The sequence below is a fragment of the Sander lucioperca genome, chromosome 12, assembly GCF_008315115.2.
Source record: "Sander lucioperca isolate FBNREF2018 chromosome 12, SLUC_FBN_1.2, whole genome shotgun sequence".
In the NCBI taxonomy this organism is placed as follows: Eukaryota; Metazoa; Chordata; class Actinopteri; order Perciformes; family Percidae; genus Sander; species Sander lucioperca.
Window position 1 is genome coordinate 17,921,581 of NC_050184.1, and position 72,089 is coordinate 17,993,669.

General features: G+C 43.4%; 2 protein-coding genes across 4 annotated transcripts in view; both read right to left on the bottom strand.

Annotated features, from left to right (window-relative positions):
- Positions 1-486: 486 nt before the first annotated feature.
- Positions 487-29,354, bottom strand: zgc:194282 (tyrosine-protein kinase Srms). The gene is made up of 8 exons (XM_031283833.2): positions 28,420-29,354; positions 18,599-18,720; positions 14,624-14,790; positions 9,978-10,125; positions 7,814-7,972; positions 5,207-5,388; positions 4,663-4,819; positions 487-2,810 (listed from the first exon to the last, which is right to left on the bottom strand). Exons 1-8 carry the CDS (start codon positions 28,797-28,799, stop codon positions 2,611-2,613), a joined length of 1,515 nt encoding a protein of 504 aa, XP_031139693.1. The 5' UTR covers positions 28,800-29,354; the 3' UTR covers positions 487-2,610.
- An 11,803-nt stretch (positions 29,355-41,157) lies between these two features.
- LOC116039087 (nucleolar protein 4-like) overlaps positions 41,158-72,089 on the bottom strand; it is a 132,795-nt gene continuing 101,863 nt past the window's right edge. The window contains exons 6-12 of one of the 3 annotated variants that reach the window (XM_031283830.2): positions 47,611-48,098; positions 47,097-47,279; positions 46,593-46,781; positions 45,060-45,143; positions 43,814-43,927; positions 43,342-43,573; positions 41,158-41,791 (exon numbers count right to left, since the gene is read on the bottom strand). In XM_031283830.2, coding sequence (XP_031139690.1) covers positions 41,553-41,791; positions 43,342-43,573; positions 43,814-43,927; positions 45,060-45,143; positions 46,593-46,781; positions 47,097-47,279; positions 47,611-48,098 — 1,529 coding nt within the window. In that variant the 3' untranslated portion in view covers positions 41,158-41,552. Of the gene's footprint in view, positions 41,801-43,341; positions 43,574-43,813; positions 43,928-45,059; positions 45,144-46,592; positions 46,782-47,096; positions 47,280-47,610; positions 48,099-72,089 lie in introns of all 3 variants that reach the window. The other 2 variants (XM_031283829.2, XM_031283831.2) reach the window with 2 other exon arrangements.

The following is a 72,089-nucleotide window of genomic DNA, read 5'->3' on the forward strand; positions in this document are numbered from 1 at the left end:
TTATTGAAGTGAATTAGGTTTAAATCGCCGTCATGCATGAATGAATGCTATTTTTGCAATTTTACACATAATAATCCACGATGATCATGTTGTACAAAACTGAAATTGCACGTCAAAATGACACACTGTTAAGATTTTTACAAAGCACGTTTTCAGGGGAGCCCATGTCTTTTTAAGGGGAGCTGAGCTCCTCCTAGCTCCCCCGTAGTTCGCACCCTGAGTATCTGGTAGCAAAGCAAACTGTAAATTAAGCCTTTTTTCCTCAAAAGAAAAATATCTTTGTCATTCAGTAGATAGACAACAGCATTGTTATAGCCACCTTTAAGGGTTTAATTTACACACCTACACTTCTAATGTGTGTTACTGTGAGGCAAGTTTACACTCTGCACGAAGTTCTAGTTTCATCCCACATTCTTTCCATTTGTATTTGAATGCACATGACAAAGACAGCAGATGATATGATAAAAAAAGCACAGACACATTTCAAAAACAATACTTAAAATATTTTATTCTTTGCACTACTGGTGTTTGGTACCTGATGGCACTCAGCCTAACACATACAACTCAATCTCGTGATTTGGTGATTATGGCTAAAGTTTCCTGAACTTGGCTTTGTCTGCTGTATATTCTCATGCATAAAAGACAAAAGTTGCATTGTTCTCAAATTGCATTGCATTGCAACATTATTTAACAACCCTGCTCCCCCCCGCCCAAAAAAGAGCCTTCTGGATATGTCTGATTCACTGTGCAGGCCTTTTTGCCATCGTTTTTTAATTTTTGTAATTCTTTACAGTCCATGGTTTGAAGTACAGTCTGTGGACAGTCTGTGGTGTAAACATAGGCACTCTAGTTGTAACTGGCCATCACTGTGGGCCTCTAAAAGAGGTTTGATCACTTTACGCTCTGTGGCCCACTGGCTTTGGGTCAGCCCCCAAAAAAATATCACAGGAGGATGAAAACAATTCCCATACTATTCTGTATTAGATATGTAAAAACCTTCTCGAATTCCTGTAACAGAAGGCATGCTGAATTAAATACATTATGCTTGTGGTTAATAAAAAGACTGACAGTGTTTAGCCACGCTAATGACCCAATGAAAATGAAAAAAAACTGTTGGAAGGATGAAAAATGGAGAGAATCAAATGGGTTACCCTGTGAACAGTGGCCATTTTAGGACATCTCAGACTTGAGAGCTTGTCAGACTCCATTGTACTTAGGCTCATCTGTTTTGAGCTCAATCCTGACATGCTAAAAGTGCTAACATGCTAACGATTGTCAATTTACTGCCAGCTTTAATAGGTTACTAAAGCGCTAACGCTTAGCGCATGAGTTCATCGAGAAGCTAACATGGCAACATTAGCATGTTTGCATTCTTGTTGGCATGAAAGCTAATAGGTCAACATTTTGGGAAGTGCTTGGGATGCCGGTGCTGCATTGGCTCATGTGTTCAAACCAATCACTGTACACTTATGTCACTTTAAGTTCCTTATGTGCTGGGATTGTATCTACTAAAGCTAAAAAAGAAACACCTATTAAGAACTAGTTCTTGCGGTGCGGACATGATGCAAAGGACAGTTCTTAGAACAATGAAAAAGTTCCTCCGGTCCGAAAACGCCTTCAGAGACAACCTTCAATCTTCTTATCTACGGTCATGTACTCTGAAAAAAAGGGGGGGAAAGAAGCGCATATTCCAAAATGTCAAACTATTCCTTTGAGTGATAGATTTGGATACTTGCATGCGTCATTGGTCACTGCAATCATTCAGTGCTACCTTTAAACTATCCTATCATTTAATCATCAGCTGATTCTGATGGTAGTTTGTTCATTAGTTCATAACAAGATAGAAGACTTGATGGTGGCGCTATATGAAAAGTAATGTGATCACCAGAGTTGTTAGAGTCGTCCTTTGTGGAGTGTGATGTGTGTACTAAATATCATGACAATCAGTTCAACCTGTGTTGAGATATTTCACTGTAACCCAAAGTGAACCAACAGAGCGAGCCACATCAGCATCTCGAGCACTGCGCCGCTAGCATGGCTAAAAACCCAGCAAGCACTTCATTATTGCACATAACCTCGATTTTAGCACAGTCAAAAGACAGGCAATTGACTTTAAGTCCTGACATAGGATATTATAACATTTCAAAGAGTGCATATATTCAGACATGGCACAGTAATAAAATATTATTTATAAAACACAAAAGGGTATAAAATTAAAAACAGTTGGTTCTGTGAATGTGCAGAGGGTTTTATTTTTCAGTGTTTTCTTAGAATATATTTTTTTTTAATTTTTCATTTGTCCACCTTGCTTTCTTTTAGCTTAAGAAATGAAGTATTCCTTATATTTCCTCCTTGATTTGGGGAGCATCTTCTCCGTCTTGTGTTTGTTCGCTTCTGCTGCTCTCCTCTCTTTGTCCTGTCACACCTCGGTGTTTTTAAAGTACATATACCCTGTTTTGGAAGTGGATTTCATGCGGGAGGAGAATAGTCCTTCCCTACTATTTCTCATCCACCTATCCCTTTCATATTTTGCAGTCCATGCTGCGGTCGATGACCAGTTGCAGGTGATTGGCTCTCACTGTCCTCTTCTTCCTCCATATCTCCTTCTTTCTATACCTCTATAGTCTTAAAATAGATCCTGGCATATATTGAATCCAATTGGCTGTGTAGGGCGTGGAAGGAGGGTCTCTTGGAGGGCTCAGCGGCCCAGCAGTCCATCATGATGCGGTAAATATTGGGAGGACAGCGCGTTGGACAGGGCAGCCGAAACCCCGATGACAGCAGATCCAACACTTCCTTGTTGCTTTTTCCTAAAAGAGAGAGAGAGATCATAAAAGCATAAAAAGGAGTGTACTCATTTCTTAACCTTTTCTTTTGCAGGAAGGGATATTCCACTCTGCAAACAGCCAGCAACCTCAACTGTGATAACATCAGGATTTACTGCAACAGCTCAACTTTGAAAGGTAAAGTCAACATGACTCATATTAAATCAAGACGTTCAGTTATCTTGAATGCTTGCTCATGGATTAAAAAAAAAAACACCTAAATGATAAGGCTCTTGTTTCTCAATTTTTTTTTCTCCTCTTGAAAATACCAAAACCAACAACGGTTAGTCGGTCTCTCAATACTTTCTGACTTCCTGCCTGGCTCTCAGCCCCGAGCCCTGGCGTAAAGCTTCTCATGACTTCGCGTAAACATACACGCCACTTTCCTAAAGCCAAGTGGCGTGTTATCTGTACGCATTTGGAGCTGTCTACGTGTATGTCTACGCAGTATACAGCGGACGGCAGTCTGCAACGTCACAGTGTAAACATACACGCCACATGGCACTTTCTAAAGCCACGTGGCGTGTTATCGCGAGGCTACGGTTGGGTTTAGGAAACATCACACGTGGGTTGGGTTTAGGAAAAGAAGAACGGGGAAAGGAAACATCACACGTCTAGGGTGAAAGTCCTGTGTTTGACCCGTCCACCCCCCGACCAACCTACCTATGCAGATTTTCTCCCTTTCATACTACTCACTACAGCGTCAATTCACACGCAATCACAAGGTAATGTAAGTCAACGGTGGCCAAACGGCGTTGATAAACACGCTAAAAAACGATTATGTGTCTTGATAACGCGCCAATAATGGCATGCAAATTGGCGTTTAATACATACGCCACTTCATGAAATCAGTCTGAATACTGTATATAGTTTCATCAGTCATTTTACTTAAACAGCTGCTCACTGTAGTTTATATCAAACAAACAGGAGGAAATTGTAAGTGCATTTGTTGGGAACTATTTTCAGTGGCGGATTAATCCACATTTGGTGCTCCAGGGACGGTGTGCTCTATGTGGGATTGAGTTAAAATAAATGCTACCACTTTGTAATAACCAATATTAATAAATGGTCATTTGATTAATTTAACAATGACATTATTATAGTTTAGTGTAATATAAATTAATTAGTTTATACATTGATAGATAACTGTTTTGTAAATCATCTATAAATGTTATTTGGATGGCTATTATAAACTTGCAACCACTGCTTATAATAATTAGTTGATGATTAATAAGTGCCAAGTACCAACCCTGTACAATTATAGGGGAAACACTGCTGCCCTCTGCCTGTATTTTATTTTTAATTTTAGAAACAGCCGGGACGTTTATGGGTGTCAACAAAGAGCCTTTGGACCCCCAGTCATATACCCGATCCCCACTTTGCCCCTCAGCGTCTCATACCGACGCACTACAAGTCTAACTGACACACACACACACACACACACACACACACACACACACGTGTCTGATTACTGCTCTGTTCAGCGCTCCCTTTCTTCATTATCTCTCTAGCTCGCCTGACCACCGTTGTGTTCTCTCTCTCTTGCCAACTTTGACAAACAGTAAGCCGGTACTCATATACTGTATAGTATGCTTTTAAAGCACACAATAAGCAGAGAAGGGTGTAACCACACATTGGAAACAATCATTTGCACACCCAGTACGTCCACTGTATTTTTACACCCATAAGTGCATTGTGTAACGGAGAGTTGTGCATACTTCCAATTCTTTTCCACTGCTTAATAAACAGGTAACACGCTCCCATCAATCTGCTGGAAAGCTCTGTAGTTTATATACAGTCGCTCCATCAAAAAAGTAGAAAGAAGTCAACACCATACCATCATAAGGCATCTTGCCCCGTGACATCATCTCGTACAGCAGGACCCCAAACGACCAGACATCTGATTTTACAGAGAAGCGCTGGTAAATCGCTGCTTCGGGAGCTGTCCACCTCACCGGGATCTTTGTGTTTCGGCTGGCTGTATACACACTGTCCTGTAGAGAGAGATGGGAACGTTGTTAACCTTTTACAGAACAGAACCTTTCAGCTGTCGCTTTCTTAGCGGATATAAAGTCTTTCCATGTCTTTATGAATAAAACATTCTGTTATTATTGCACACAACACTGTGAATTATGCAGATTTGAGTGCTGCTCCATTATACCGGACAGATGGAGGGAGGATGAAGTTATGCATTAAGTATACATGAGGTTACACAGGAATAACAGAGCACACTATACATATTCAAAAGAACATGGGCAAAGAATTAGCCTTATTCTAAAATAGGAACATTTTAGAAAAACACACACACACACACGCACACGCACACGCACGCACACACACACACACACACACACACACACACACACACACAACCTGCTTACCCTTATAATCCGAGCCAGTCCGAAGTCGGCCACCTTGCAGATGAGATCGTCTCCCACCAGGATGTTCCTGGCAGCCAGGTCCCTGTGGACGATGTTTCGGTCCTCCAGGTAGGCCATGCCCTCGCCGATCTGACTGCCCATGTAGATCAGATGAGCTGATGTCAGCACCTGGCCTTCAGCAGCTGAAAACACACACAGACACACACACACACACACACACACACAGACACACACACACACACACACACACACACACACACCCCTAAACTGGTTAACAGCATGGATTTGTTTAACGATAACCCAAACAATGATTTTCATACAGCCTAAAAAAAAATAATGCTTACAAGTTAAAATACATAGAATAAAGGACCTCTGTCTGTCGCTATAGCAATGATGATGCAGTGATTAGTGATGATTCTCTCCGACCAATCAGGAGGAGGTTTTCACGTCACCTTTTGGTATCACCTCAGCTCGCTTGGATACTAAATAAAGTACCTGTTGGCAGGTACCAGGGACTTTTATCAGAATGGAAAACCAAAAAAGGCGAGTAAGTTGAGGCGAGTCGAGAAGGTACCATGTGATGGAAAAACACTATTAGAGAGTGATGGGAACAACAATCTTTGACATTGGTCCAGTATTGAGCGAGATCGCTGTAGTCGGCAGCGGCAAAACAAGCTACAATGTAAGTTAACAGGGCAACATGTAGGGCAGCCTAAAGCTTAAATACATTTATTTTTAATGCATGGAATACTAAGCTATTCAAATAATAATTGTTGGCATGATTTTTATAAATCATGTTTTAATACAGTACATCCTTAGGATGAACTGGATCTGTGAATGGTTGTCTTACCTGAAGGCCTGTTAGCCTATCATCATTTTTTTTTCTCACAAATAGGTTGATTTATATTTTATTAATAATAATATGTTGGATTCATGAGTTGACTTTCTAAAAATGAACAATAATTTGGTATATGTAAATAGGACCATCATTAAATATGCGGACGACTCCGTCATAGTGAGTCTGCTCCATAAAAACGACGGAGGCCACGGTCTAATAATTGAAGACTTTGTCCAGTGGTGTGAGGAGTCACACCTCCAATTGAACATATCCAAAACAAAGGATATGTACATTGATTTTGGAAAAACTCCAGGATATGAGGCCATAACTATAAATGGTCAACTAGAATCCTATAGATATCTAGGGACAATTATTGACTCTAAATTCAATTTCCAGGAGAATTGTGAAGCTGTCTGTAAAAGAGGACAACAGCGTCTATACTGCTTGAGAAAATTGTACCATTTTCATATAGACAAGACCATGATGACATTATTTTATCGTGCCTTTATCGAATCCATCATATCTTTCTCCTTAGTGTCATGATTTGGTTGTGTCTCAGTCAAGCACAAGAATCGCCTAAATCAAATTGTAAAATGGTCAAGTAAGCTGACTGGGGAGTCCCAGCTGCACCCCACATGGCCATCTAGTTTCTTAAGGCTGCTGTTCTAAAAGCACCCCCTCCCCCAACCATCTTGTCGGTGATTGGCTGGAACGTGGTTTGTTGTATTTTGGTGCACAGCCTGTGCCCCTAGTGTTTGTTTGACGTTTACGAGCCCCGTGTTGTCTCCCGAGACCGGGCTTTTTCATGGTGTGTTCAGGGGCCAGGCAGCTAGCGGATCAAGGAGAGATGCCTACCATTAGGAGACAAAGTGGAATCGCGCAGGAACTCATAGTGCACCTTTAATGCCGCATGGAAAACATACTGTCCAATTTCCCAACCAGATTTTGGATGAGGTAATTTCTATTCTATCTTCTTGCTTTGTTGTACTGCATGAGGGCTTTTAGTGAAAAATAACAAAGTTGCGTTTGGTGACAAGAGATTAGGGACCGCATTGCAAGAGGGGATTGTTCACTCCCCAAAGGGTATGAACATGAATGTGTGTGTGTGTGTGTGTGTGTGTGTGTGTGTGGGGGGGGGGTGTCTCTCGCCGGGGGCTGCATTCCTTGTCTGTCATGTACTTTATGGCCCCTTCAGACTCAGATCGAGCCACACACCATATACATTGTCTACTTTTGTTGCCTATTGTACAGACTGAAGTGAAGGCATGCAGGCTTATACAGTATATCATCAGTCAGCAGCAGCCTGGACCAACACTAAATACTACATTACTCATAAGAGAATCATGTGTAATATTTTCATGCCGATAAATACAGTCATGACATGCAGACACACACACACACAGACACACACAAGGAATAAAAACCAACTGGAATGAGACATATCTGAGTCAAACCCTTCACATTTTGCTCACTAAGACTCCCTGTGATTGAAGCCTTTTGTAAAAAGTCAGAACAATATTTCTCTGCTGAGCGGCGCTGCAAGAACGCTGATTATAATTCCATTTGGATTGGATTTAAGGGCGAGAGATTTAACCGTCACTTGGCCTAAATACTGTTTCAGAGGGATTTCCAAAAAAACTCGGAGGTAAGGGCTGAAATTCTCAAACCCTAAGAAAAGCAGCATTAACTTCCTGTTCTAAACCTCTTTGCATATTAAAGAGTTGCATATTATGTGTGTGTGTGTGTGTGTGTGTGTGTGTTCCACTCACAGGCGAGGTAAGACTTGAGGCTTCCTTTGCTCATGAGTTCGGTCACGATGTAGACGGGCTCTCCTCTGGAGCACATGGCCAGCAGCTGGATCAGCTTCGGGTGATGGAGGCTCTTCAACGCCTGAACCTCCTTCACAAACTCATCCTGCTTCGTGTCCTCTGGAGGAGCAGAAAACACAAGTATTGGTGGACTTTAATCCTCGTTCCATTATCCCGCTTGTCCTTTTGTTCCCTGTTGTTGATGCGTTCATGTCATTCATTTTGCTTTACGTTCATAGCTTTCATCTTAAAAACCACACCCGTCTTTCTCTGGCTTCTCCACGCAGCTTCTCACATTTCACCAAACTGTCCCCCCATTTCCATAATTTATATTCTCACCTACCATCTCCTCACTCTTTTCATTAATCTCATCTTATTTTCTCCCTATAACACATTATTAATTCATGAGACAGACAGACAGACAGAGATAGAGATAATTCCAGCGGTAAATGTTTCTGTTACAGCAGTTTAGAGCATTTAAGATGAGATAAAAAGCAAGAAATATACAATACCTATAAACATTATAAACAAACACGTACATATATACATGGGAGAGTGCAAAATGAAATGCAAATTCCACTATCAGATGCATTGTGTTGCAATGGGCTTAACACAAATGTTAAGACAGAAGAGCGTGATATTAAGTTGTGGAATCGTACTTCATTTAAACAGAATCTACCTCGAAGTGTTTCAGCCTTAAAGAGTACCCTAACACCAGGCTGTCTCACTGCCCTCTCTGGCACATTAAAGGGCACCTGTACTTTGAAAGTGAATGAATTAAGGCGAGGTATTAAGGAGTGGAAATGAATGGACAGAAACCATTCCTCCATTTCTTTCAGAATCACTTCTCTGGTTTGGAGGTGGTTGTGGTCAGTAAGTGTGTAAACTGGAGGTTATGGAGCAATGTTTTTATGAGTGGGTGCCCGTTTTTGGGTTTTACTGTATCTTGTGCATGGTGATGACAGTTTTCCACTGATCTACAGGTGGCTTAAATGTCAAAAAAAAAAGAAGCAACAATTTGCAAAAGAGAAGCCTGCAGGCGAGCAAATGTGGATGTAACATGTAATGCTGGTTTCAAAATGTTTAAAAAAATCTGCTTTACAGTTGTTTTATGAGGAAGGAAATTCATTTAAACATTCCCCTTTTAACTTGGTAGTAGTGTGGAGACAGGACTGCCCAGATCTGGACCCAGAGTTTGATTGGAAAGAGGTATGGCTTCCTGTAATCCCGACCACCAACAGATCCACTTTAATTATGCTCCTAGAACGTCCCTAACTCCGCGCAAACTCCACTGCATGAAGGCGATAAAAGATATCACTGGTGTAGCACTTTCCTTCACATGATGTAGGATTCTGGACTCAAGTGGCATCGATCATGTCTAACTTACTGGTAGTGGCGATGCCCGTGACTGTGTCTGTCCTGTTGTTAAATGATTTCTCGATGCTCAATATCAATAAGCTCAAAAGACGCATAGCACTGGCAGGCCTGACAGCTGCTGAGAAGATGATCGCGGTACCATGGAAGCCTCCCCAATCACTTGCCATCAGACACTGGGTCCTCACCTTTTTGGATGTAATATATCTGGAACTGTCAACTTTTAATGGATTAATAGGGCCAATGAGAGCTAATTCTCTAAAAGATATGCTATAGTGATCTAATGTGATCTTCTAAAAAAACTATTCTCTTAATTTTGCGCATTAAGTAAACTCTCAGAATCTTGGTTTCCCTCGGTGTGTGTGTGTGTGTGTGTGTGTGTGTGTGTGTACCTGTGAATAAGCGCTTGTGGTTGTATACATGCTGGGCATGATCATTTTTGTTGTTTGAGTGCTTGTAACCAATAACAATCTACCTAGCTGTCCTCACATTGTTTTTATTTCTTGTCCTTTTTTTCATTTTTGATACACACTTATATCTGTGACACTCTGCTTTCCCATGTATGCATTATATACTTTTATGTAAATTATCGTCTACACAAATATCTTGCACTTTTTGCCTGTTTATTAGCATTTGGAAATAAAAATTTGATCGCAAAAAAGCATTGCCTTTAATCCCCAGAGATGTCTCTAACACGCTCTTCAATCACATAATTAGACTCTAGAGAGACAGCATCTCCCTGCGCTCCTACCTCGTTTCAGCGTCTTTATGGCCACTTTCCTGTTCTCCTTGGTCCACATGGCCTCCCACACCTCTCCAAAGTGTCCCTCTCCCAGTTTGTTGTGGAGTCTGAACTCCTCTCGGGGTCTCTCCCAGGGCTCCATGTCGAACAGCTCCCGCTGCACAGAGACGACAGGGTGAGTCCTGACAACTTCACACTTCATTCATTCATTCCAACCTTTATTCATCCTCGAGAGATCATTGAGGGGCGCCCCTCATTCTCTACGTCATCGGGTCAGATTACAAAGACAAATACAGAACAACACAGAAAGTACAATCATAAGAAATACAGAAAGGCAATAAAACATTCAGAATAGGAAAATAATAGGGATGCAAAAGTAAATACAATTATGTAAAGCAGTTACAAGTAGAGCTTTGCAGGTTTAAAACCAGAATTCTAAATTGTCCAAGAAGCATAATTGAGTTGATTTTAAGAAAGTGCTGTAATTTGTTGGAGGCGTCAGGTGCACTAAAGTTAAAAGCAGTTTTTCCAAGTTCAGTCCGAGCTCGTGGATGGCACATGAAGGAAAAGCCAGTCATCAGAGAGAGTCTGATAATGTCCCTCTGAGTAAGGGCTCCTGCACACTGGCTGCGTGGCGTGAGCGTGTCAGCTGCGTGGCGTGTCCATTTTTATTTGGGCTCCCATGTTAACAGGTTAGAGCGTGCACACTGCCTGCGTGACACGCATGCCTCAGGCGCAGCTCGAGCTGCGCCGAAAACACGTGCATGCTAGAAATAGGACCGACGCCTATTTTTCACACGACACGCCAGTGTGTTGGAAATGTTTCCAGGCAAAATAGAATAGGAAAAGCTGTTTATCTGTCATTTTGACACAAATACATATCAATAAATGACATTTTGATGTTTGAAAGTCTCGAGGTTTTGACATAAATGCAGATATAAATGTAATTAAAAAAAATATAAAAAATTATCGATTTTCAAATATTGCACCTGTCAATCCAGAAGGAAATATTCTGGAGCCTATGTTGCCGTCAATACTGCCGGCGTCGTCTTTGCTGTAATCAGATCAGAATATATTTATGTTTATGTTTCTGGGAAACATCCATGTGTCCAGACAAGGCTAGCAGCAGCAGAGCAGCGTCAGACACCTTTCTGGTGTGGAAAGACATCAAAAACGCCACGCAGCCGCCACACAGCTGACACGCAACAGAAACGCCACGCTCACGCCACGCTCACGCCACGCTCACGCCACGCTCACGCCACGCTCACGCCACACTCACGCCACGCAGCCAGAGTGAAGCCAGCCTATCAGAGAAGTTCTGTAAGATGGCAGTTTTCCAATAAGACCCTCATAGATAAAGAGAAACCAGTGAGTATCTTGTCTTTCTTGGAGAGAGGACCACCCAATACTTTCATATGAAAGTTAAAATGGTTTCAAACTAATGGGCAGACGATGCTGCAGAGACAAAAACCAAATGGGCAACTTGGTTGTATTTACACATCTTCCAACACTGAGGGATGCATTGTGCATTTTAAATAGTGTTTGATTCACCTAGGACTGTCCCTGACCAAAGAAAGACTACTACACTCGTACAATTTGATCAACTAAGTGATAAGTTGATTTAATCGACAGGTCTGTAAAAGAGAGTTCCTACACAAAGAACCATGCAAAGGCACCACTTTAAAGGTTGTGACTGTAATATTTTGTCTTCACCTTTATTTCTCACCTTGTCAAATTAAAATATTATTTGTATTATCCCAAATTCTGATTGTTCTCTTTGTTCAGGTTTGATGCACAGAATACAGATTTTGATGACGGATCAGCAGCACGGTGTAAAGTAAGTGTAGACGAATGAATGAATGAATGAATGACAGGCTTAATAAATGGAACATGAATGCAAAGATGATATGACAAATGTATTGTCAGCAAGCAGCTGATCAAGTGCTTTGATAAACATAAAATGAAATGAACAGATCAATGAAATGATTGGTTTAAAAGATGTACACAATCTTTTTCATCTAGACACATTCAAATACATAAGTAGTAGTAGTGATAGTGATATTAGTTCCACTTTGCTGCTGGAGCTTGGACACAGAACACAACATCAGTTGCCTCGTGTGTAAAAACACAAACAAAAAGCTCTATGTTGTCCGGAACTAACTGAAATAATAGAGGACGTTGAAATTGAAAAAATATCTCAGTCTCATCTCAGTCTACTTCATACAGAAAACACCATGCCAATTTTCTTGCTTCCATTTTCAGTTTTTGGCATGTTTCCCCATCATCATCACTAATGGTTTTGTTATTCCCATTTAATTCAAATGCGGCCTGCATTGATTCATAATTATGCATGACATGATCTCACTAATAGATTTAAGTTTGACAAATGTAACCACTCTAGTCTGTTGGCTGGCAGATTATTAGGCGTTTAAACAGCAGGATTAATCTGCTTTTAGAAACTAAAAGATAACAGAAGAATCAGACAATGTCCTCACAAACCATGCTTTATCAGTTTTTATTGACCATGTCTCTTGGCTACATCATTACAGTAAAACAAGATGTTGTGCCACGTCAATAAAAAGTGATCAAAGGCATCGCTAGTGACTCTTTTTACTGGCATAGCAATAAATTGAAATGTATTTTCTAAAAGCAGATTTATTCCTGAAGGATTAACTGTCAGAGTGAGTTTAAGCCCAGTGAAGCTGCGAGGGGCGGCTGGAGGAGCTGTGTATAAATGATAAGAGAAAACACTTCAATTAGGTCTTCGCTAAAAAAAAAGTGAGCCTTTATATTAATACAATATTCGGTATTCAAACTGAAAACGCAAACATTTCATCTACTGTAGCTAACACACTGACTATGGACATACATAACACACATACATATATACATATATATATACATATATACACATATACATATATATATATATACACATATACATATATATATATATATATATATATATATATATATATATATATATATATATATATATATATATATGTTATAGGTTATAGGTTAAAGGTCTGTTTGAGGGTTAAGACTTGGTTTTAGGATTAGGGTTAGAATTAGGTTATGGTTAGGGTGAGGGTAAGGGTTAAGGTTAGGCATTTAGTGGTGATGGTTAAGGTTAGGGTAAGGGGCTAGGGAATGTATTATGTTAATGACGGGTCCCCACAAAGATAGTGCCACAAACCTGTGTGTGTGTGTGTGTGTGTGTGTGTGTGTGTGTGTGTGTGTGTGTGTGTGTGTGTGTGTCCACAGACTCACTGCCTCCTCTGGAAGGGGAGAGAGAAGAGAAGGAATGACTGAATGACCTCTGATCCAGAAGAAATACAGATTTTAAACACTGTTCAAAATCAGAAGCGCTGCAACTTAATGCTCGTCTTAATATCTTTAATATCTGTAAATGGTACATAATATTCCTTTATCCTAAAACATCATTCTGTATGTACAGTACAACGTGGCTCTCAACAATGTGAAGAGTGGCTGTTTTAAATAGGTGGTTTCTCAGTTTCCAGATACTGAGAGACCTGAGTTTGGTTGAGGCCCGCTGGGCTCAAACTGATGAGCCATGAATAAAGAATACAGCGCGCTGGGGGCTGATGTAAGCTGCAGTGCAGAGATAGTGTGTGTAATTACAGTACTGCCACGTGATTATATTCTGAAACAAATATTTTATCCTCTGGTTAATTACACTCGAAATATATGTTTGACTCTTGGTATTAATCTATGCATATAAAGCAAAAGACGGCGCTCATTAAATCCCTGCTGCAGAGCAACAATAGAAAGATGAATTCAGGGTCTTTGCTGCACTTTGTTTCAGATTGCCACTGCAGAGACAAAAGCTGTTCACATTACCAGAGATACTGGAACATTGTGAGTCCTTATTGGCAGCTGCCTGCTGGGTTTATTGAGAAATACGACAAAAAAGCTCATGTCTGAAGTGCAGATTCAGTTTAGTTGAGCACCATTTCACATGTACTGGTGAGGTGCAGAGAAAATATTAATATTAATACCAGGTTCCCCATTTTGAAAACGTAATTTTATTTTAAAATTTTTAAAACTTTTTTCAACATACTATACTATGACTTTTTTTTGACCTGCTATGATGATGATTATACTCTAATATGACTTTTTCCGACATATTATTATAATGACTTATCTATGACTTTGTGTCATAAAAAAGTGTCATCTTGACTCGACATGAATTAGTGTCATAAAAAGTCATAAAGTCATAGTCTAGTATGTTGAAAAAAGTCATAAAATAGCCAAAAGTATAGAAAGAATGTGATAAAAAGTCATAAAGTCACAAAAAGTCAGTCTAGTATGTTGAAAAAAGTCATAAAAAGTCATAGTATAGTACATCATAAAATCATAAAAAGTCATTGTATAGTATGTCAAAAAAAGTAATAAAAAAGTAATATTATAATAAGACATACTAAATGCCTTATTTCAACATATAGTATAGTATATGCGCTGTGTGTTTTGACCAATGACCGACGGTGATCCCTGCAAACCCTACCCCAAAGGTTCCTGTACTTTCAGAAAGTACTACCCTCTGGTCAGGGACCTTTTGGGGTGGTAAAAAGGCCCCCAGAAAATGTCCCCAGAACTAAACATTGTGTTTTGTGTGTCTCTTTGTGTCCTACCTGCTGGGTGCAGGGCTCCTCCAGCAGCACTCCCAGGCTGCGAGGGTATTTCTGGTAGTAGGAGATCAGCTCTCCCAGCGTAGAGAAGGAGATCTTATCTGAGACGAAGTACGCCCCGATGGTGGAGCGCTGGATCCTGAAGTGGTACACTGCCCCCTCATTTCGGGCTGTAAAGAAAGAGCGATATATCGGGGTCACATGTGTTAGCAAGCTAAGGTTCTCCACACTAGGGCTGTCAATCTTCCTCTATAATACCATTCGAATTTCATTTGTTATTTTTTAAATATTCGAATAATATTTGAATATTTAATACTCAAATGCAGCCTGTTATAAATATGTCCTACACTACTCAGGCTTATGCATTGTCAATGCCACTATCAGTATGTGGTTGTTGTTACATGTTCTGTCCACTAGAGGGACTACCAACATTAGCCTGGCCTCGAAGGGGACCTACTTCATGACGCATTCCATTTCTGGCACGCCACTTTGTTTACATTCATTTTCCACCACGAGCACACAGCGACAAACACAAATCAGCAGAGAACTCTGGAACGAAATATTATCTAACAAGTGTAGTGAAGCAGCTCTGTTGTAAAGGCTAACGGTGCTCGGTTAGCACAATGACATCATGGTAGAAAGCACAGCCGAAACGTTTTGTCATAAACTAAGTAACAATAGTGTTAGCCACAATGCTAACGGCATTGATAACTACGCCAAACGGTGCTGTCACTACGATTTTAGTGATTTATAAGGAACCAGCTTCTTGCAGATTGTCACGGGGATTTTACAACTTTTTCCCCCCTTGCTGTATTTTATACTCTTTATAAAGACACTATGTGTAGAATATGAACATTTCTAGCTTTGGTGTTCTAAGTAGTCGCAGCAAAACAGGTACCGCACCCATCCACACCCCGAACCTACGGTGGCAGACGGGGGCAAACGCCCTGAAACTTCAGAAAACACTTGTAAATAGACAAAACACAAGCAACTTAAGAAAACATCTTCATCAATTTGACAACACGTGCAGCATTTAGCAAATGCTCTGCAAATCAAGAAACGATGCAAAATGAAAAGCACACAATCCCAGAAAACAAATGCAACAGAAAAACGCTGCATCCAGTTTATACAACGGAAAGCTAGGTTATGTCAGAGAGAGCAGATATTTTATTTTCCTAATTTTTTTTTAATTAGATTTTGAATAAGTGTTCTACTTTTCAGTAACATATATGGGCTAAGTAGTGTTAGCTAGCGAGGTCTTGTAGAAGTCTCTAACACGGTAGCTACGTAACCCTGTTGCTCTTTTATAATACTGTAGGAATATGCACCTATTTACAGTATGTCACCTCTTTACTACACTTTTTTCCCATTTCTAAAACAAACCTCTCATCTCTCTCTCTGCACCAATTCACAGGGATTAGTCTACGATATCGTCTACAAACAAAAGCCATCAAAATCATTTCACATATGCTGTAATCATGTACAGACTCTACACATACTGGCTTTAAATATCTGAAGAACTGTGGCTAAATGCAGAAGTTACAAATACCATGAGTTTGGTCCTCACAGGAAAACATAAACTATATTATCATAGGCTAAGATGGTGGTGAGGAATGTGTGTAATTGTGCCATAAGTAATTGAAGGTGTGGTCTGTTCTGCCTTCACTCTCAGGCACGTTCTATATGCACACAGAATACTGATGCTGTATATTTCAGGAGGACTAGCACAGGGAAAATTGAGTGTCTAACTGCAGCTTTTTCCACCTGGGACCTAAAGGACCTTGAAGAAGGGGGGAGGGTAGAAAGGGAGGACGCGATAGAGGAAGGAAGTGGACGGAGGTATGGAGAGGGAAAGATGCAGACGCAGAAGATGGTGTAGCCAGAGGTCGAAAAACAGGGGACAAATTCAGAGCAGAGAGAGAAAGGAGCTGGAGGTGATGCTAAGCAGAGAGAGAGAGAAATAACAATGGCTTTAAAGTCCCAAATCTCAGGAGGTCCGTTACAGGATTGGCCGTGGGCTCGTTCATAATGGTAGTTTGATGACGGCAACGGGCTTCCAAATGTAGGTCACTACAACTTAAGACAAGACACTAAACTCTCCTGTCTACCTCTCCTTTTTTTTTTAAAAAGCTTAAATTTAATTTCAGAAAACAAAACAAAATCGTTGTAACAAATGTCATCTGACAGCTTACTCAGCTGCTGTGTTCAGGGCTGTTCTTTTCCAAATATGTAATGCAAGAAGTGCCTTTACTAAAGGAGGAGTACAACATTTTGGTAATTTCTTTTTGAGAGCTGGATGACAAAATCAATTTCATGTTTATGTATTAAAGGGATAGTTTGGACCAGATGTTATGAAAGGGTAGCTACTCTTTTTTTTACCTGGACTCTATGTTCCTATGTTTTTGTGTCTTAAGTGAGTGATGGGAACAACAATCTTTGACATTGGTCCAGTATTAAGAGAGATCTCTGCAGTCAGCAGAAACAAGCTACAATGTAAGTTAATAGGACAATTGTCCAGCTTGTCTTTACCTTCACAAAAGTGCTTGTTTTACCGCTGACAGGCTCAGATTAATATTCTAAGTGTCTGACAACATTATGGAAAGGATTTCTAAGGAGGTCGACCTTTCTGTTAAACATAAAAACATCCACAAAATTGCCTTCACTAAACCCACCAGACTCCATGTAAATAAACAGTAATTTTAGCATCGTAAAACACACTTCATTCAAAGTGGACAGAAACAAAATAAAACTATAAAAAGCCGTTTTGGGTCGTCTTTCCACTATTCTAACCATCACAACTCTGGTTTTGGTTGAAATAAACACATAGTTTACAGATTTACATATGAAGATATGTTGGCTCTATACACGCTAAAAGTATTGATTTTTTAAATGCAGTCTGGTGGGTTTAGGGCTAGCGACTTCAGAGCGGTTTCTGGTTAAACAGAAAGGTCTTAAAGAGGTTCTAAAGGTCTATCTCTGAAGGGATTCTTTCCATAATGTTGTCAGACACTTAGATTATCAATCTGAGCCTTTCAGCGACAAAAACAGAACTTTTAGTGGACCAAACTGAAGCTGAACATTTGCTTCTTATGGTTACAATGCAGCCTGGTCTGCGGCTGCAGCGTTCACGCTTAATACTGGACCAAGTTCAAAGATTGTTGTTCCCATCAGTCACTTAGACACAAAAACATAGGAAAAGAGGGTCCAGGTTGGAAAAAACCGAAATGACCCTTTAATTTACCGTTACATTATCCAATCACAAAACTGGTAAAAAAATAACACGCTCCAAATAAAAAAAAAAAAAAAAAAAAACAGAGATAAATTATTTCTATTCAACAAAAGTCGTACAAGTTTAAAACTGCAATCAGCCATTTCTGCTACTGGTGAGCTTTGACAAAGCTGCCTGAGGGCCCGTTGTGTGACCTGCTGCCCTCTATAGTGGGAGCAGAGAGAGAGAAAATCGAATGTAGGGAGATTAAGGTTGACAGTGGCTGGAGACCTTGAAAGACAGAAGGGACGTGGAGGCCGGAGGGGGTGATGGATGGATGAAAAGAAACAGAGAGGAGGTGAAGAAGAAATGAAGCGAGTGGCTTCCCTCTGAAACATGGTACGATGACCGAGAGCTCAAAGCACTGCAACTTAAAGGGTGATTTCGGCATTTTTCACCTTGGACTATTTCCCCATGCAATGGTATCTAAGTGACTTATGTGAAGAAAAATCTTTGAAAATGGCCCAGTACTGAGTCAGAACGCTGTACCCAGCAGCTGGAAACCGGGCTGCAATGTAGTCATATAGGGCAAATGCTCACCATCAGTTTCCGTCCACTAAAAGTGCTGTTTTTGTTCCCAAAAATACCAAAATGACCCTTTATATAATTTGGAGTGTGAGGCCTGGTTTGAAGAGGGAAGTGTTATAAGTTATAAATTATAAGACAGGGTAAGCTGAAGGAGGTTGTGGATGGTTGGTGGTACCACTTACCAGAGATTGTGTACTCGTCACTGTGACTCTCACTGATGCGAACTAGGAAGGAGCCATCTTTGTTTTGGGAAGCCAGCAGCAGCTTCTCAGCTTTCACACGGTTTATATTCCCATAGTACCACCTGCACAGAGGACAGAGGAGACACACGGGACAAGAGGGATGAGGAAAGATTGTGGGATGAATGGATGATCAGACATTTAACACAAAGAAAAAGCCAGATGAATGAAAGCAGTGTGAACAAAAGAGAAGGAGACTGTGTTACGTGTGAGAGCAGACATGCAGAAGCCCGCTCACACAAAAGCAAAACAATGTGTGTAGGTAAACACACACACATAGGTCACATTTTGCACATTGCAAGCTGACAATCGCAAAGAGAAGAAGGTAAAAATTACAGAAACACACAGTTTAACTAACTGGTCCGGTCAGTTAGAACAGCAGCAGCATGTTCAGCCACAACCTGGAGTCCACTGTGTGCATGATGTCGGACATACAGTACACCAGAATACACATAAAAACACACACATGCGAGGTATCTTTAAGTATTTCCAATTCATGCTACTTTATACTTCTACTCCACTACATTTATCTGACAGCTTTAGTTACTTTACAGATTAAGATTGCATGTACAAAACATACAAAGAACATTGAGGACATGATGCTTTGTTAAATATTAAACTATCATCAGCATACAATTTGAGCCAAATGGGGTTTTGTGCAAAAACGGCTGAATCATTTTATGATTTCAGCTTCTGAAATGTGAAGATTTGCTGCTTTTCTTTGTCTTAAATGACGGTAAACTACCGTAAAGACTTTTGAAGGTGTCAATCATGATGACGGCTCTTCTCATTATTTCCATACGTTTTGCAAATAAAACAATAAATGAATTTATCAAGAAAATAATCAATGTATAACATAGTTAAAAGTTTGCTTCACCCTAACCCAACTAAAAGGATAAATAAAAAAATAAAGGCATTAACAACCTAAGGCTCTACTATATAATAGTACATATACAGTATACAGTAATAGAAGAAGTAGACCTATTTGTACTTTAAAGATGCAGTAGGTAAGACTTCTAAAACTACCTTTCTGTCATATCTGCTGAAACTGACCCTATGTTCCAGTAGAACTACAGGAAGCAGGTCATTAAAATAAATCCAGCTCCTCTGGCTCCACCTACAGCCTGGAGAGAGATTTACAAAAACCCACCGCTCCCTGTTCAGATGCACCAATCAGGGCCAGGGGGGGGTGTCTAACTGTTCAGATGCACCAATCAGGGCCAGGGGGGGTGTCTAACTGTTCAGATGCACCAATCAGGGCCAGGGGGGGGTGTCTAACTGTTCAGATGTACCAATCAGGGCCAGGGGGCGTGTCTAACTGTGTGTCAATCACTGCTCAGGCACACGCATTCATTCTCCCTTGTGGGGGGAGGGGCTTAGGAGACCGTTTTGGGCTTTAGCAGAAAGGGGGGGAGGGACTGAGAAGTTGTTGATGTTCAAATTCTTTGGCTAAGTCCTGGATCTTCACAATCCTACCTACAGCACCTTTAAGTAAAAGTAGAAATACTATAGCCTAAACATATTCCATTTCAACAATGGTATGGTATCAAGTAGGGGACATTTTACTGTATTGATACTTCAAGTACATTTTCCTGACGATACTTTTACTTAAGTGACTTTTTTAAATGCAGTACTTTAACTCGAACTGGAGAATTTCTCACAGTGTGGTATTAGTACTCAGTGTTGTGCCTGAACGCGTTCATTGAACGATAGTTCATGAACTCGTTCATATTTTGGGCGAGCGTGAACTGAACGTACTGTATTACTGCCTGATGAACGTTACTGTGAACTCGTTCATTCTGGTGTCTGAACGGCACGCTCTCTCAGTTTAACTTGGTTCAATAGGGGCCAGATTTCTATAGAGCCTTCCAGGTGAAAGCCCGGCTAAAACACACCGTAAACAGGCCTTAATATGTAGTGGAAAAAACACCCAATCTGGCAACACCAGCCACCAGTGTCGCACCGCCGCACGGGTCATCAAAACAAAAAGCAGCATGGAGGCGACAGCAGCACGTAGGCAACAAAGCAACAAGGAGGCGTCGTATGATCATTTAAACAAGTTTTATGACAAGGTCGGTGACTTTGCCCGCCGGCTTTCAAAAAGAAAATCCGCACTTCAGTCACAGCCACAGCAAACCTGAAACGGCACATTGAGCTGATTGGATATGAAGATGAAATCTGACGCATCATTTCAGTGTTAAAACTGATAAAATAATTGCTGTCTGTGGTTCTATATGGGCTGTGGCAATCATTTTGAAAAATAATAGCTCTCAGCAACATATGGAAAACAAGAACTATGAACTAGTTCATTTTTGGAACTGTGAACTTAGTTCAAAATTTTGAAGTATAAACTATGAACTGAACTAGTTCATTTTAAAATGTGTGAACTGAACTTTGAACTAGTTCATGTAGAAAGTGAACTTTCCCAACACTGTTAGTACTTTTACTCATGTAAAGGATCTGAGTACTTCCTCCACCACTGCTACACATCAATACATCTAATATTTAAATGTACAGGGAACCCTTTGGAGGGATTTATTGTTATTATTATTTATTATTGTTTGTTTCAGTGCTGCCTGTTCAGATACAGAAACTGGCCTGTGTTTACTCGAAGTTATCAGAGAGGGCGTGTCTGCTTGGCACGCATGACCTCAGGTTTCACTGACAGTAACAGCAAGACACAGCACAGACCTCACAATAACAGACTCCAGAAATATTGTACTCTAGTGATTTCACTGAAAAATCCTGTGAAGATAAAGCCAACAGTGACAACAATGTCAACTTGTCATGACAAAAACCGAATGACACTTAATGACAGAAGTCATAAACGTTTATGACTTGTTTATAACACGTTCATGACAGTGTCATGTCATAGTTATGTCCATACCTTCAAGTAAAGTGTTACCGAATAAACAATAAAGCAAAATACTGCTACAGTCAAGAACATAAATACCACTGTAAAAAGTACGTTAAAAGACACTCATTATGTCATCTTGAGAGCTTTTCACCATTATCTGACATACAGTATCAAAGACACGCTTTTATAGAGGTTGACGCCCAGAAACGTCCTCAACAAGATAAGAAAGTACAGGCAGAGGGCAGGTTCTCTGCAGACAGACACCGCCACACACTTGCAGTAGGCTCATAATTGATAGAGATTGTTTTTGGAGTCTATACATTGTCTTTCTCATTGTGCCTTGAGGATAGATGTTTTTTTCCCACTTCTTCACTCTTAAGAAAAATGACCCTGGGTGTAATTCACATGGTCTGCTCCTTCCTGTACATATCAGACAAAACCCAAGGTGTTTATTTTACCTTCACTTTCCCTTAAAAAGACCATAGGTATTGGAAAATAAGAAGTTATCTGACAAATGGAACTAGTGGTGTAATGGACCATAGTTGATCTGAACGCTCACGGTTCAGAATGCATATAATCCGCAGATCAACTGCAAAGTTGAACCTTAATAATAGTGTGAAATAAATGTTTACTGTCACTGTTCACTTATCTCTACGGAGGGATGCCATGAAAAGACACAGGCAACGCAATTTTCTGTTCACGTTAACGGCGCATGTTAAAATCCGGTGCTAATACAGCACCGGTGCCCGGTATCTACCGGACGGAACAGCAACGCAGATTTCGGTGCCACTTAAATGCCTGCGCTGCTCTCTGATGCTCCGAAACAGACGTTAGAGGCAACAGAAGCATCACTTCACGTCACGCTAGTTAACACTAACGTTACACTTGGCAGAAGGTAACGTTAGCCTACCATTAGCTACAGTAGCAACTGGATTCAAAACGGTTAAAATTCTGACTGCTAAACGGTGTAAAAGTGTGACTGTATTTCACTGTAGAATAGTGGTGGGTGGATCGATCCAAATATGGATAATATGGATACCAACGTTGGTATTGATATTGATCAATACCAGTGTAATGAGATGGATACTTTAGTTTCAGCTTCTCTCCATTTCATTAAAGAGGCGACCTGGCTGTCTGCGTCTGTGTCACAGCGCCGAGCAGACGCACTTTGCTCCTCCTCCCCCCTCCTGTGATTTGATGTTGTACCGTCACGTGACTCAGCGGCGCCAGGCAAACAAGCAAGCAATCAGCCAGGCCCGGCGGTGGCCAGCAGCACACACACACACACACACACACACACACAAGCAGGACTGAGACGGAGCAGAAGAATGGCAGAGAGGAAGAGGAATAGACGGGGTAAACCCAGCCTGATCTGCCGGCAATTTGATTTCGCCCTGCAGCTCAGGCTGGAAACCTTTACCTTTTTCTATCCTGCTTCAGTTACAAATCTGCGGGGACCAATCACAGGACTATCCAATTGCATACAGAGTCATTTGAACTATGCCCGTTGATCACACCTCTTGTGCAGTAGAAAACACAGAGCAGACTCCCCAGACTAATGTTCAAAGTCGGTACCATACGCTGGGTGTGTGAAAGTTGCTACCGTACGCTGGGTGTGTGAAAGTTGCTACCGTACGCTGGGTGTGTGAAAGTTGCTACCGTACGCTGGCTGTGTGAAAGTCGGTACCGTACGCCGGCTGTGTGAAAGTCGGTACCGTACGCCGGCTGTGTGAAAGTCGGTACCGTACGCCGGCTGTGTGAAAGTCGGTACCGTACGCCGGCTGTGTGAAAGTCGGTACCGTACGCCGGCTGTGTGAAAGTCGGTACCGTACGCCGGCTGTGTGAAAGTCGGTACCGTACGCAGGCTGTGTGAAAGACGGTACCGTACGCTGGGTGTGTGAAAGTCGGTACCGTACGCTGGGTGTGTGAAAGTTGCTACCGTACGCTGGGTGTGTGAAAGACGGTACCGTACGCTGGGTGTGTGAAAGTTGCTACCGTACGCTGGGTGTGTGAAAGTCGGTACCGTACGCTGGCTGTGTGAAAGTCGGTACCGTACGCTGGGTGTGTGAAAGTTGCTACCGTACGCTGGGTGTGTGAAAGACGGTACCGTACGCTGGCTGTGTGAAAGTCGGTACCGTACGCCGGCTGTGTGAAAGTCGGTACCGTACGCTGGCTGTGTGAAAGTCGGTACCGTACGCAGGCTGTGTGAAAGTCGGTACCGTACGCTGGGTGTGTGAAAGTTGCTACCGTACGCTGGGTGTGTGAAAGTTGCTACCGTACGCTGGCTGTGTGAAAGTCGGTACCGTACGCTGGCTGTGTGAAAGTCGGTACCGTACGCTGGGTGTGTGAAAGTTGCTACCGTACGCTGGGTGTGTGAAAGTTGCTACCGTATGCTGGCTGTGTGAAAGTCGGTACCGTACGCCGGCTGTGTGAAAGTCGGTACCGTACGCTGGCTGTGTGAAAGACGGTACCGTACGCTGGCTGTGTGAAAGTCGGTACCGTACGCTGGCTGTGTGAAAGTCGGTACCGTACGCTGGCTGTGTGAAAGTCGGTACCGTACGCCGGCTGTGTGAAAGTCGGTACCGTACGCCGGCTGTGTGAAAGTCGGTACCGTACGCCGGCTGTGTGAAAGTCGGTACCGTACGCCGGCTGTGTGAAAGTCGGTACCGTACGCCGGCTGTGTGAAAGTCGGTACCGTACGCCGGCTGTGTGAAAGTCGGTACCGTACGCAGGCTGTGTGAAAGACGGTACCGTACGCTGGGTGTGTGAAAGTCGGTACCGTACGCTGGGTGTGTGAAAGTTGCTACCGTACGCTGGGTGTGTGAAAGACGGTACCGTACGCTGGGTGTGTGAAAGTTGCTACCGTACGCTGGGTGTGTGAAAGTCGGTACCGTACGCTGGCTGTGTGAAAGTCGGTACCGTACGCTGGGTGTGTGAAAGTTGCTACCGTACGCTGGGTGTGTGAAAGACGGTACCGTACGCTGGCTGTGTGAAAGTCGGTACCGTACGCCGGCTGTGTGAAAGTCGGTACCGTACGCTGGCTGTGTGAAAGTCGGTACCGTACGCAGGCTGTGTGAAAGTCGGTACCGTACGCTGGGTGTGTGAAAGTTGCTACCGTACGCTGGGTGTGTGAAAGTTGCTACCGTACGCTGGCTGTGTGAAAGTCGGTACCGTACGCTGGCTGTGTGAAAGTCGGTACCGTACGCTGGGTGTGTGAAAGTTGCTACCGTACGCTGGGTGTGTGAAAGTTGCTACCGTATGCTGGCTGTGTGAAAGTCGGTACCGTACGCCGGCTGTGTGAAAGTCGGTACCGTACGCTGGCTGTGTGAAAGACGGTACCGTACGCTGGCTGTGTGAAAGTCGGTACCGTACGCTGGCTGTGTGAAAGTCGGTACCGTACGCTGGCTGTGTGAAAGTCGGTACCGTACGCTGGCTGTGTGAAAGTCGGTACCGTACGCTGGCTGTGTGAAAGACGGTACCGTACGCTGGCTGTGTGAAAGTCGGTACCGTACGCTGGCTGTGTGAAAGTCGGTACCGTACGCCGGCTGTGTGGTGATGCCAGGCTCCAAATCAACGGGCTGTTGGGCCCAGAAGACGCTCTCCTTGCCCCCTCCACTCTACACCATAACAGAAAGTTGAAACTAAAAGAAAACACTGAAAGAAGAGTGACATGACGAAATATTATTATTATTTTCTTACTTTTTTTTTTTTTTTTTTTTTTTACACACACCGTAGTATTGACTTTAGTATCGAGTATTGTGTACTTTTATTGGTATCGGTACAGAATACTAGCTTTTTGGTATCGTGACATCCCTAATCCGTTGCACCCCTAAATGTAACAGTAAAGTATGTACACCTATTATTAGGTACACCTCAAACTAATGCAGTCTGATACAACATACTGCAGTAAATCCTCCTTTATGCAGCTTGTAATGTTCTAGTTTACAGAGGGGTTGATTCAACTGTATGGTTATTTTAGAGGCTGTAGTTTGTGCTGCTGTTGATCTGTATTCTGTTATACTATGAATATTTAATCAACCTTATTAAAAGGGATACTTCAGATGTTTGTTCAGTGTGGTTGTATGAGCTACTTCTCCAGAGTCAGTGTGTTAGCTACAGTAGATGGGGGTCAGCACTCCCCCAGTTTGGAGAAGCAGGCAGGAGTACTGACACAGAAGATAAGCAATGTCCTGCTGTTTTAGACACCTAAAAATCTCTGTATCAGTTTAAGTGGACATTAAATTTACTATATTTTCAGCTTTACCTTGCTGTCAGACTTAAAATGTTTTTTGTCAAAGGAGTGTGGTGTCTTTGAAGAGAGCAGAGATAACAGCTTCAGTTCTCCGTCGTAAAGAGCTGTCTGACAGCAAGGGAAAGCTGTGAAAATATTCTAAATATAGGACATGCTTAAACTGATATTGATTGGCAGTACTCCTGCCTCTTTCTCCAAACTGGGGGAGTGCTGACCCCCATCTACTGTAGCTAACACACTGACTCTGGAGAAGTAGCTCATACAACCACATGTGTGCCTGGAAACTGAAGCATATACATATATTGGATGATTATAAGAAACACTGGTGCTTGCAATCTCTTTGGTGTCTATAAAAACGTAGTCTCGCTTTGCCAGACCCTCCTCCAAAGCACGCAGGAGGAGGGTCTGGCTAGTCCACATAGCATTCGGGGATGGGAGGAAAACGTGCTCTGGTTTATTGGCATTTCTAAACCAATCACAATCATCTTGGGCGGTGCTAAGCACCGGAGAAAAGCCACGGTGCCTCTGCTAAATAGTCTCAGGAAGGAACTTGTTTTGGTGGAACATGTGTACGTTCAAAAGTAGTTTTAGTCGTGCAACAGAAAACTCAGATTGGACAGATAGTCTAGCTAGCTGTCTGGATTTACCCTGCAGAGATCTGAGGAGCAGTTAACCATAGTCCTCACAAATCCACCAGAGGTTAGAACGCCAACACAGAGACAGAGGAAGGGAACGGACATCCGGCCCAAATGAGTGAAATCCGGCGGCAACGGAGCAATCCCGCAAGTGGAACGTCGAGGATATAGACTAATAAAAACGTAACACAACTTTGTCTTTATTTTTTTTGGGGGCTTAACATAGTTTCTGTCATGGTGTGACAGTGGGACATGTGGGGTCAGTGTTGGATCAGAGGCATGAACACAGACAGACAAGTCAAGCTTAGAGGGAGAGGGAGAGCTCTGAAACATGAGGATTCCCTGCAGGCTGAATGAATAATAGAGGATCTGCAGCTGCAGCCTCGCGGCTACTTTTAGCTCCCGTCTGGTTCAACAGCAGCAGCAGAGGTGGTTTTAGGTTGGTCAACTTTGCTACGGATGCCAGGACGATGCCGGTAGGCTCCATGTTAAGTTTTTTAGATCGATGTTAAGATAATTGATTCATCATTTTAGTCATTTTATGTCCAAAAATTGCAAAAATCCCTAGTATTTTTGTTTTTTAACCGATTAATTGAATGAAAATAGCCTACTTGTTAGCAGCAGCCCTAACTATTTTAAGATCAGGTTGATTGGGTTGTCCAACCAACGCTCCAAAACTTGAAGATATTTCATTTTATTTCATTAAAGACTAAGAAAACCAAATAAAATATTCATACATGAGATGGTGGAACCAGTGGGGTTTTGCCATGTTTGCTTTCACACATTACTTAAATTATTCATCAATTATCAAAATAGTTGCAGCTTATCAATTTCAAATGACATAAAAACAGTAAACAACTAAATAAATCAATAAAAATCAACTATCAAAACCATTTTCGGTTGACTGACTAACCAACTAATCGACCAATCGTTTCAGCTCTAGATATGATTTGACATAACTGTAGAAATCTGTCAGGAAGGCAAAAGAGAGTAGACACGGTGATATATTTAGTATTTTCAGTGGTGACTGAACCAGTTCATAACAATATTTTGATATCAACACTGATGTCTTTCACAGCAGGTCAAACCTCGGTCAGTTGTCAGCTTTTATTTACAGGATGTCACAGTTTTGAGAACGGAAACAGGATTTAAGATCATGTTACTATACTGAGAACAGTTTAACCTTCTATCCCTCTACATGTCTCTCTGTCTTCAGACCTGTCCCCTCTACATGTCTCTTTGTGGTCTGTCTTCAGACCTGTCCCCTCTACATGTCTCTTTGTGGTCTGTCTTCAGACCTGTCCCCTCTACATGTCTCTCTGTCTTCAGACCTGTCCCTCTACATGTCTCTTTGTGGTCTGTCTTCAGACCTGTCCCCTCTACATGTCTCTTTGTGGTCTGTCTTCAGACCTGTCCCCTCTACATGTCTCTTTGTGGTCTGTCTTCAGACCTGTCCCTCTACATGTCTCTTTGTGGTCTGTCTTCAGACCTGTCCCCTCTACATGTCTCTCTGTCTAACTTTGGGGGGGTAACCCTTGTGTTGTCCTACCAGGTAAAAATTGGCCCAGTCTGTTTTGACTGTTCATAAAGTATAAATTATCATTGGCATTACAATTTTGTGTTACATCTTCTAAGCCAACTTCATTCCAACGTATATCACTACTAGTTGTACACTTATTGTTGGACTTCATGGTCTATACATGTCATTCATTTTAAATTATACCTCATTTTGAGTTAAACCCCCCAGAAATGATGAATTATGTTGACTAGTTAGGATCAGAGAAACTATGTTGATGGATAATCCCGATCTGTTTCGTGTGTGGAACCATCCATGATACTACTTGGTTAAAGTAGTTTATTCTGAAACTTGGAAAACGGGTCAGATTTGACCCGAGGACATGAGGTTTTTGGACTCACAGCAAATCAAACCCAGTTCTTGTCCGGCCAGCACCGGAGAATCAGGTGGCATTTGGCGAATAAAGAAAAAGAGAAGAGCTGAGGATGGACTTCCAGCACTCACTTGTGTTTGGCGAACTCGTCCTGCAGCAGAGCCACGTAGTTGGCCGGGATCAGTCCGGACTCCAGAGACCCCGTCAGCTTCTTGGCCAGCACGTACTCCCCCCGCTTCTCGATCACCGACAGCTTGTCCCCCTCCTTCACCGTCAGCTCGTCGTCGCTGCGGGCCTCGAAGTCGAAGAGCGCCGCGTAAAGCTGCACCGGCCGCTTCTTGGGCGACGGGACGCGAATGTCACCGGACACGGTGCGGATCTCCGCCGTCTGCGCGGCCGGGTTGGCGATGACATGGTTGTTGTTGGGGACGTCTGGGTCGCGGAAGTCCGGCCATAGGCAGTTCCAGAGCCGGCTCAAACACGGCATACAGGTGCGACAGCAGCCCTCCATCCCGGGACATGAAGGAGCGCGGCGGCGGGGTTATTCCAGGTTTTATCGTGACACCGATCAATAAAACGCGGTTCAGGCTTTCTCAGTGCGCTGAAAACGGCCTTTTACAGCCTACAGCGAGCAGCCGTGCAGTCCTCTGGGCTTCCTCTCTTCCTTTGGCTAGAAACATAATGCACCGCCAGCAATAGTTGGGTAGATTAGCCGGAGGAACCGGTTTTTTTTCTGTTGAGATCACGGATCTGAGCTCCACGCCTGCATCGCGCACGGCGGCTGCGGGAATGCGGAAAGGAAACGGGAATGGAGGGCATCCAAGTCGGATCGGTTCCCTGCGAGGACTCGGCGGCGGGAGCCAAGACCAACCAAGACCGTGAGCATGACTCCAGAGGAAACGTTAATCCATTGTAATCGGCTGCAGCAGTCGGTGCGCAGGTGTTCAATCCACGAGAGGAAAAGAGAAAGATGTGAATGGGAAGCGGGGGCACGGTGCGTAAAAAGTTTCAGTTTGGCGCTGCGCACACCTCCTGCTGCTCACACACCTGCGTACTGCGTACGTAAGGGGAGGGGAGGGGGGTGTGTGTGTGTGTGTGTGTGTGTGTGTGTGTGTGTGTGAGAGAGTGTGAGTGTGTGAGTGTGCGTGCGTGCGCGCATGCGTGCGTGCGTCCGCATGCCTTTTTGGCTCCGGGACAGTTTTCCCTGAAGGTTACTGTGGTTGAGTAAACGATGGAGTCTGTGTTTGCTAAACAGTTTCCACCAACCTCGTGAATGTCAGGTACTAAATAAAACGGGTTTTTATTATGTATCTCTATTAGCCTACGTCATGAAAACGCATCCGTTTTTGTGCATCTTCATATTGACCTATTAATACATAATACTTTGTACACGTAGAGTACAGTTGTATTCACTTTAAAAGTTTTGATCCTGAACTTGATCTCATCACGGGAGAAAAATAATGTTGGCTTCATGAAGGATGTTTATGAATGAAAGGTGTGTCTGTAGTAGAGAAAACATGACTGATCCATTAATGAATTGGCAACCAGCCAAAAAAAATCATGTTCTCTTTTATTTGATTATGAATTATTTGGGTTATAGAATGTTGTTTGGACAAAACAAGCAGTTTAAAGACAACATCTCGGCCCTGGGAGCAATACAACTAAATGAGTGTAATACCAGAGTCTGAAGGTGCTGAAGAGTCTTTCTTTACTCTGTCGCAATATTTGAATCTCATCTCTCCTCTGGCTTTGTATTTATAGACTGTGGAGTGTAATGACTGCAGTCTGTGTAGCCTCCCTCCCTTTATGCCTTTAATCCTGCATCACTTCTGCATCAATACTCTAGCATACCCAGCTGCCTCCTATTATTAGAACCTCTTTGTGCTCGGTTGGATACTCCTAAATGATGTTATGACAAGAGATGTAGAGGGTGTAGTAGATCTCTTTTAGTTGTGCTGCTCAAGAGGCGCTCATGAAAAGAGCAAAACCAACAGTAAATGTAACAAGCACTTCTTCCAGTGTTCCATGAGCTCCGTTGTTGTTAGAAACACATCAGTGAGCCACACTGTTGCATGGCTGACATGCTCCTGCATCACCATGAACACACACACACACACACACACACACACACACACACACACACACACACACTGTGTTATTTTGACTCAATCACACACCGTCCTGCTGCCAGTAGCCTAATACTCACTAGAGCACCAAATGTGGATTAATCTGCAGCTAAAAATAGCCCCCAACAAATGCACCGTTTCCTCCTGTTTGTTTGGCTAAAACTACAGTGAGCAGCTGTTTAGTTTTTATTTATTTTTAATTTTTTTGAAGTCAAACTATATATTTGTGAGTATGGAAGTCAAAAAGTATTGGGAGACGGACTAACACAGTGTTGATTTTGGTCTTTTCTCTTCTTTATTTTTAAGATTATTTGTTGTTTTTTTACCTTTATTAGACAGTGACAGTGGATAGACCGGAAAGGTGGGAGAGAGATTGGGGGGGGTGACACGCAGCAAAGGGCCGCAGGTCGGATTCAAACCTGGGCCGCTGCAGGACTCAGCCTACGTGGGGCGCACGCTCTTACTGGATGAGCTAGAGGTCTCCCCGATTTTGGTCTTTTCATAAGAAATCCAGCCTTATCCTTACAAGAATATGGAGGACAGAAGCTGCCTAAATCAAAAATAAAATAAAAAGGTTAATAAATAAATGACTAGACAAATTAATATCTATGCCATTAAATGTAAACCCAAGGGCAACTAGTGCAGCGAAGACGTTTGGTCTCTCATCCGAGAGACTTCTCCACTTTTCAAAAATCTTAGAAATGTGGGACCACTGGGCTGTGGGAACATAGGGCTGACCCCCTTCAGAGCACCTTTAACCAAGTCTAGTTGCCCTTGAGTTTATCCTTCCCTTAGTCTCATACTGCCAGACCTTCCTCCACAGCGCTGCAGAGGAGGGTCTGGCTAGTCCACACATCATTCCTGGATGGTTTAGTGGCATTTCTTTAAACCAATCACAATCGTCTTGGGTGGTGCTAAGCTCCAGACGGAGCCACGGAGCCTCTGCTAAATAGTCTCAGGAAGGAACTTGTTTTGGTGGAACATGTGGACGTTCAAAAGTAGTTTTAGTCGTGCAACAGAAAACTCAGATTGGACAGATAGTCTAGCTAGCTGTCTGGATTTACCCTGCAGAGATCTGAGGAGCAGTTAACCATAGTCCTCACAAATCCACCAGAGGCTAGAACACCAACACAAAGGAAGATTTAGATTTGGGCATCTCCTGTCCTTCATATAGTAAGCCTGCTATGAAAATAGTACCCTGCTAGACAGTTGGCCTTTACCATCTTACAGCAGCAGGAACGTTTAAATCCTAAAACTGATTCAAATCCAACTTGAAAGCTTTTCATCTTGAGCTCTAATCCTAATCTTTCAGTTGGAACGGCGTCTTTAACTGGGTGAAAGGCTCGGTTTGTCAGCGTTGACGTTGACTTTATAAGCTACAGTTACATCAGAGAAGTGAGGAACAGTCTCCATATTACAGACTGATGTTCTGGTTCAGATCACAAAGTTAAAAGCTCAAAGAACCTGGATTTACGATCCTGCAATAAAATAAAAATGAAAAGAAGAAGGAGGAAAGACAGTTTACTTAAGTAAAAGTACTAGTACAGCAATGTTAAAATACTCAAGTTACAAGTTCAGGTCCAATTCAAAATCCCTCTTAAGTAAAAGTACAAAAGTATTAAATGTAAAAGTAGTAAAGTCAACGTAGTCGTTCTGCAGTAAATGAAGTCTCTGTCTAACACTGATATCTGAGTCTAAAGTTTGCTATATATAAATATAAAGAGGAATAAATAAAAGAATAAATACATGTGGAAAACATAAAGAGAAATTACAAAATATAAAATACCTATAAACATAATTTATTTTTTACATTTATTTTATTACTGTATTCATTCATTTTACATTTGAGAAAAATATTTATTTTTGCATATAAATGACTATTTCTTCTGTATTTTTGTATTATTTATTTTTGTATCACTTAATTATTATTTTCCCTATTGCTTTTGCTATTCCTTGAAATAATGGTATTTCCAAATATTTTTTTTACTTATTCTTTTATCTATTCCTCTTTATATTCCCACATTTATTGTCTTATTCTTTTTGTTATGGCAATCCTCTGACTCCATAGCACACAAGCCCCACATGTTGAAAATCATGCGCCTCAAAAGCTGTTCAAAATCTGCACGGCTTTCTACGTCACTAGCCGAGATGAGGTGGCTAACCGTTAGCATGCTAACTCGTTCTGAATGGCAAAACACTGCTACAACACACACTAGTTCACCATAATCTCCAAAAGAACTACTTCCATGTCCCTGTTCTGCAGGTATTCCACGCAAAGTTGGAAGTGCGCCCTCGTTTAGAAGAAGTCTCCCAGCTAATCCTGCCTTGTACTACTGAAGTTGGAGAAACAGCTAGCTAGCTCATGTAGTCCTTACCTAGCTACCGAGCATGTGGTCTTACCTAGCTACTGATCATGTGATCTTACCCAGCTACTGATCATGTGATCTTACCCAGCTACTGATCATGTGATCTTACCTAGCTACTGATCATGTGATCTTACCTAGCTACTGATCATGTGATCTTACCCAGCTACTGAGCATGTGATCTTACCTAGCTACTGATCATGTGATCTTACCTAGCTACTGATCATGTGATCTTACCCAGCTACTGAGCATGTGATCTTACCTAGCTACTGATCATGTGATCTTACCTAGCTACTGATCATGTGATCTTACCTAGCTACTGATCATGTGATCTTACCTAGCTACTGATCATGTGATCTTACCTAGCTACTGATCATGTGATCTTACCCAGCTACTGAGCATGTGATCTTACCTAGCTACTGATCATGTGATCTTACCTAGCTACTGATCATGTGATCTTACCCAGCTACTGAGCATGTGATCTTACCTAGCTACTGATCATGTGATCTTACCCAGCTACTGATCATGTGATCTTACCTAGCTACTGAGCATGTGATCTTACCTAGCTACTGATCATGTGATCTTACCTAGCTACTGATCATGTGATCTTACCTAGCTACTGATCATGTGATCTTACCCAGCTACTGAGCATGTGATCTTACCTAGCTACTGATCATGTGATCTTACCTAGCTACTGATCATGTGATCTTACCCAGCTACTGAGCATGTGATCTTACCTAGCTACTGATCATGTGATCTTACCTAGCTACTGATCATGTGATCTTACCCAGCTACTGAGCATGTGATCTTACCTAGCTACTGATCATGTGATCTTACCTAGCTACTGAGCATGTGATCTTACCTAGCTACTGAGCATGTGCGACTGCCAACAAAGATGTTACAGCAGTGAGAGGTCTCACTCTGTAGCTAAAACAGAGACCTGAACACAGGGTGAAAAGAGGAGCTGCAGCAATGTACAGTACAACAAAAATATGGTGTTTTTAGATAATTAAACCATGTAAACCTATTCTGATACAACCTCAAAATACAATTATGAACCTGAAAATGAGCATAATATGAGCACTTTAAAACACTACACAGCGTGGCCGGTTTAGCTCAGTTGGTAGCGCAGGCGCACATATATAGAGGTGTATGCCTCGATGCAGAAGGTCCAGGGTCCGAGTCCGACAATTTTCCTGCATGTCACCCCCCCCTACACAGTGTACCTTTAAGCCTATATGTGAATCAAAAATGTAAACTACATCAACTACAGCTGTCATATAAATGTAGTGGAGTAAAGAGTCTGAAATAGACTGGAGTGGAATTAGAAAGTAAGAGTAAGGAACATGTTCAGGTAACTCCGACCTGTACTTTCCCCTCCTCAATGGAGTGATCTTTGAGTGTGCGATATAAAGAAGAAACGTTGCTCCGTTTGATAGATAGCACACCATTTTATTAGTATATTTAGCTTTGTGACGTACAGCTCGGGAGAAAACAAAAAAAAAAAACTAAACTAAAATGGTCACAATTTTTTTTTCAGAAACATTTCAGCCTTAGTAGTGACATCACACAAAAGAAAGCTCCGTTTTGAATCGATCATTGGTTTCTTTGTCATGGACCAGAATGATATGTTCTTATCGTTGGGCTAAAACAAACCAACAAACAGAAAAAAAGAACCCTACTTTTCTTTTCTTTTCTATTTTTAAGTTGCTTCACATATATTATCAACACTTTTCTAAAGAATCAAAATATTTAGCCACAGGTACTGAAAAAAAAGGGTATCCACTGTTATATATAATTATAAACACAATAAATATAAAAAGAATTTTTGATATAATTTATATGGTATCAAAGAGAGGGAAATGGGCCTTCAGTAGACGTGTTTTTACAAAAGTGATGTCCTTTTTTTTCTTCCTGAGGTTGAGTTTTGTCTTCTGCAGTTTAAAGTTTTGCTAAATATACTAATAGACTAAGAGACCCGCCACACAGCAGGGTCTGTCATGGCTTATCATTCACTGAGGACACACCAGTGGAGGGTCACCGTGGCCCCACTGTGATTTTGGTGTGCTGTGGAGTTAGCCGAGAGGTCGGCCCCCGCTGAGCCAAACAAACAACACAGCTCGACTCCCCCCCCCCTTCCTCAAAAAAACAAACAAACGGAGGGGGGAACACAGCGCTTTGTCAATTTCAGCCGCGGGACGTTTTCTTCACCAGAGCACCGAAATGAAATCCTGCACCGTTGGCACACAGTGAACTGATGTTCCTCAACGAAAAACATAGGCATTGACGCACCTTTAGCACAGATGCTAACTGACTGCTAACAAGGCATTTCTAAAAATCTAAGCAGGAGTCCGGTGAAGAAAAGTCGATCGACTGATATGAAAAATGTCAACGTGTCCCCTCGAGCGATATAGGCTTATGTGTGAAATGGTTATAATTGTGTTCAGACGCAGTCCCATTTCCCTTCAGTGTGTAAGGAAGGAGTCAGTTGAACTGAAAACGGGGATGATGGGGAGGGAGGATAGAGAGATGAGAGGAAACAAAAGAAAATAAAAATAACAGAAAGAATCGCAAAAATCTGTACATGTAAACATCACACTTCCACTGAGTCAAATCATGAGGAGAATACAGGTTTTCACATTGGTATTACTGTAGGTACAGAGCCCCCGCAGAGGGAAAATCAAGACAATCAAGAGTCCGGTACAAAGTCAGGTGAAGACAGACAAAGAAAAGAATCAAATATCGCACAAAAATAAATTAATGAAAGCATCTAAAGCACCACCGAAAAGGAACAGAAGTTAAAAACAACTCGGCTCAGAAAGCCATTTTTTTGATTTTGACAGTACACGCTGCCATTATAGAAAAATAACAAAAGGTCCATTATTTTTTTCTCCTTTCATTTCTTTCTGTGTGTGTGTGTGTGTGTGTGTGTGTGTGTGTGTGTTGAAACCAGACTGGCTCACGAAGTGTGTGATTGTTTCTGGAGACCCGGCCGGCATCACAGCTCCTCTGAGGGTTTCGAGCTTCCCTTCTGAGATCTGAGGATGTTCTTCAAATGAACACAAATTATTAAGAAAGGAAAGAAAAAAACTAAATTAAAAGTGAAGGATTAGGTCTTCTTTCACCAAAAATTATATTCTAGGAAATGTCAAGATTTACATCATGTATTAAGAAGGAATTTAAGAAATAATATTGTTAAAGTAGCATATTTTACAGTGTAGTCAAGCATTTCTTGGACTCCTGAGCTCAGTTAACAGCTCACAGTAGTTTGAGATTCATCTTATTCTCTATTAATAAACACGTTGGCTTCCTACAATTGGTTTCTTCATAGGAAGCCTTGAAATATCCAAGAGAAAAATCTCTACAGAAAGTTGTGGAGGTCATTTTGAGTAAAAAGAAATAAATAATCATTTCAAAACTCCACTTGTCTTTAACTTGTACGGAAGACGATTAGGGCTGCATGTGGAAAAATGATTTTTTTTTTTTAAGTTTTAAAGAAAAGTCAGAATTCTGTCTTTAGACTTTTTTTTAAAACTTAAAAAAAAATGTAGACTTTAAACAAAAAGTCAGAATTGTTGGTAACACTTGAAGGTATCTACATAAGAGTGACATGACACTGTCATGAACACATGACAGTGTCATGACACAGTCATGAACTCTAACCCTAACCCGAACTTGTCATGACAAAAACCGAATGACACTTACTAAAAGTAGCGTTATGTCATAAATGTGTATGACTTGTTTATAATGTTTATGACACGTCCATGACAGTGTCATGTCACTCTTATGTAGATACCTTCAAGTAAAGTGTAACCCAATTGGAATGGTTAAACTCAGAACTCAATCCATTTTCTCACACGTGGCCCTAATCTTCTTCCGTAATCTTGCACTTGTTTCCCCCTGAAGAGTCAAACTTTGACAGAGGTTATATCTCATACAGATAAGGTGGGAAGACCTTTGATTTAGTGCTGTAGTAATAACGGTGACATTTTGCTCTGTTCTCAGCTGCTCTTCGTCAGCCCGAGGCAACATTGTTTTTTTTGTTGCAGGATGGTAGGGGAAGACTCATCCCTGATTGGCTCGCCCTGACATTCTTACCCTAACCATAACCAATCCCACTCCTCTTGCCTAAAACTAACCAACCCAACCAGAGCAGGCAACGAGTACTAGCCATTCAGGGATGAGTTCTCTAATGAATATTCATGAGTCTTCCCCTACCATCCCTACCACGCCGGAGCGTCCATGTTTGCACCTCTGTGGCGTCTGACAGGTCAGGAAGTCACCGTGACCTTTTCTCAAAGCTCTTCATCAAGCCTCAAAACATGGAATCCTTCTTTGACGTTAGATCAGTGCCAGACTATTCTAACTAATCTTACAACCATGTTGGTGTGTAAACGTAACCTTTAAAGGGACATTACACTCAATGAGGAGTTTGGTTATCGTGACGGTAAGGGCTTTAAATTTGTCCATCGTATATATATCTTTGATTTGATAAATGTTGGCGGTGATGCCGGTCAGGCCCCCCCCCCCCTCCGTGTTGGGAATGTGCAGTATAGGCATACAGAGTGAAGCTGTTGAGAGTGTTGTACAAAATGTCTTTTTTTCAAAAAAAGACCACTTTACTTGCACTACAAAATATATCTATAAAATAATAATATTAAGAAGATTCAGAACATTGATAATAATAATAATTCTAAAAAATAGAAATCAGATAGAAATGGGTCGGTGGAGACGTCAACAACAACAACAACAACAACAACAACAACAACAGGAGGAGATTTGGAGAACGGACGGCTGAAACCACTCCGATTATTGGCCCGGTCTGTCAGAAGGAATGCTAATTAAACAGTGAGCAAATTACACCTTTCTAAAGATTGTCATTTGCCTATTTCTATGTTTTTTTTGTAAAGTTTTTGTATGTGTGGTGCTGTTCTGCAGCTTTGAAGTAAACTGACCTGGGCTCAGAAACACTCGTAGAAAAACCTTCTTTTTCTGAGGTTGGCGGAGAACTTTGACTCTTAGGAACCCGTGAGATAAAAAAAAGTCCCAAATGCCCCCCCCCCACAGATTATCACTTCAAATACTCTAAAATCAGCGACAGCCTGACCAAGAATTCAACGCAGGGCACTTTGTTTCCTTTCCTTTTTGGGACGATCTCAGCGGTTCAGTCGAGTTTGGTAAAAATGACAGAAAATAATCCCAGAGTCCTGGAGGAGTTTACAGTAGCAAGAATCAAACTGAGGAGGAGGGAGGAAGAGGGGGATGAACTGCAATAAGGCCCTCTTCACCGTTTACAGATCCTAAACTGCTCTCATTTTCAAATCTCAAGTAATAAAAACTACTTTTTGTCCAGTAAAACCAGCTCCAGCTCCGAGACTTGTTCCCGCTGGATTAAGATCTCCAACTCCAACTGTGGCTCTATTCCTTTCTTTTTGATTGGAGGTTACATCATCCTTCAAGTGCAGATAACACACCAACATGGAACCATTCCAAACCTATTCTATACTGTAACGTATGGCTGTTATGAGTCAGGATGTTGGGATTGAAATTCTTCCTGAAATCCACTGAATTGTAAGTCAAAGTGAAAACCCCTGGCTCCTGCTGTGACGTGAGGGACCAGCAGAGTATTTTTGTGTAGCTGTGATGAGCCTCCATCTTAAACATAAATGATAACAATATCTGATAAGAGGAGAAACACCCGAATTTGAAGTAGAGTGAGAACTCTCCCTGCAGCTCTGCGTCTCTCTGTCGCACGGGCAATGCATGTGCAGAACAGCCAATAGGAACGCTCTCTCTATCTGAAAATGACCTGTGATTGGCCAAAGTCTCCCCTCACGGGCTAGATTTTCTAAAGCCTCCGTTATTTACAGTAATTAAAAAAGACACTAAAATTAGTGGGGGGGGAAATGATTGTACCTCAGTGGGGCTCACAACGTTTTATGATGGGGGTTTCTTCTATTTCACAGGGCGGAGGAATCTAATCTCTAACAAACTAAATCAAATCGTAGTGAAAACCCATCACCAATCTGTCTAAATGGGACTGCACCTCTAAGAGCATTGGTACCCCAACATGTGACTCTAACGACGCCCCCCCCCATCTAGTTGGGTCATTCCTTTTTGCATATTTCTCTCGTGTCATTCAGTGATCAGTACACTTTAAACAGAGCGTCCCGTTTTGTGATAACAATGACAAACACAAATTCTTCATTCGTTCTACGTCTAATCTGCCATGAATGAAATCATTTGACATTTTCAACACTTCTAACTAATCTGAACTTGACGCGGTGGTAAATCAGTGAAAGTCTGCGACGGAGGTTGGGCTTTTCACACGTCATCAGACGGTACGTATGATACAGATTCCACTGTGGGCCGCCAACACAAACCATCCAAACACCAGTAAAATGCTATGATTATCATTTGCATTGCAAGAAACACACCACACCTCTTTCACTGCTCTCGTCTGACTTTAGCAGTGCAAGTCGGGGAAGTCGGGGGAGGGGGGGGGATCGTCCTGGGAAACATGCACACACACACACAGCCCCCCCCCCCCTTCAAACAACAGATGACTGTTGCTTCGCTCAGTGTGCGAAAAAAGGGAGCAAATCAAGGTGACAGGACAGCCGAACCTAAAGTTGCTTCATCATTTAACATCGATAACAGTATGAATCTCTCATATTTTCGACATGTCAAGCTAGAGGCTGTGGCTGAATTCTGGCCAGGACAACAGGTGCACCAGCCATTCAATGAATATCCTTCTCAAAGCTCGGACAACAAAAACTACCTTCATAAGGCGTATTATCAACATGCTCCCTTGAAGGGGTTTCAAGTGTGTACTTGTTGGCCCGATATGGAGTGCCACAGTGAAGGTGTAATACATGCCTCCCAGCGGAATCATTCACGGGACGAAAATCCAAAAGAAACGAGGTTGAAAGAAGTCACAGTTAGAAAGTCACAAAACACGACACAAGTCAAGCCCTATGAAGCGAAAAAACCAAAGGACCCACCCAGCTGGTCTGAGCGAGGCGGGACGGGCGAGTGGATGAAGGTGGGAGGGTTTTCACCGAGTCCTCCTGGAAGTCTTTGTTTTTGGGTTGTCGTGGGGCACAGCGCCTAGCTAACGCCTGGCTTGGTTGAGGTTTCAGGTCTATGGCAGAAGGTCCGGTTTTTTGTTTTAGCAGCAGCGTCATGAAGGTTCATCATTATAATCACACTACTACTACTACTACTACTACTAATAATAATAATCATAACAATAGCAATGGCCATCTCAGAGTTTAACAGACAAACACAGTAAGACAGAGCGGTCCCCCTCTTCCTCTGAAACCTGGACCGGACCGGGGGGGGGGGGAGGAAGAGGAGGTTGTTAGGTCCAAGTAGAAGAAGTGAAGAGTAGGTCCAATGGCGAGAGGAAGAAGAAGAAGAGAAGGAGGGGAGTTAAACAGAACGATGCTGAGGTTTCGTCGGCGATACATCTACATTTGTAAAAATTAGAAGCGGGAGGTCAAATTGCCGCCAGTGATCAACATTTAAGAAAACCCCCCTCCCATTTGAGGAGAAAGTCACCTTCTCAAGTATTTCTACATAGTGGTTATATTCAGCAGCACACGAATGAACCCGCACACATAGAAAGAAAAACAGATTTCAGTGTTTACGTCATCAGTTCTTGAAATGCTTCATCGTTTTCCACATTACAGGTCCCCCCCCCCAAAATACTATATATAAACCTTGAAGACATCAGGTGGTAAAGTAGAAGTAAACTGGCTTCTGGTGGGAATGTTACCATTCACTTGCAGAGTGTGTGTATGTGTATGTGTGTGTGTGAGGAACTGAAAATGGAGTTGGCAGGTCTGATCTGAGGTATTTCCTGGTGGTCCACATGGCGTCTTGGATGCATAAGTAGCAAGTTGCTCCCTGGGTAAAAGGGGTGAGGAGGAGGACGGGGGGGTTCAGGTGAGGGAAAGTGCTAAAGGACACAGAGAGCTTATATACAAGCGAGCACACACACACAAAAAAAACAAAAACCTCTCTCCTCTTTTTCTCTTCCAGTTTCAAGTCTTTCTTTTTTTCCGTATTTAGTGCTATCTGTTTGGATAAGTCAAACCGCTCCTTTCTTTCAGTCACTTGGGAAGAGTAAAAAAACTAAAATGCTCACTGGACTCCCCCCCAAAAAAGAACAAATCTAATCAAAAAACACTTGTCATTTAACAAACAGCTTCAGTAGTACTAATTCAGGGAGTTGTTATTTCTTTTTTTAAATTGTTATGATCATAAGACGGCGCTGGCCGGGGGCACCCGTCGATCCAAACTCCCCGTGTTGGACTTCTCCACCCACGAGGAGGCCAAGTCTTTCTTTTCTTTCCTGAAACCACAGCAGCAGAATCAACAGTCTCTTTTACTCTTCTTCCAGGCTCCTCTCCCTCTTTCTTCCTCTCCTCCACACTCCTTGGCTCTGAGTGTAGTGCTGATTGTGAGGTGCTTCCAGAGAGGAGAGGAAGAAATGTCCTTCAGAGTCCAAATGCTCCTGTTTTCTAATGGATGGATGGAGGTTGTGTTCTAGGGTTGTAGGTGTTCTAGGGATGGTGGGGTTAGGATGCATCATCCTCACTCTGTCCCTCTGTTATCAAAGAGAAGGCAGGGAGGTCTGGTGTTCAGGGCACGCAGACGGACACAAAACAAACATCATGGGAAGTGGATGTGTGTGTGTGTGTCTGTGTGTGTGTGTATGTGTGTGTGTGTGTGTGTGTGTGTGTGTGTTCTCCGATGTTTTCCCCCAGATCAGTTCTGCTGCAGGATGAGGTTCTCCAACTCGTCTGCCGAGCGGAGCAGGAAAGCGGCCGACTCCCGGTAGCCGGCGATCAGCTGACGCACGGCTGTGATCTCCGGTTGGCTGAGCTGGGTCGAGGCCCCGCCCCCTCCGCCACCCCCGCTGCCCCGCCCACCCAGGCTGTTGTTGGCAGAGGCAGAGGACGAGGAGTTACTGATGTTGGCAGAGGAGAGAGACTTCATGCTGAGGTCTGTGGGGCCTGAAGGTGGGGTGGAGGGGGGGGGGGGGGACACATAGTGAGGGAGAGGGGGAGCAAGAAGTGAGAGCGAAAGATTGATGAAGAAAAGGAGGGAGGGATAAGGTGGAGATTGATGAAGTGACGGAGAGAACAGAAGAGCCAGGTGTGGAGGAGAGGAAGGATCCATAAATAAAAAGGTGAAGTGAAGAGGAGGAGAGGAGGAACAGGGAGAGAAGAGGAAGGAGAGACAGATCAGTCAGTTCAAAATGACACAAGACGGCTGGAATCTCTGTTATCACATGATACATGGGTAGTTTCTGCTAACAGTGAGCTAGACACACACTGGATTTAGAGGTGGATGTTAAGGGCATGGGCGTACATTTCATCAGTTCAACAGTTGGGGTGGATAATAAACATGAAGTTTCTCAAAAGCAATTTTTGAAAGGGGGCACAAATAATACAGTATTTTACAACCAACACGGTGATAAGCCTCCGTGTGAAAATGTCAAAATGTTTCTAAACTTAAAACACGTAGCTGCCGAAGCTATGCTGTAGTATATGTGATATCCCCAGAAAATCAACTATATGTCAGGGCAAGTTCTTGATGTCAGTAAAGTTTGTTGGGAATGACAATGAAAGACAACATTAAAGGGATAGTCTGCAGTGTGGTTGATTCACCAAAAGTCACACAATAACACAAGCAAACTTTCTTATGGAGGCAGCGGTAGACCAACATCTCCTGTGTTCTGCGAGGTTAAATGACCCGTCGTAAAGAGCTGTCTGACAGCAAGGTAAAGGGGTGAAAATATTCTAAATGTAGCGTACACTTAAACTAATGTAGATTTTTTTTAGGTGTCTAAAATGTGGTTAGCTATCCACAGCAGGACATTGCTTAGCTTCCGTTCCGGTAGAGCTAGGCCACTCTGTGTCTTTAGCTGCAGACTGTTGGACGTCCCGGTGTTGGAATCCTTTCCAGTGAAATACGGCCACACGTTAGACTTTTTAGCTGTCAGCATTTTCACTATGCCAGCTACTAGCTAACGGTAGGCTAACGCTAGGTTACCTGCTGCCGAGTGTAGTGTTAACTAGCGTCAGCTGCAGCGCTGCTTCCGTTGCCTTTAACGTCCGTTTTCAGAGCACCAGAGGACAGCACAGGGGGTTAAGTGACACCAAAATGAGGCACCGAAATCTGTCGTTTAGGAACCCAACCCTAGTCTTTAAACAGCTGATGGACACTTAAGCTACTAAAGAGACCTCAGTTAAAGTTTTCAGAATTTGAAAAGCCTGTAATAATCAAAATGACTTTGAACTGCATATTTAAGCGTCATGTGTGTGTGTTAGCTGTTTCACACCATCACCTGCTGCTATGTCTCCTTACACCGCTTTCTTTCCTTCATTTCCACCTTATTCATCCTCAAATTACCCCCTCACATGGTTTCCTTTCATCTCCCCCTGCTCCCTCTTTGTATTCACTTTCCCCTCTAACTACCATATCTTGTCCATCACCTCTCTTGTCTCCATAATGACCCTCTTCCTCTGTCCCCCACTCCCCGTTCTCTCACCGTTGCTCTGAGCAGCAGCGCCGGTTGTCAGGGAAACGGGGTGTTGCATGGCCGTGCCCAGGCCCGGGTATCCACGGTAACCGTAGCTAAGGCCGGCTCCGTTGATGTAGAGCTGGGTGTCCTGGGAGGAGAAGGCTGACGCGGCCAGGGAGTAGGCGGAGTGAGCGAGGGACGCCGGCTCCCTCAGACCCCCTCCACCGCTGGACGGCTTGTCCAGAGAGATCTGCTCATCCTGGAAGAGGAAACAGGAAATGAGGGGGCTTTCATTTTCAACAAGCTGGGTGGACAAAAATGCAACTGGTATTAAGAAGCCAGGGTTGTGCCCTAGAAGAAGAACATTATTTAAAGGTCTTGCCTGTAGTGTCCAAAGTGCTTTGTGTAGTCAAGACTGGTAGCCGGTGTACACTATTCGTCACATCAAGTAACGCCGTTTTCCTTTAACATATAAATTAGACCACACCCACCCACTTACGTGATAGGTGTCGAGGCGCATCCTCTTTGCGGCGTTGCGTGATTCGCTCTCGCAGGCGGCAGCCAGGATGTTCTCAGCCATGGCTGAGGTGAGGTGAGGCGGAGTAGGACGGGTCTGCAGACAACACAACCATATCATGGCATTCAGTTATTGAGTAAATTAGAGCCACATCTTTGAGTGGATTTTGCATACAGGAGGACACAGACTGGGCTTCTTATGTTGTATATAACGCTTATATTAGACTGGAACAACCACACAAACACCCTCAGCTGTTGACTGACGTTACAACGGACACATATCCACAGCAGAGATGTTATTGCTTTTTAGTTTTAGTTTGACTTTTAGGTATTTTATTTTAATGAAATGAATATTGAGAACCTCTTATTCTGCGGCTCAACAAAATGCATATATGATGATAGTAAAAAGCAATCAGGATGATTGTTGGAGACCGTCTAAATCCTCTGTTTATTAGGACTTCTGACTATTAGAGCTTTAGATATTGAAAGGAACAACCGATAATGTTTAAGAAGATAAATTACAGATAGATACCTTTCAGTTAGTACTGGAACATTATGCTTTGGTATGCAATGTATAAAAACTCTTTAAAAAGGAGGGCATCTTTTACTGTGATCACGGAGACTGATGCAAAGTGTGTTTGAAGGTAAGTAGTGTCATAAGCCCAGCTGATGCCTCCACACACAGTGGAACATGGGGCTTCACCACTGGGGGGCAGCAGAGACATTTCACTGACGGTGTGAGGCAGCCTGCTGTCTGGCACACAATTATGGTGTTAAGTCAGTGGTTTTCAAAGTGGGGTCCGGGGACCCCCAGGGGGCCCCTAGCAAAAAGGGGATTCATTTATGTTCACTATAATTCCATGGGGGGACAGGATATAGAACATCTAAGAGCAGAAAGGTCCTTGACATTAAAACGTTCAGGAACCACTGTGTCACGTGACCGGTCAACAGAACTAATGTTCCCATCATGCACCTCTCCTGCATTAGTACAGTGCAGTAGTAAGTATAATGAGAAGGAGTACAGCGCACTAAAGTAGAGATACCAAGTCCTAATTTAAAAAAATGTTACTTTAGTAAAAGTACAATATTATATTATATTATTATGATATAGCAACATTCCCCAAAGCTCTTACACCAAGTGCACGGCTCTTTTGTAAATTGCAGTAATTGACTATTTTCAACATATACATATTATTGATTATGTTAACAATTCACATTTCCATATTTACCAAACTAGACAGGCTAAGAATCTTCATCTTTCTTTGCATAAAACATCTTGTGGTCTGTTTTCTATCACATTTCAGGGAGTTATCCTGTGGAAAGAAACCATACATGAAATTAGACTTCTCGGGGTCTACGAGCAGAAACAGCCTTAGAAACGCCCTGCTGTCTAAAACTTTGGATTTGGGAAAAGGGGATCATTCTTGTACGGCAATTACGTCTGTTTCTCTGCATGTATTCCCTTCTCCCTTTTTTATTTCTTAAATATAACGTGTGAAACTTTTTAACAACACACATCTGTTTGTCAGGTGATGTGTGACACGTCTGTACACTGAAATAAACTGGCGAGAGCGTGGCGTTCCTATAGTTTCAGCCCATCTACAGACACGCTGTATCTATCGGCTCATTATCCCTTACCTAATATAGATTACATTATGGTGACTTCCTAAAGTTGAAAACAACGACTGGAGTGCTCAGAGAGCCAACACCAAAGTTGAGATTTGAGAGAGTTTAAGATTATTTACTGCAGGAAGAGTAGCTGTGCTTAAGGGCACAGCTAATGCATATAATAAACTAAACTAAACTAAACTAAACAGGAGTTGACTGAATGACAAAAGAAGCAAGGCCAGCGGTGCATTGTGGGAGTTATTGGCTCTGAACATGTTGCTGATCAAACACTCTCTCTATACATAAACTGCACGACAGAAAAGAGTGCAACAGAAACAAATGGATGTTCAAGATGGTTGGCTGAACCTACACTACCTTAACAAGCTATTCTTTTGATGTATATGCAGTCCCATTGGTTTACTGGTCACATCATGTGTTCCAACCATGTAAATAATATTTGAAAGATCCAGAATAAAATGTGAGAGTCTGAGGATGAAAAGGCCTTTAAAGAAGTCATAAAAACCAAAAGGCACTGCTGCAACTTAGAAATGTTGATATGATAAAATGTGTTGACTGTTTCAGTAACTACAGCCAACTGTACCACGGGGCGCCAGAAGACTGAGACTATTACCACTAGGACTACTATTATTCTACTGGTATTAAAGTCCTTTAAACACACAATACGTCATTTTATGCCTTAAGGGGTCTTTCAAAACAATAACGAAAGATGCAGTTTGGTGACGTCATGAAATAGCGTGGAATCATGGGAGTGATAGTCCCCTGTCTTGCACCTGGTGCAGTGCAAAGCCCGACACAGTTGTTAGTCCACAGCGCCCGCGTCGTTTAAACAGCAAATGCACCTGCGCCCATCTGTGGCCCATGGGCGTGCTGTTCTTACAGGGAGGTGTGTTCAGGTGCATTCTGGGCGTGCTGGTCTTACAGGGAGGTGTGTTCAGGTGCATTGTGGGCGTGCTGGTCTTACAGGGAGGTGTGTTCAGGTGCATTCTGGGCGTATTGCTATCTTGAGGCAGCGGGAAGTGATGGCACCATTGACCAACAAAAACCTGGTCTAAAGTCAATAACGCAGCATTTCATTCAAAACAAACTGATCATGAAAATAATGGCGCTAGACAATCAGCCAGCAGGTACAGTACCTCCATGCCGCTCTTCTTCATGCGTCTGCAGGATTTGAGGTAGGTGCGGATGCGCTTGCGGGCGCGTTCCTGGAATTCTGGGAACTGTCTGCTGCAGGACTCGATGATGGCCTGGATCTTCTCCTTAGGCTGCTTGGAGATGGGAACCATCCGGTCCAAGTTCTCGTCCACAAACAGACGCACAAACATCTGCAGGAAGACAACACAGCTGTTAGAGAGAGGGGGGGTTCATCACTATACCCAGTAACTGCAGAAGCTGACTGAAATGCAGTAAGTAAACGTTGATGAGTGGAGCTGTATTGTGTGTCCTGTGTGTTTTTGAGGGTCTTTTCTTGTCTGTGCCATCACGTGAGCGTGGGATCACTGACACTGCAGGAGGACCCCACAGTCAGCGCGTCAATATTTCTTTCTTTATACTATATAGATATATATAGATTTAGAATATATATTCTTCTTTCTCTGAGACGCCGTCTATTGATTGACAACACGCCGTCTCGGACTTACGTTGAAGGCCTTTAGTCTCTCGGGGTCGACTCCCTCTGCGTCGTTGATCTTGTCGTTGTCGTCGTGATCGTCGTGGTCGTCGTCGTCGTCGTCCGGGGCGACTTGGCGCCCCGTGGTCAGGTCCTCGGCACCCAAGTCCATCTTCACGCTGTCGTAGCTGCCGCCCGAACTGTACTGGGGGGACTGAACGCGCACACACGCGCGCACACACACACACACGCGCACGCACACACACACACACACACACACACACACACACACACACACACACACACACACACACACACACACACACACACACTCCTGGATAAGCTTTATGAGGACAGATTAACTCCTTTACTGAATCTCATTGTAAACAATCACTTTGTGTGTGTGTGTGTGTGTGTTTGTATGTGTGTGTGTGTGTGTGTTTTTGTATGTGTGTGTGTGTGTTTTTGTGTTTGTGTGTGTGTGTGTGTGTGTGTGTGTGTGTGTGTGTGTGTGTGTGTGTGTGTGTGTGTGTGTGGGGTCTCACCTTGCCCCCGTAGTCCCTGCCGTCTCGGTCCAGTCGCAGCTCGGTGGTGTGTGTGTGGGACTGGGAGTGTGTGATGGGAGTGTGCGCGCTGTGTGTGTGAGGGGTGTGCGTGTGCGCCAGCGGCAGAGGCAGGGCCGGGTGTGGAGCCAGGGGAGGTTTGGCAGCCAGCGGGTACTTCCTGCGGAGCTCCTCGGGCGCGCTGGGATGCAGCGCGCCGAGCAGGGCCGCGGCTGCGGCCGACACGGTGACGGGCAGGTGTGCGGTGGCGGCCGGGGGCAGGCGCTGAGGGGGGGCGTCGCTCAGGTTCATCGGCTGCTGGTCCTCGGGGGATGAGGAGGAGGAAGTAGGCGTGCTGAAGTCCAGCGGGGCGGGACCACCGTTGCCGTTGACCTTGGATTCCCTGACCATGGCAGCGTCCGTCACAGCGGAGGAGGGAGGGGTCAGGGCTGGCAGGCCGTTCCTACTGCCGCTCTCTGATGAGGAATCCTCTGAAAGGAGAGGGACACCTTCACTTTCACAGATCCACAGACTGCTGTTGCTTCTTGTTACGCACAGCTGTGTTTTAGTGGGATGTGATAAGAGGATTTCCTCACATTACCACCATATATATGGTGGTAATGTGAGGAAATCCTTGTTTTCTTATCACATCTATATATATGATATATATATATGTATGTATGTATAGATGTCATGTGATTGCTGTTATGTGTGTGTGAATACTATTTAATGCCCAGCAGATGGCAGGCTTCCTTCATGAAGTGTATGAGATGCTCATAATCTGTCTCGGCTTCTGTTCTGCTCTGCAATGGTTCATGAACATTTTATTTCTCTATGCTTTACTCCTGGATTGCATTATGATGTATTTTGCTCCGTTTGCATGGATATCATTAACCTATAATAGTATAATGCAATCCACTGTGACAACATCACAAACTACAGCCTCACAAATCATCTTCCAACACCTCTCTGACGGTGTTTGGTGTTTTAAGCCCCCAACGTCGTCTTCCAGGCGGCACTAGGATTAGGCAATGGTTATGGTTAGGGTTAGTGTTAAGGTTAGGGTTAGGTGCCTTGAAGTCGACGGTTGCAGCGCTGCCTTGAAGTCGACGTTGGGGGCTTAAAACACCATCGAGCCTCTGTGACAGCTACAGCTGTCTCACAGCTGGAATGAAATTGGGGGGCAGTTACTGTCTTCCTGTGGCCAGCAGGACTCTGACAAGAGGAAACCATCTCCAAACTGCCTGCTGCTGCTGGGAGGAAAATAATGACTCCTCAAAATATTATAGTACTCTGAAGCCACGGGCTATGCACGGACTGCCAGCGCCTTCCCGGGTACCAGCAATTACAATTAGGGTGTGCAAGATAACGTTGTAGCCAAAAAATGGTTGTTTCAAGCGTGTGTAGTTTGTCCAAGGCACCAGAGATGTGGTTTTGTGTTGTATGTGGGAGAGGCTGCATGCAGCTGCTGTGGAGGCTATTGTTCTGGGCCGAGTGGAGCAGTGCCTGTTTATTTGATTAAACCCATCCAGTCTGCAGCCAGACCAGACAATAACATAGTCAACACCCTGCATTATGACAGAGGCCCCTCCCCCCACCTTCATCCCCTCATCATGATCACCACCAAGCTCGTCTTCCTCTTCCTCCCGTCATCGTTATTAATGCCACCTTTTTACAGTGGACCGTGGAAGGCAGTCAATATTCCTATTTAATGCTAAAAACTCAAACCTTTCGCTTTAAAACTTAAAGTGTGCCGTTCATGCAGTCCATCTCGACCGCTCCAACACCTGGAGCGTGAGTTATAAATCTACGCTGTGGCTACGTACGTAGGTACGTGGAGACAGGGACCCTACGTCGTAGCCTGAAGTGCAGCTCTCGAAAAATTTAACTACACGCGTGTGACGCATGTCGCTCGGCCGTGGCCACAAGATAAATCTGAGGGGTTGGGAGAGGAGGAAAAAGATGTGTATGTCTTGGCTACTTCTTCAGAACTTTAACTGGAATTTAAATGAAACCATCTTACAAGTGAATGTCAACGTGGGGATCCAAACAGACCCTCGCCCCGCTGAGGGGTCCCAACCACAAAGATGTGGAACCACTGGTTTCATCTGGATCTGAAAAGTAACTACAGCTGTCAAATACATGTAGAGGGCTAAAAAGCACAATACTTCCTTCTGAAACCTAGTGGAGTTTAAGTATAAAGTAGCCAAGTAAAGGACCTTAAAAATGTACTTAAATAGACATTGCTTAGTTTTACTTTGTGTCTATCCATCTATCTATCTATCTATCTATCTATCTATCTATCGCTCTCTCTCTCTCTCTCTCTCTCTCTCTCTCTCTATCTATCTATCTCTCTCTCTCTCTCTATCTATCTATCTATCTATCTATCTTTAAATGGACTCTCCTCTCATGTAACACTTAACCCTTGTGTTGTCTTCCCTTCAAACTTGAAAAAAACAACGTTTTTGACGCCTTTTTTGGACGTTTGTTTTTGCTTTTTCCAACGTTTTAAATTTCTAAATTTTTCTTCTACACATTTTCAGCGCTTATTTCTACGTCCCATATTTTCTGATATAAAACAAAAATTTATAATGGGTCAATGTGACCCGAAGTCAACACAAGGGTTAAGAAAAGGGGTCAAACTGGTGTTAAATGCTTCAGTATTTATTGCTGAAGCAGGTTCAACATCTTTTTCTCTCTATCTCTTTGTCTGTATCTCTATTTTCAGACAGACAGGCTACTAAATAAGTGATCGTAAAATAAATGGTGTGTGCCAAGGAGTCCGCCTGACACACACACACACACACACACACACACACACACACACACACACACACTTTCCTACTTCCATAACAAGAAACACAGGAAGGACGGAGAAACACACAGACACATTTTAAACATTAGCTTACATGCAACTTACACCCACATGTATTGTGGTTTACTGTTTAATTGGAGTTGCGTTCATTATATGCACTGCGATACTCCCAGCATCACAAACAGATGGAAAGGCATGAATGGCGAGATTTTGAATGATGAACATAGACAGAAGCTGAATACGACAGAGTGGAAAGATCGGATGAATGAGTTGAAATAGGAGCAGAAAGCGGCTCCAATCGAGGATGATTGCAGGATAGAGAAAGGGAAGAAGAGGAGGGAGGTAATTTGAATGAGTCAACAGCACGAGAAAAACACAGGCGCTGGATTGTGAGGAAAAGAAAGTGATGCATGAAAAGAGAAAGCGAGAGAAGGGGCTGAGGATGCTATCGACTGTGTCATTCGTTGGGTGGTTGGGAGGAGGGAGGGGTGGAGCCCAAACCGCTGCATGGAGACAGGGAGAGATGGGTAGAGAGGGCAATACACTACGGAGGGAGGCACAGCCAGGCAGAAGGAAAGAGGTCAGCAGTGGGGGTGGGGGGTTGGGGGGGCGGAAGGAGGAGGCGGGGGAGAGGGTCATGGCTCGGGGGTGGGAGCAGCAGGAAGAGGAGAGAGAGGGGATGGAGGAGAGGATGAGGGAGGATTGAGATGGGGGATGGGAGGGGGAAGGGTGGAGAGAGACTGAGTCAAAGGGACAGGCACGTGGGAGAGACTTTTAGATTTTACTGCATCTTCTTTACCTATCATACATTGTTAAAGTATATCTCACTTTACCATATATTTCTTCGGATAAGTATACAGCATAAGGCTGCAACAAATGATTACTTTTCATAGTCAATTAATCTGTCGATTAATCTGTTGATTATCTGAATAGTTTTTTGGTCTATAAAATGTCAGCTACAGCTCTAATACAGTATGTTGTCTCGTATAGAGCATATCCGTTAGTGTTGTAATATGCAGACCATTTGTTGTCTTACATTCTCCAATAGTACACTTACATCTTAAACATGGCCTGATTTGGAGAGAGTGGAAGACAAATGAAAATGCAATGTACTGTAGAGGGAGTGAGTGCGAGGGAAGCCCTGGGACCAGGAGGTAGAAAGCGTGTGAGTGTATTTATGAGGGTGTAAGGAGTATTCATGCATAGAGGCAAAGGCCAACCTAATTCCTGCTGCCTTGACACAACCCCCCCCCCCAGCAAGACCACCGTCACTGCGTCCACATCCCTCCATGACTCCACCGTGAGGGATGCTTCTATCCTTTCTCTGCCCATGCCTGCCTGCTAAACAGGGAGCAGCCCCCTCTCTCTTCTCCGTATTCTCTCTTTTCAGACACAAACAAGATGCATCCTTCCTCATCCTCATTCTCTATTTATTCCCCATGGCATTGTGTCCTGTCCCTGTTTCTCTGTCAGAATCACAGTACATGGTGGTGGATGAACTATTCAGATCTTTCACTCATGTAAAAAGTATGAATACCACAATTTTAAATCTTAAAGGCTGTATGCAAGTTTAATGACGGACATGTACTTTTAGTCAAACTAAAAGTAAAGGTACTCACTATGCGGCCAAATGGGCTCTTTAGTTGTTACACGATTACATATAATATAATATTAGATTATTATTATTGATGCAGTAACACGTAAGATGCATGCTAATGTTGTAGCTGACTGCAACAGAGCTAAGTGTATTAATTTGTTACACTGTCGGGTGCTTTCATTTACTGTATGATGACAGTGTGTGTGCTTTTGGCCTCTTAGTTCCAGTGAAACCCCAAAAGCTCCTGTACTTCACATCAGCTTCTTCTTCTAAGCATGGACACACAACTTACAACACTTTTGTAGTTTTCTGTGCTTTTCTCACAGGTTGGAATTCTCACAGGTTGGAAGTGGTGAGGTCACTTACTCCCTGCACCAATCAGGACTTAGAATTTGAATCAAACTGCGGTGACAGGCTACTGCCAATCAAATCAGGTGTCTACATACTTTTGGCCATATTGTGTAGTCTGCTGATGTCTACGACACAATGCCATGGTTGGTTACAGTCCTTGTCCCTCTGCACCTCATGCACATTGCGATAAAGTGCAAGCGGCGATTGAACGAGGTTCAACATGTGTTCTGATGTCTCTTGTGCCGAGTCACGGCATCGAGATGCCCTACATCTGACATACTGTAGTGACCATCTTGAAATGTCAGTCAGATCCTGGCATCCTACATTCTCCTTCACTCCACATCTTGTTATCTGATCTTAGAGACAAGAGTTGAATACCCTCTTTTGCACTTGTATCGCCTCCTGTTCCCTCCCCCTTCATCTTCCTCCTGTATGTCAAAGTACTGAGGCCTCCTCCCTCTCTCCTGTATGAAATCACACAGCCAGGATCATCCTTTGTACAGTCAGCCTGTGTTCCTTCGTGACCTTTTCTAAATGCAGCAGACGACGACGGTAAACATTTGCTCATCGGTAGAGTAACTCTGCCCGGTCGGGATTAACCGCTTGTGAGAAGCCGACTGTAAAACAGCACATGAAACATTATCGTTCACTTAAAACCCGTTCTCCACATGGGAGTCATGACACCAAAGTTCAAGAGTCACGACGCAAATCAACCCGATTCATTCAGTGCTGCATAACGCACTCGTTCATGCATATGACTACGTTCTGAGTTACACATTACATGGTGCACATCAGTCCTGGGAGAAATCAGCATGAGGACATACTGTATTTTAGCTATACTTTCCATAACACAGTTACAGTGAAACTACAAAACTACAAAAAATACAAAACTGTGTGTTTCCAAGAACTGCATGTGTTCTTTATGATTATCTACACTTTTGTTAGTGTGTTCTGCGTTACCTTTCTTTCTGCCTGACACATGAAATCAGTGGCACATCGACAAAAGATTTCACATGTAGAGTTAATTGGCAATCTTAGATCTACAACTGTGATTGAGACCATAAACACATTACAACAATGTTTACTGAGGTAATAAATCGAGTAAGAAGTATGGTCATTTTCTTATACAGACTACAGCAGATATAATAGTATGGATCATCTGAAAGAAGATGTGATGAACCACATCTGCTGCTGGGGAGCTCAAAGCACTGATACGGTCAGTAGAGTTGTTCTGATACCAGTATCGGGGAATGCCTCTGATAAAATGCCTAAAAAAGCTGGTATTGGTGTCGGCCAAAATCATAAAACAGCCGGTTGCTAATGTTCCGCTAGTCCTTATCCACGACATTCCACTTCCGGGACTGATCCTCCACAGGAAGGTCTGGCAATGCGAGACTAGCTGTCCGTAGGTAAATCGGTTCTTCTTTGCCGCTCTGAAACAGAAGCCTACACAGCAAGTTGCGCTGTGCTGCCACCACAGAAGACCGCAAAGGCTGCAGTGCCTGGTCAGAGACGCTTAGCTATTGGCTGCCGGTGGCAACTACTGCTTTTAGAGCGGCGAATAAGAACTGATCTCTGGTTCGGTCTGCTAGCATGAGAGTGCAACCAAAGATGCTCTTTGTAAACCGTCTCTGGTGCGTTATTATGGATCCCACGCAATCCCCCAAGGCAAGTCCCGCCCTACGAAGCAGCCCGATTGGTTGGTGTTAGGCATCGACCTTGAGTAGTTAAGGTTGGGATAGCCAATAGGTCAGGGGATAGGACCGGAACAAATCAGGTTACGTTACCCTGCGTAAGCATGGACGCCTGGCCAATAGTAGCGTGTGAATGCTATTGAAGGGCGGGCCTTGCCTAGAAGTTGCGTGGGTTCCAATGATAACGCGTCTTTGGTGTAACGGTTCTATGGCATTCATTCTTTGTATGTACAGTATATGATCATGTTTTATCATCAGATGTGCACTGTATCAGAATCGGGAAGGAGACAATGTTATCCGAACATCTCTAACTGTCACAGTTGGTGGTTCATTGACACTGGAGGCACCCCCACTGAAAATACCCACTATGCACTGATGACACTGTGAGGCCCTTTGGAGCAAAACATCCAGCAAATGGCACATGCAAAGTCAATTTGCAGTCCCTTCTAATTAGACAGAAGACATGCGTCCTTGTGAACTTGAGAGCAACCGCCCTTTAATTAAAAAATGCGACATATACTCTATACCTGAGTGCAGCTCTGAGCGGGAGCAAAGGGAGCACCTTCAATCAATATGATTTAATAATCGGCACAAGATACACAGGGGAGAATGCAACACATCAATGTCTCTATTGTAGAGATGGGGGCACTTGTGCGTTGATTTAAATAGGGCAGATTAAAAACCCTGGCATTAATTAAGCATTAAGATTGTTTCTTTAATGCGGCGGCTGTGTAAACAGTAGCCCGGGGGACCGTACCCCCGCTTACACTGGCAAACACACTCCCTGCTGAGGTGGAATAAACTCCTCCATGTATTTCATTTAATTATATTTAAAATTATCATTCATCCTTTCATAACCTCCCGTTTGGACTACTGCAATGGAGTCCTGTCTGGGGTCCCCAGCAAAACCCTAGACCGGCTTCAGTCTGTCCAAAACTCTCCCACCAGGGTCCTCACCCACACCAAGACCTGGCAGCACATCACCCCAACCCTCATCCACCTTCACTGGCTCCCAATCAAGTCCTGCATCACATTTAAAATCCTCCTTCTCACCTACAAATCCCTCCATGCCCCTGGCCCCACAGTACCTCTCCGACCTCCTCCATCCATACACCCCCACCCTGAAACCTGCGGTCCTCACACGCTGCCTGCTCTCCATTCCCCACACCAGACTCTGTACCTTCAGAGACAGAGCCTTCAGTGTTGCAACATATTCACATTTAACAAGCTGACATCAGAGAATTTGTACTCAAACCGACCGATCGATTATCAAAATAGTTGCCAATTCATTTAATAGTTGACAACTGATCCATTAATCGTGTAACCTTTGCAGCTCTAAGTTATTTGCATCATGATTCTTTATTGGAAATGTACAAGTTGTTGCCCTCAATGCTGCCTCCCCCAACAAACAAGAGGTCACTTTGCGACTTGCCTCAACACACACAGCGCCTGTGTGTGTTCACTCACATTGTGCCTGTGAATAGATCGGTTTGTCTGATTCTGGTCCGTCACACAGGCCACATTATGTGACCCTGCTCTTCGCTCTGTGTGTTCATGTGTCTGCATGCGATCTGTGCGTCATGTGGTCACATGGTCGCATGGTATAGGATGTAGCAATGACCCCTGGGAGAAGAGATCGCCCTTACCTTCGTCAGGCAGCAGCAGCAGCAATGGAGCATTGTGCTCCATTGCTCAGTCTTTACAGTGGATTGTGTGTAGAATGTGGTTTTGAGTGGATTTCTCTTCGAGAACATTATTGCGTTGTATTATTGTGGAAAATAATCGATTTAAGGTTTCAAGCTTTTCACTGATAAGTGCCGTCACACAGAAGTTTTCATTTTACAGTGTCTCCTAGAAGGTCACGCAGGGTATCTACTACTCTCAGAAAGCCACGTTTAAAGCTCCCATATTATGGTTCATACATGTATTTTGGGTTTCTACTAGAACATTATGTTTCTCATACTGTCTGTCTGAATATACCTGTCCCCTGTCTGAAACCCCCCCCCCCCCCCACACACACACACACACACACACCTTACCCATTGTAAGGTTAATTTGAGTATTTCCATTTTATCCTCCTTTATACTCCTACTCCACAATTCAGAGTCAAGTATTGTACGTTTTACTTCACTATTTATTTTCTTTGCAGATTCAGATTAATATAACTAAATATTCTGAATAAATACAGTAAATGATGATGTAATACATTGGATAAAGACTTTGTCGATCCCTTGGTGAAATTCACAAGCTACCTGCCAAGTCATAGCCTACTTTTGCAGTTATTTTGGTGAAAGTAACTCAAAAGTAGTGTAAAGCATTACAATTTAGAGACAGTAATAACTAATTACTCTCAAATGACAGCAACTAGTAATTTATAGTGTATTACATTTTTGAAAGTAACTTGCCCAACACTGATTACAACCTTCATGAGGGAGGACTTACTGCAACTTACTGTTGTATTAGACTACATCAGCTGTGCCTAATAAACTGGTAACTGAGTGGAGGTAGTAGAAGTAGGCACACTGGTAGTTATACATGCATGCTCACGGTCAAATCGGAGAGAAACTCGTCCTGTCTGAAGAAAACTGACACACACACACACACACACACACACACACACACACACACACACACACACACACACACACACACACCAAATGGCCTTGCCTGATACACAACAAAAACCAGAACTGTGGTGCTTTTGACATTTCCACAATTATCCATCAGCTATTAGAGCCCTGAATCGATTTCAGTGTCATTAGCAGGCAGGGCGTTGTTGAGTGGACTGCGGAGGAAGGAAGAGGAGAAGCAGAAAGGATAGAAAGAAGAGGAAGACAAGTAAAACTAGGAGGAGGACTAGAGAAGGGCTACAGGGGAATTTAAAAAAAAAGGATGGAGATGGGACTGAAGAGGACAGACAGCAGAAAAAAACGAGAAGAGGAAAGGTGGGAACCTGAGGAGGGATAGAAGGAAGGAAGGAAGGAAGGAAGAGAAGAGAAGAGAAGAGATGCCAGGAGAAACAAATGACATGAAGAGGAAGAGAGGAAAGTAAGAGGGGAGAGTAAGTGTGCAGTGGAGGGTTAGAGAGGAGTACAAAGGAGCAGGGAGGAGTAGAGAGGGATGAAGGGATGGAGGGATGGAGGGAAAGAGAGGGAGGGGGCAGGCTCTAATGGGTCGTCCCCTGTCGTTTTTCATTTGTGGCTTCACTACGCCATGACAGCTAGAGGCTCCCCTCCTCAGAGGAGCCAACCTGAGCGAGAGCGGTAACAGATGCTAATTCCTTCACTCCTCCTCCTCCTCCTCCTCCTCCTCCTCCTCCTCCTATCCCAAGGGGTGCAGAGCCAAGGGGAGGTTGTGGGAGAAAAAGAGGCAATGTGGATATGGTGGTGGTGGGGGGGGGGCGACTCCCCCGCGTGGGATTACAGTGGATTATCCCGCTAAGACGCGACACGAGCTGCTTGCGAACTGTCAGTGCCTGCATGCCGCACCCCGCAACGCACCGCATGGCCCTGCCCTGCCTGTCATCGTCATAGCAACGTCCCTCCAAGTCCATCCCACCTCTCACACACACACACACACACACACGCGCGCGCGACCGTCCCTCCAAATCGCCGACCCTGAGCTCTTTTTTCTCCGTCCTCCTCCCCCCCTCACTGACTGGACCAGCTGGCCCACACACACACCCTGGTTCATTGATACTAAATTCTGATTCAAATTTTCTTTCCAAGATTTGTTTTGTGAATTTGTTCTTTACTGTAACTGTTTTTGGTGCCTGGCAATAAGTGAGTTTAGCTCTAAGACTGAAAACAGCCCTGCATTGAAGACATGAAAAGGGGATGCATTGTTCAGGGTGTGATATTTAAATTAGACGCAAAAAGACTGCACAGAGATTTATCATATTTTGAGAAAGGATTGCAAAGCTCTAAAGGTCTGCACAGCCTCCACAATTGCCAGGTAAGCTGTAAAAAGATCACATTAAAAAATCATCTACCAGGGATGAGTGCCGCTGCGACGCAGCTTTATTCAAGCAAAACAAGCTATTCACAGCCGTCACCTTGGGCTCTAGGATGGCGAGATGGGCATGTGTTCTTCTATTAAAATGGTAAGATTTAAAGATGATACATGTAAACAGGAAACAGAAAATGACTGAATATATATTTGAAAGGGGGCGAAAAGGAGGGATACAAAAAATGAAGAGCAGGAGGATCTACAGTATATGCATATTCCTCCTGGACCTGCACAGAATACCGTATTCTGTATTGCATTTAGACATGCAAGCTGTGTAAATCCCCTTAACATCTACACATAATAAGTAAGCGGGGGAGGAAGAGAGAGAGAGAGAAAGTAAAGGAGTTGCCTCCTGGAGTGTGTGTGTGTGTGTGTGTGTGTGTGTGTCCTCTAATGTCTTTGAGGTGTACTGCCATCTCAAATGAGTCTGTGTTGTTGACACCTGATAAGTCCACCTGCATGGAGCCTACAGAGGGCCATCTGGACACCGCACGCACGCACGCACGCACTTGAGGAGTCAGTAAATCTGACAGATAATCATTCCTTCGTGACCTATAATATAAAGTTGTGAAGCAGCACAGACAGGACCCACTGAAAACTGACATGACACAAAAGTTCTCTAAAAGCTCCAGCATTAGAAATTGGAGAGAGCGAGATGGACTGTGAGAGATAAAGACAGAGGTCCTGATTCCTGTTTTTTGGAAAGAACCAGATCTCGGCACCCTGCGTCTTTGAATCCACTCTCTGCTCCCTCTTATCGTTCGATAGTGTATGTTTCTTTATGAGCTTTGATGAGCACTCATTTCATCCGTCCCCCAGCTCTTTGTCCTCTTTCCACTCTGTCCGCCTCTCTAATTCTCTTTCTCATTTTTGTCTCCATACTCAGACCTTTGACTGTTTGCTTTTAAGTGGAGACTCCATTACTGATGTCCCCCCCCCCCCCCCTCCCTCACATGCAAAAGAGGAATCCTGGAACGTCATCAGACATGAAGGCAGTCGAGGGCCAGAAGCTAAGACTATAGGGCTGGGTAGCGTTAACATAAAGAAAATACATGACATATTATGTATTTTGCACCGTCTCAGTGTGTAACAGAGAGTTTTTCCTGCATGCATCCACGATGTGATTAGATCTCGGTAAGACAGGAAGAGGGAAGGTAAGATGAGGATGACATCGAGCATGGAAAAGGCAGGAAGGAAGCGAGCACCACAGCTGTCTGGGAGAGCCTGTCTGTCCCAGCTGGCTGCTAGGGGAGCAGGCGCTAACATTGGCCTGCAGGAGGAACAGGGTGGAGGGTTCCCACCTGGCAATCAAGAGCAGGGAAGCTGAGGCAGGATGGAAGGAAGGACGCTGCAACATGGATGTTGATTGTATCCTGATGTTAGTCATGTTCATTTACACAGAAATCAGCCTGTGTTGCTGCAGTTCAAAGATGACGTGGCGCTAGATTGTTTGAGCACTAAGTCTGACAGAAAATCAGTTGCCCAACCTGTCGCTCTGCCTGTCACTGACTCACCCTTCTGAAGCATAAACACCTTAGCTTTCTGTATGTCAGCAGGAGGATTCAACAGGCTGCCTCAGATTAATGCAGCAACAGTCACATTACAGACATGCCTGTGTGAGTCTGTGTGCTGGCACAGATTTTGGGCGATGTAAATGTTGCCTGTGTGTGTGTGTGTGTGTCTCTGTGTGTGTCTCTGTGTGTGTAGGAGGGAGACAGGGCAGAATAGGAGGGTGGTACAGTCAGCAGAGGAGCAACAAAGACACTGCTGTCACAGCCTGGCACTGCTTATACACCACAACACACACGCACGCATTCTGTATTGAAGTAGCTGATATACAATATATTTTATATATATATATATATATATATATATACACACACATATAGGAAAAACTTTATAATATATCCTAACCTAACACGGTATCTATGTCTTGGCAGTGATCCAAAGTGACATTAAAAACATGTGGCTGTTCTATCACTGCACTGAGTTAATTACAGCAGCCCAATGAGCCAAATGCCACGCTACACATCGGGCAGGGGAAGACCTCCTCCGTTTTTTAAGCGATGATGAAATTCATCATCCCAGGTGATGAGGATAATGAGGTGCGATAGTAGCTGCCGTGCTGTAATCCAGAGTCAGCGCTCTGTGCAGCCGAGTAATGCAGGAACCGGGCACTCAGTCAACAAGCTAATAGGACGGGATGAGCACAACGCCAGAAAGCCAGCCGCCATGCCAACAAGACACAATGCAGCTCACACAGGCAGCCCGCAGGGCACGCCCACACACACACACACACACACACACACACCACAACCTCCATCCCTTTTTCTCTCCCTCCATCTCTCTCTCTATCCCTGCGTGCCCTTTCACCCACTCGTCTCTCTAATTCACTGCTGTCCATCACCCTGGCTGGCTCGGGGCGAGCGGGCTGCTGCAGCTCGTGGGTCAGATGGCGAGCAGGCCTGGAGGGAAGGCTGCCTCTCTTCCAGACACAGAAGGGACAGTGTTTCCCTCTGATCTAAAATAGCTTCAACTGCGTGTTTTTTTTCTGACTCTAGAGTACAGAAGACATCTTCTCCAGGCAGGAAAACTACAACCAGCCATGTGCTGCTGAAATACTGACTACTGATTCTGGAAGGTACAAAAAAAAAAAAAAAAAAACAAGAGAAAAGATTAGGAGGAAGAGGATAAACAGAATGATGGTGATATTCTACACCACATATTTCATTTCTGAATTTTGGGATTTATTAGCAGGTGGATCCATCCATCCATGCATTTTCATCCGCTTATCCCATAGACTGTATATAGAGATGGACGACACGTCTCCACTTCCTCCCACTGTACAAAATTGAAGCTAAAAAGTCCCAGATACGGCCGCTGCCATCTTGTAATTTTGGAGCCAGAGTCTGCACAGTAGTCATCGGGCGGTCAAGCCGAGGTATAAATGATCAATTACAGCTGTCAATCATGACATTTCAGCCTGTGTTTTATAGCGTCAAATGAAAGAATGTGATCAGAACTAACTAAAATGACAGAAACCATCGTTCGGAAAAAATTGCTTGGCCCATTTCCCAACATGGAGGGGACAGGACTTATGACCTATACTGCAGCCAGCCACCAGGGGGTGATCCAGATGTTACGGCTATACTCATCCATGCTTGAGGATGACCAACTGATTGTCACAACATGGAAAAGAGTATTCATGTCTCTGAGACTTTTTCACTCTTAGAGAGAGAATCAGACTGACTGAGTGTAGGACGCAGACAGACACTAGATGGGATCAGAAGCATGGGATCCCGACAGTCAAAGGGATGACAACGCCATTTAAACTCTAATGGTACCAATTAATGGCGATGGCACATTTGCCTTTTGATGTCCGCTTTCAAGAGAACCAACCAGTGATTTACTGAAAGTAAGGAGCAACCACAGAAACACACATCCTATCAGCATGAAAACACTGACCGATAACATTAGCAACAGATGGTTTACATATTAAAAGAGGAATAAATGAGTGGAGAAACATAACAAATGCAGAGGCTTCCACACAGGAAACGAGGGTTCACTGATTGCTTTGATGAGTATAACAATGATGTGAACTGCATGCTGTGGCCTTCGCAGTCGCCAGATCTCAAACCGTGAGCGACGTGTTTCGGCTTCTTCACACTTTTCTATGACCACCAAAAACTTAGATTATAATTTTTTTTTCGGACCGATAGCCGGCCCTAGTTAACGATCATTAACCACGACCGACATGCAGACAACGGAGTCCCAGTTAACCCGTCCGGGAGGCTCGGACACATTTTTCGCGTTCCATGGAAAGCTGTGGACTTGTGCTGCTTTACGCAGCCACGATGTGCATGCGTCGTCGTGGACACATGCAGCGTGCACGTTCCTGGAACCGCTGCGTATGTCTGAGCCCGCCTCCACCTCATCCACTCATCCACTCTGTGTGTAGGACGCCAGTCCTCATCCACATACAGCAGTGGCAGGGGTCACCAACTGAGCAAAAATAAGAGCTTAAAATGCCTATTTTTCTTTTTTGAAATGCAAAACTGTTTTTTAATTACCTTTTTATTTTTGTTTTAATAATATTGTTTATCAGTCCAAATGGTTAAACGTTAATCAATGTTTTTAAATTTGCTAAATTTTTTAATATCAAAGAGTAGCAGAAAAGAAAGGGGGATTGAATGAGCAAGGACATATTATGAGAAAAGAGCTTAAACCTTGTTGAATGACCATTATTGTTTAAGGTTTAACAGGCAGAGACAAAAAGTCTATTTAATGGTCTGATGAGACGAATACTGGATAGAAGGGAGGGAGACAATTATTCAGTCTCAGAGAGGAGGAACAGTAAACAAGAGGAATGGAGGGCAAAAAACCCAAGCTGTAAAGCCCCATGCCTCCCTCAGACTGTGAGAGGAGAAGGGAAGACAGGAGGAGAAAGAGAGGGAAAGGAGGAAGAGAGAGCGAGGGATGGCTTGTTCACATTCAACTGCTCTAAAATCCCTCCACTGAATTCAGCCTCGTCAACAAAACACACATGTAAATGTGGAGAGTGCAAAGACTGTAATTATCTACATTAACAGCATCCATTTTCAGCAATTACGATAATGATTAGCATACACATTCACAGCTCCATTTGTTATTTAAATGTGGTTTCCTCTGCATCGTTCACTGCTGCGGAGTCAGCATGGAAAACAGCAGCGATCGAATGGGAAGAAAACCGGGAAATCAGATATATATATATATATATATATATATATATTTAGACAGAGCAATGAGTTCTGTTGAGTCAAAGTGAACGTAAACAGAGGAGTCCACAGGATGCCTTGAAACGGTGCAACACCAGGTCTGATGGCATGTTTGGTTAAAAGTCTAACCATTGAATTAAACGGTAACCTGCACTGCATTCAGCAGCATTCTCTTCCATCACATGTACAGCTCATCATTAGCATTTATTAAATATGAGTTCAGGAAAATGACAACCCCGTGCATGCACAGTGCATTCTCCATCACACTACTGCACTGTCCGAGCCGACATTATTTTTATGTCAGTTAACAGCAGATGGTAGCCCGAAGCAAAGTACACAGTTTAACTTCTTCTGCTAGCTTTAGCGAGCTAGCTGTTGCCATGTGGGATGTAGCTCGGTTGAGCTAACTTTTTTATTTATTCTTTAGTGTGAAACATTTCTTTCATAAATGAGTTGTTCACTTTAAACCCACAGTCTGCACACAGCTCCAGTTGTTGTCTTGTATTCTCAAAGTACCTCTCCCCATTAGGTAACTTGCTAGCTAGCTAGCTAACTCACCACATGGCACATTTCACATGATGTATTTGACAAATTAATGGAATATGTCTGCTTATCATTCGGTAAAAGCTTTGATTCTATCTGCATATGACATGGTAAATACAAAGCTCCCAGTTTCCCATCATGCTTGGTCCCACACACACATCTCACTTTATTTCAGATAGACATTCAAGTTTTGTTTTTTTTTTGTGCAGGTGAGAAGTTATCGGCTGATCTGAAAATAAAGTCCAAAATATTTTCTCATACTGAGATGAAAAAGCCCAGAGTTGCATCTTTCTATGAACGCTGCAGGGACAGATTCATTATGTCACTCATTATCAGCAGCAGAGTTAATCCTTCTGATGGCAATCTGAAGCTGAGCAGATCAATCTCACTGTTTAATGAGATGTAATCCTCTCCACCAATTCCCTCCTGTCACTCATAGAAACACACACACACACACACACACACACACACACACACACACTTTCCCTCCTCTGATCGAAGGCAATTAATATTATACATGTGGGCAGCAGAGGGGAGAAGACAGTGGGTAAAATAATCTCAGCCGACAGAGCAGCTGGCTGTTCACCTGAAGGCTCTCATCACATACTGAACACAGTGTCCATCCACACAGCTACGGTTCATGCAGCTGTCACACACATTTATGTGCTTGACATGTGGAAATATGGCCCAAAAATGAAAATCTCAATCAGCTTGAAGGGATAGGCGATACATAAACTGACTTCCAGAATATATAGAGAAAATTATAATTGACAATCTAGGAAGTCTTTCAAGAACTAATTCATGAAAGACAAATTGCTACAGAGGTAAAAACAGCAATGCCACACATGAATTATACAGCACGTTTCCATTCTAAAGAACTCGTGTAACTACTAAGTAGACTGGCACTAATTCATTATAACCAGATTTTCTGAGATACTGGGGAAATGTAATCCAATTTTGACATTTCCATTTCTAACTCGATACACCATAACTGGCAATTTAATTCGTACACACACACACACACACACACACACACACACACACACACACAGATGTGCACTGGAAATCCACTGTGAAGAAGCAAAAAAAACTTATCGACTAAAGAAATTGTAGTCAACTATGACCAAAAATGATCAATCGACTTATCGATTGAGAGGAGGCAGCCCTAAATGTGACCACAATAGAGGAGTTTAACAATGCTTGTGATGGGCCTCAACCCACACACACACACTCCGCATGTGAAAGAGACAGACACTGTGACATGAAGCTGAGCTCTGGGAAATGGGGAGGAGGAGGAGGAGAAGAACAATGGGCCACTGCCCCTGGTCTGCATCAGAGAGAGAGAGAGAGAGAGAAGATGAGAGGGAGACTGAATTGAGGAGAGGAGGCTAACATCTCTAACTATCCATTCTGCATGCACATGTGCAGACACTCACTCCCACGCTGAGGTGCATCACATTTCATTAAAACACTGGGCAGCCATGCAGACTCCTGCTGGATCGTGTCCATGTTCACAGATAACTGAGCTCTGAGCTGGGACCAAGCCTCTATGATACATATCTATTATATTGATATTGACATATTGAAATGAGTAACATTCATAAACGTCTTGGGAAATGTATGTTTATATATCCCACGAATATTTGACTATTCCTCGCCTTTTGGGGGAGTAGTTGATGAATATAAACTATACAATCCATTACAGCCCTGGCCTCTGTATAGATGCACGACTAAAACTGCGTACACACAAAGAGAGAATACGCCTACACCTTCCTTTGGGCAGATTTACAGTATAAAGCTGTGTGTACGCCTGGTTCTGTTTTAAGGATCATAGTGGAACTGAGCGCACAGGCACAAGCCTGTTAGCCATACAGAACGCCTTTAAACATCTCGCATATCAATACTTCTGCCTGCTCCATCACTTATTAGACCTCATAAAGCAAACCACAGAGAAGATCTCCAACAGCGGAGAGCAGTAGTTTGACGGTGGAAAAAAGGGTCCGTGTGCCGGGAGCATGCTCCTAAAGGGTTGTACTTAGTGTCTTCATTAATCAGAGGGGTGTTTTGGGCGTAACATGCAATCAACCAATCAGAGATCATCTCCCATTCCCTTTAAAAGCCAGGCGCGTTTGGACCTTGGAGCATTGCTATAATGATGGAGGATTTGCACCGTAATATTTTTATTTGGAATCTTCTGCATGTGTGTGTGTGTGTGTGTGTGTGTGTGTGCGCTGTGCGTCCCTGTGTGTGTAACAAGCATAGTGTGCGCGCTGTGTACGAGCCTAGGAGCATTTTACTAATGCTCTGTTAAAATAACAATGAAATGCTGCGTTATTGACTTTAGACCAGGTTTTTGTTGGTCAATGGTGCCATCACTTCCCACTGCCTCAAGATAGCAATACTCCCAGAATGCACCTGAACACACCTCCCTGTAAGACCAGCACGCCCAGAATGCACCTGAACACACCTCCCTGTAAGACCAGCAAGCCCAGAATGCACCTGCACACACCTCCCTGTAAGACCAGCACGCCCAGAATGCACCTGAACACACCTCCCTGTAACACCAGCAAGCCCAGAATGCACCTGAACACACCTCCCTGTAAGACCAGCACGCCCAGAATGCACCTGAACACACCTCCCTGTAAGACCAGCACGCCCATGGGCCACAGATGGGCTCAGGTGCATTTGCTGTTTAAACGACGCGTGCGCTGGACGGGAAACTGACAACTGGGTCGGTCTTAAACTAGCAAAGAGACTTGTGTCGGGCTTTGTGCTGCACTGGGTGCAAGATAGGGGCCACACTCATGCTCATAGGGCACATTCTTCTTTTATAAATATCAATTTGGGTGGTAAATGCTTGGTTTTTGTACGTATAATTTACATTGTTTATATATATGACAACAACAAAAAAAGTAGAACTGACAGCAGTTATGATGGGGTCCAAGCCTCCCCGGCGCGTGTCACCCCTGACAACCTAGGGAGTCTGTGAAAGTGGAGCCCAAAGCTGGGTGGCGGCGAGGCCTGAAAATGGCAGCGCCCCACCATGCAGCGTTTAGGCTGCAGTGACACTTAGCTCCAGGAAGAATAATAAGCAGCTTAAATACAATTACAAGCCCTCTGGGGCTGGGACCCCTAATGATCAACAACAACAAGATACAGCAGCAATCAGTATTGAATTTCAAAATCAATGTGACTGTAACGGAGCAGTTTGGGGGGTTTTCCTGACATGATTTCCATTCCTCCCACAGCCTTCCCATTTCTCATGTTCCCTCTGCCCTCATCATCGTCTGCCTTCTGGCTCTGCTTTCATTTCTTCCTCCTCCTGTCTTTCACCCACACTCTCCCTTCTCGTTTACTCTCCCTCTTCTTTGCTCTGCCTCTCCCTTCCTCATGTTTTCAGCCTCCCCCCCGCCTCTCTTCTTCCCTTTCCTTATTTTCTACTTCAGCTCTGCCCTCCATCTGTTTCATTCTCATTTCCCGCTCCATCTCTCTTATCATTTTTTTGGCTTCCCTTCAGCTCTACTCTTTCCTCTCCCAATTTCCCCCCCGCTCTCCCTCTCTTCTCACTTGTGTGTGTTAGAGTGTCTGTGTGTGTGTGTGTGTGTGTGTGTGTGTGTGTGTGCTAGAGTGCCTGTGTGTGTGTGTGTGTGTGTGTGTGTTAATAGGGAGTGAGGTAAGCTGCTTGCCAGTCAGAGGCTGTAATGGTCAACACTGCCCTCATGACCTACTTTAGACTGCAGCACCCCACTCACCAGGAACCGTGTGCTGTGTGTATGTGCCATCTGCTGTGCACATCTCACTATCTGTTCAGACTTGTTTAAGACTGATGGGTGATTAAAAACCCTTTTTTGCTGTTGCTGTTTTCCCCAGAACACCAGAGAGCTTGTCTTATTATTTTTGGCCCTTTTGTCACATCTGACGTGACAGTCAGCCTGCTGTATGCTTTACAGACGTGTGGTGTCGGGCTTTGCTACACCCGGAAAGGGAAACTCTACAAGGTGGCTACAAATGCTGGAAATCAATAATCCAGACACTCTGCTGCAAGATGTAGAGAAGAATAGAGGTGAAGGGAGCAACAGCGAGCAGTTGCAGTAGGTGGTTGACATTAGGGTGGTTGATATAAACTCAAGTAAGATTGAAGATGTTGTCCCATAGGTTGCAAGAGCATTTAAAACTCAATAATATACAGAATGTGAGCCATTTGCAGCATGAGTAGCCCAAATTAACAGATTGAAAATTTGCCTCAAAGAGTTCTACAACCTGTACTGCATACAACGCAGTCTGTCATTAGATCTCCAATACGGATATTAGGAAAGATTTTAAGGGGCAAAAAAATAAGCAGCTGCAGAAGAGGGTAAGGACAGACATGCAAAAGATGTTGTGTGTACAGAGACGGTAAAATAACACTGTGGAGACAAAGGATGACAGTATTAGGGAAAGTGTGCGGTCGCTGTTAAACATCATTGGCTGTTGGTAGGAGACAGGACACAAACTGCAGCCTTTTTGTACACCCAATCATAGGCCACGATCATGTGGTGGGAGAACATCTCTGTGCTCATTGTGCTTTTGCTCCTCAGACAGAGGACAGTCATTACTGCTCGACTGCAGGAAGCCGCTGTAGTCAGGAGGACAGGCTTTAGAAAAGTGGCTTTGAGTCAGACAGTGTGGCAGTCTGCAGATCCTTTGTGTTCACGTCCCTGAACAGTTTAACTCCACTCAGAAAAAGCTGCAAGGACCAAACAGGCTGGATGGCTGATCTCTCAGTGCTTTCATACTTTCTGAATCCTCACGCACAACAAAAAACTAATCGACTGGCTCAGCTTGAACATAATAGACTTGGCTGTAAATATTAATACCGGAACAAATATCTATATACTAACACAGCCCGATCACGCCATAACGCCACAGTGACAAAACAACATCCTCTCGCCTCGAGGTCAAGAACGGGCGCCACTAAACAAGTCCTATAGATGTGAAACGGCTAAACATTTACTGTATGGCTTAATAATAAAAATGACACCCATGGTGTACAGTCACACACACACACACACACACACACACACACACACACACAAACATATATTATGCACACAGCTTTGCATGAAAAATTACACACAATATAACAGAGTTCTTCCTCTGGCAATATTTACACGCTTTAATATGCTGTTGTGTCTGTGTGTGCAAAGTAAATATTCCATGTTAGGTGCCTCAGGATGTAACACACGCCATTAGTCGTCACTGCTTTTTTCACGTCGTTCATTTGAACTGATGAATGAATGTAGAGCCAGCACTCACAGAAACAGGAAGAACTTTGACATTACACTTCATCGTTATCAGTAAACTAATTGCGATAAGTCCTTTGGAAATGCACGTAATATTCCAGTTTCTGCCCTTATTCTGAAAAAGACAATACTGTGACTGAGCTGTTTACATGGCTAGTGAAAGTGAATATTTCACTAATATTCCTGTTTACATGCAGACGTGCAAAATAGAGTTTACCGGCGGTGGCGGGCTTGTTCCACCGTGCAAACACAGCCGGTCGGCGTTGCGATGTTTGCACATATCCAAAAACCTGTTCCCACATGTCTTAATCTGAAAATGCTAAATTTGGGGAAAAAGGCCTTATACAGAATATACAAACGGAATGAGCTGTTTACATGACCTGTATCAAATTCAGAATATTGTCATATTTGGAATAAAAGGGGGATATTAGTGTGAATGTAAACATGATGTGTGTTTGCAGCATTGTCCCATTGGGTTGGTTTAAAGATTGTGTTGACTCACGCTAAATTAGGTATGCTCTATATTTTGGGGCTAAGCCTTGAAAGATTGATGTGGAAGTGAAGTGTATATGGGCCAGAGAGAAAGAAAGAGAGAGAGAGAGAGAGAGAGAGAGAGAGAGAGAGAGAGAGCTGCAGCCTGAATGTACTGTGCTCTGCTGGGGGACAGCAGGGACCCTAACAGGGATGGAAGATTGGGACGTGGTTCGGGAGCATTTGCTCCCTCTTCGCTCTCTTACTCCCTCTCTAATTGGCTTTCATGTAGCTCAATAATTCACTTGGTTTTTTTGGAGATAGGCACAGATCCACTCTGTTCCAATTATTCTTACATATTCTCCCTCCAGCTTCCCTGCTCTTTATGTTTTTGCTTTCTTTTTGCTCCTCTGTATGTTCATCTCCCCTCTCCCTTGATATTCCATACATCAGGCTGTGAAGGGAGTTCATATCAATGCTTTATGACACTTCTGTAATGCCAGATAAGTACTTCCTTGCAGCAATGAGGCCTTTATCATCACAGTTCACAGTTCTCTTTTCAATTTTCTCACTTCTCTCCGTCTTTGCAGGGGAGTTGCAACTTGCATGTTTAAAGATTTTGACAAAGCAGCGTGAAATGAAGCGAGCGATGTCCCATTCTGAAGCCTTGCATAGAGGTCGGAAACAGCCAGTGATCTAAAGTGATCTACATAGCAACAATCTGCAAGCCAATTGGCCTTTCTAAAGAAACACACCTGATGGATCCTGGGCCATAAAACCTGGCAACTAAGCACAGCAGTTCAGCCACAGTGCACAGACATCAGCAAAGTGCCATATTTATTCTGCTCTTATAACACTGTAATATATTTCTTGTCCTGCCTATGCACCACCTGTCTATACTTGAATATCACATTGCACTCTGCTTTTTTTTGCACTTCTGGTTGGACGCAAACTGCATTTCGTTGTCTTTGTACTTGTACTCTGCACAATGACAATAAAGTTGAATGTAATCTAATATAAAGATAAGCCACTGAGGGCGATTGGCTGAACCTGTTTCGAACACGTTTTCAGGGCTATAAATAAACCAATGTACAGTGTGCGGTATAACTTTGGATTCTTTATCCTCCTTTCTGTTTCTTTTCACTCTCTGTCACATCTGATACTCCAACTCCTCCCTATCCATTTATTTGTCCTTCACACACACTCCCTCAATGACTTATTTTTCTTTATTCTTCACTCTTCTGCCTCAGCAGCCAAACTTCTCCCCTTTTTTAAAATCAAATGCGTCTTATCACTGCGTCTCACACCTTCTCTTCACCTCAGTCCATCCCCTCGCTCCGCTCATCCACTCTCTTTCCTCTATGTCTCTCACTTATCTCTTTTTGTCACTTGCTGCAGTGTGTGTGTGTGTGTGTGTGTCTGTGTATCCTGCAGCGTGTAGCTGTGGCCTTGAGAGGTGAAAGACAATGCTGGGAGCCCCTCCCTCTCTGCCTACCTCCCACACACACACACACACACACACACACACACACACACACACACAAAGACCCAGACTATAAAGCTCAACCTCGCTCTGCACCACTCCCACACACACACACACACACACACACACACACACACACACACACACATTCCTACAAAAACAGCTCAGAAACACACACAGTCTCAATGTTAGCTCCAACTTATTGACAAAGCGACAGCCTCTGTTTCACCTGCCCCTCCCTAGGTTCCTCCATCTACGCTGTATCTACCTCTAACTCCCCCCAGGAGCCATCCATCTGTCCCCAACACATCCACCATCCCTAATGCTTCCCCATCTGCTGAAAAGTTCTAAATGAACTCTCCCGTTATCTCAAGGGTGCAGTGCCAACCGTTAACTACCACCCAGAGCCCAATATCAAGCCCTGCCTCCCCTGTACAGATCTATATATAATAACTCTTGAATCTAATGCATTTATCTCCAAACTCCACCAAAAAGCTTCATTTCATCCCCCAAGAGCCCATATCTATTCCTAACGTCCTATAAACCTGTCTGATATCTGTCCCCATATCTATCCACAGCTCACTTTAAGCTCCTATATCTAGCCCGACACCCCTGCCCAACCCTGGATCTATGGTCAGTTCCTCTGTGTTTTCACTTCACACAGACAACTTATAGATTCTCAACAGATTTCATTTTAAAATGTCACTGCGACTACGATGTGTTGGTATCTTATCTGAGTCCTACTGATACAGTATGTGCATGATTCTACGACTTACCAGATCAATACGAGCAGCAGTGACTGCCATGTATTGTATGTTGGACTTAAATTGTTATTACTGTAGATAACAGACACAGAATGCTGCTTCACTGAGTAATAAAGTCTTTGCATGAATTCAAAGATATAGATACCTACACATGGTCACACCTCTCTCACCTAATGGAGTCACTCAGTGGAGAATGAAGGAGAGGTTTCCTTGACAACCATGCAGAGGTTATAGAGTACATTGTACAGAATAATACAGACATTATATACTCTGCTAGGGGGAAAAGATCCTTTAGAGCCACAGGCTATTGAACTGTAGTGGTGCTGGATCAATATAGTCAAAGCTGAAGGGAAGAGACTTAACAGAAATACTAAACAGACTTTCTCTGCCGTCACATCAGAAATATTCAAGATAACTAATTCATACAAATGCAAGGAAGGTGAAAGGTAAATTCAGAGGAACAGCTACAAAGGGCTCTTGTCATTTCTCTATTTTGTGCCATCTTAAAGGATGTCTTAATTCCTAAAATGCACGCCGAGAAGCAAGGAGGCTGTGCCACACGTTACACTTAATTGAGGTCGCTTTAAAGTGACGGCTCTGAAGCGCGGATGTCTCATTTTGGTAAATGCCGAGATTGTCCTCCCCCCAAAAAAACACCCCCATAAGTTGTTTGTTCAAGCAGCAATAACGACTCATATTTAAGTTTGTAGCATGAAAGGG

What these genes read in the sequence shown, in the direction of transcription:
- zgc:194282 (XM_031283833.2), bottom strand. Translation starts at nt 28,799, where the DNA reads ATGGAGGGCTGCTGTCGCACCTGTATGCCGTGTTTGAGCCGGCTCTGG. An exon ending in TGACGAGTACACAATCTCTG is followed by an intron (nt 14,791 to 18,598) that starts GTAAGTGGTACC and finishes CTTTCTTTACAG; the next exon opens with CCCGAAATGAGGGGGCAGTG. An exon ending in CATAAAGACGCTGAAACGAG is followed by an intron (nt 7,973 to 9,977) that starts GTAGGAGCGCAG and finishes CTGCTCCTCCAG; the next exon opens with AGGACACGAAGCAGGATGAG.